General features: G+C 32.9%; 4 protein-coding genes and 1 long non-coding RNA gene across 13 annotated transcripts; 2 read left to right on the top strand and 3 right to left on the bottom strand.

Moving 5' to 3' along the window:
- Nucleotides 1–30,907: 30,907 nt before the first annotated feature.
- Nucleotides 30,908–33,447, bottom strand: LOC131658948 (uncharacterized). Its single transcript, XM_058928197.1, has 2 exons — nt 32,370–33,447; nt 30,908–32,106 (listed from the first exon to the last, which is right to left on the bottom strand). The coding sequence occupies exons 1-2, from the start codon at nt 33,445–33,447 to the stop codon at nt 30,908–30,910; spliced, it is 2,277 nt and encodes a 758-aa protein (XP_058784180.1).
- A 7,042-nt stretch (nt 33,448–40,489) lies between these two features.
- LOC131644617 (uncharacterized) lies at nt 40,490–44,693 on the top strand. Of its 9 annotated transcripts, none has more exons than XR_009296578.1 (8): nt 40,490–41,156; nt 42,223–42,847; nt 43,129–43,192; nt 43,273–43,310; nt 43,410–43,568; nt 43,672–43,729; nt 44,003–44,221; nt 44,316–44,693. It is a non-coding gene; the product is annotated as an uncharacterized LOC131644617 (long non-coding RNA). The 9 variants fall into 9 exon arrangements; XR_009296577.1 differs by having other exon boundaries at nt 42,135–42,847; XR_009296574.1 differs by having other exon boundaries at nt 40,490–42,377; nt 42,530–42,847.
- Nucleotides 44,694–49,701: 5,008 nt separating this feature from the next.
- Nucleotides 49,702–50,360, bottom strand: LOC131658940 (uncharacterized). Its single transcript, XM_058928190.1, has 2 exons — nt 50,070–50,360; nt 49,702–49,926 (listed from the first exon to the last, which is right to left on the bottom strand). The coding sequence occupies exons 1-2, from the start codon at nt 50,358–50,360 to the stop codon at nt 49,789–49,791; spliced, it is 429 nt and encodes a 142-aa protein (XP_058784173.1). The 3' UTR covers nt 49,702–49,788.
- Nucleotides 50,361–65,460: 15,100 nt separating this feature from the next.
- Nucleotides 65,461–65,943, top strand: LOC131658932 (uncharacterized). Its single transcript, XM_058928181.1, has one exon. It carries the CDS (start codon nt 65,461–65,463, stop codon nt 65,941–65,943), a length of 483 nt encoding a protein of 160 aa, XP_058784164.1.
- Nucleotides 65,674–69,909, bottom strand: LOC131644616 (RNA polymerase sigma factor sigF, chloroplastic-like). Its single transcript, XM_058915169.1, has 9 exons — nt 69,633–69,909; nt 68,964–69,115; nt 68,653–68,765; nt 68,353–68,535; nt 67,955–68,246; nt 67,648–67,878; nt 67,407–67,547; nt 67,074–67,274; nt 65,674–66,787 (listed from the first exon to the last, which is right to left on the bottom strand). Exons 1-9 carry the CDS (start codon nt 69,724–69,726, stop codon nt 66,500–66,502), a joined length of 1,695 nt encoding a protein of 564 aa, XP_058771152.1. The 5' UTR covers nt 69,727–69,909; the 3' UTR covers nt 65,674–66,499.
- Nucleotides 69,910–72,089: the final 2,180 nt, after the last annotated feature.

Below are 72,089 nucleotides of genomic sequence, written 5' to 3'. Positions count from 1 at the left end.
ACTTGAAGTCTTCCTACAGAGTATGGGCTGAGATCATTCTGGGATCTCTCTATCATAGAAAACTATCAAACTCTGCTACCTATGTCAATCAGGATCAGAAGTATGTATTATTCTGCATTGAAAAAGGCATGAGAGTCAATCTACCTCACATTCTTTTTCAACATCTAAAGACAAATATTGAAGAATCAAGAGATGAAGAACGTCAGAAGAATCCTAAACTCAAGAAGAATACTATTCCTTTTGGAAGAATGATTTCAGATATTCTGATTGAGAGTGGCTTAATAGATATTCTGAGAGCAGCTGGCTCGTCTCAGAACTTGACTGCTATCCGAGGGAGTATTCTGAATGCTCTGTCTCTAAAAGGGATGCAGCTGGTTGAAAAAGTGACCACTCCTCCAAAAGTGTTTCCAGATATTCTGACAAGAAGAAATCCTGTTGTGAGTTTCTCTCACATGTTCAAAGAGGAGCTAGACAAATCTGTTAAACGCTATCTGAAGTCTTGTGTTAAAGCACAAACTTCTGTTGATCCTGCTTGGATTCGAGGAAGAAATCTTCCATGTCTGGATGAGTTAAGAAAGAAGGACAAGACGAAGAAAGAAAAGAAGCTGAAGAGAAAGGTCACAGAAGAAGGACCTGATGCTAAGCAAGCAAAGAAGCAGAAGAAACCTACAGAGTCTCTCAAAATACCCAGGACCGAAGAACAATTTGAGAAGCTCATTCATAAAATTTACCATGCAGATTCTTCTAACCTCCCCCCTCAGAAAAAGCCACCTCCTTCTGTAATTCCATCTTCTTCCACCACCACAACAAGAAATCGTCCACTTCTTTCTACACCTGTTCTAAACCCTCAATCATTAAACGCTATCTCAACCACCTCCACCGCAGTTTCTTCATCCTCCTTATCCTTTTCTACTACCCCTGTTTTGTTCTCAAGAGAATCTAAACCCTATAGTCTTCTTTACCCTGACTATCGTTTCACCTTCAATCCTCCTGAACCCTCTTTTGATACCTGTTATGACTTGTTAAAGTATAAGGTCAGAACAGGATTGGATACTCTGAGAGCTGCTCATGACTCCAAGATGGATCATGTTGCTACTAGTAAGTTGTGGAAAATCTTTGATAAGGATTTTCAAACTGATCTTCTGAACATCCAGAAGAGATGCTTGGCTGATGCATCTGGATCTTCTGGTTACTTTTTGGAGTTAGATGATGGTAAGTACTATCACCCAATAAGGAGCTGGAAATCTCTTGAAGAGAAGGAATTTTATGATGAGCTTGAAGAGGTGCATCCTCCTGCTATGGTTGTGTGGAAGCCTCAACTCCACGTTCTGACTGGAGATTTTCAGTTCATATTCAACTGGTTAAGGGAGAATCCCTCCGCTAAAGCACCAAGTATGGTATATCCAGAAGTTGAATATCCATCAGAACCTGTTGCTCCTACACCTCCTCAGAATTTGGCTGCAATTCTTCTGGCCCTTGAAAATCCAGATGGTGATATCCCTTCTCTTGTGTATGCTGAAGATGCTTCTGAATCAGAAGCTGTTGCTGAGAATCAAGATGCTGAGAATCATCCTGATATGCAATCTCCTATTAAGGAAAATCAAGCTGATGTTCTCATGGTCGATGTTGCTGTTGAGAATCCTACTGTCTTGGACAATAGCTTTGAAGCTTCTTTTGCTGGACCTTCTGTTCTGATAGACACCATGAAGGCTCTTCAACAGAATCAAGCTGATCTTGCTTCTCGTTTGGACAAGCATGAGGATACTCACAATGAGTTCAGATCTTTCATGAAGACGCAGACAGAAAGCACTTCTGAGATTAAAAACCTTCTGGCCCTCTTAGCTTCTAAGCTAGGCTAGTCGTAGTCTGTCTTGGTCTTAGATGTTTTTTTGTTTTATGCATCTGTTTTTTGCATCTGCTTCTATCCCTCTTGTACTTCTGATATATTTTGTTCATTAATGAAACCATTATCTTTTTCACTTTACGTGTCTTTTATCATCTGAATCTTTTAATGCTTTTTGATGTTATGACAAAAAGGGGGAGAAATATGATAATTGATTTGGTTTATTATATCAGTTGCTGGGATTAAGTCTCAACATTTCCTAACATTATTTGCAAGTTCTATGTCTTTGAGATTTTTGCAGGATTGAGGATATTCTGAAAAAGCTCGACATGAGAAGTAAATACATGAGGAAAAGCAATTCTATAAAGAAGCATGTTCTTGGAAAATTGAAGCAAGCTTAGTGCTGTGAAGCTTAAAGATCAAAAGCAAGAAGAATGTTCTGATATTCTCTTTGCAGAATATGCTCCGATACATTATCTTCTCTTAATTGCTCTGATACATGCTATTTATTAAGAATGCTCTGATACATTCATGTTCTGATATTTTTGTCTAGTATGTTCTGAAACATTTCAGGATGTAAAGATGCTCTGATGATGCTCTGATACATTCAAGAATGTTCTGATTCAATCAAGCATGCTATGACAATAAAGAAGAAATTCAAAGCTCTGAAGCTGTCCTATGGAAGCAAGAAGCAGAAGCTCTGAATATTCTGAAGTTCTAGGCGAAGTGAAAGTCTCTGCTGAAATGAAAAATACTCAGGGAAGTCTTTTATTTATAAATTCTTCTAGTATTTATTTCAGGGGGAGATTGTTAATCTCAGGGGGAGACATATTCACACACTTTGATTATATGCTCATGCTATAACTGTGTAATTGTCTTTTGTCATCTGATATTCTGATTGCAAATTCATATCAATTATATATGTTTTTTTCATCATCAAAAAGGGGGAGATTGTTAGAACAAGATTTGTTCTGATCAATATTCTTGTTTTGATGATAACAATGTATATGAATTTTGTATAAGATAATGTGGTACTCTAATCCTTTGCATTTTCCATTTCAGGAAATATATAAAGAGTATGCACAATTCAGCGCTAAGAAGCACTGACTCAGAAGGTTCAGGATTGCAACATCAGAACATGCTCTCGCAAGACATCAGACGATGGTCAAGCAGAATCAGAACATGGTCTATGAAGCATCAGAAGAACATGAGATCAGAAGCAGAAGCACTGAAGTTCTTATGGTATCACGCTCAAGCACTTCAAAGTCTGAAGACAAGAAGATGCTCTGCACCAAGCTGAATGACTCTGATTATTCAAACGTTGTATTCACAAATCTGAGATCAGAAGCTAGTACTAGATGACAGGCTATTAAGTCTAATCTCTGACTGACAAAAGGAACGTTAGAAGCTAACAAGGCAAAGTCAGTAAAATCAGGAAAAGCATGGCTCGAGGTAGTTGACAAAACAGTGAAAACATTAAATGCAAAGCTGTACTATTCATGCAATGCATTAAATGCAATTCAACGGTCATCTTCTCAAACGCCTATAAATATGAAGTTCTGATCAGAAGCATAATAACAACTCTTGCAAAAATACTGAAACGCTGCTGAATTCAAATCTCACAAACTTCATCTTCAACCTCACAACTCTTGTAATATTTAGTGAGTGTTAAGCTTAGAGTGATCAGTGAGATCAGTAGACTCTAGAAGACTTAGAAGTTTCTAAGTGGTGATTTCCTAGAGTGATCAAGTTATGATCAGTATACTCTAGAAGACTTAGAGGGTATCTAAGTGGAAAACCATTGTAATCAAGATTGATTAGTGGATTAAATCCTCAGTTGAGGTAAATCACTCTAAGGGGGTGGACTGGAGTAGTTTCGTTAACAACGAACCAGGATAAAAATGTTGTGTTCATTGTTTTTATCTTAAGAGTTTTTTAAAGTCACACTTATTCACCCCCCCTTTCTAAGTGTTTTTCTATCCTTCAAACATAAAAAGAATTCATTCTTTAGAGATAAGAAATTTATCAAGCATGCATATAATCTACTTATCACAAACTTAAATCTATCGACCAGTTGCACTTAACCTACAATACTCTTCAAAATCATCAAGCATCGCTCTCACCCTAAGTCATTTCTAACCTAAAGTAGAGAGAACTTCTATATCATCTCGGCGACGATCTCTCAGCCAACCACAACAACACAACAGACATTCATATCATTTGTACCGACGATCTCTCAACGGACACAACTAACACATAAGCATTAAGCTTTGACACCCATAAAAATTAATTGCTCTAAACTATATCTAGAATATAGAAACTAATAGATATCCATCCTAATCAAGATTAATGAGGTATATATCTATAACAACCCAAATCCAAACATAAATGCAAAAAGATTAAGGAAGACATCAATAATGTTTTGTAAAGCAAATATATTATACAACACCATGATCAATACATATACATATGTTCAAAGTAAATCGACAAACATACCCAACAAAATAGAGTATAAAAAGAGAAGAGAAGAAGAAGAACTAAACATTTCTTGGTTTGTCAACTCTAATCGATGAGAAATTCGACCTCCGATCATCAAGATGCAACCCCATTTGATGTTTCTAAACCTCTCTCTACCAAAAAATGAAGGTTGATGGAGTTGGGAACAAATACCCCAAACCATAACCTAAAATATGTGATTTTTGCCCCTTTTAACGAGCTGCTGTCCCAGAAAATCTCGCTTAGTGAGCTTAAGCTCGCTAAGCGATAGCAGAAAAAACAAATTTTATTTTCGCCATAACTTGGGAACCGTAACTCCGAAATGCGCCCAGTTTGAAGCGTTGGAAAGCTTATTCAATGCTCTATCTAATAATGACTAAATGGCAACCAAATTTATGATTTTTATCATCCTTATTTTGAGCCTTATTCTTTGATAAATTGCTAAACATTGCAATCTTGAAGCTTAGTCTTTGGTTTTATTACTCAATGCTCCAACCATGCATGAATACCTACAAAATGAATGGAAAACTATTAGTCGATACATAAATGAATCAAAGCACGAATATAAACAAACTAAACGTATTTATACACTAAGTTGGGAATTATTCAACGGTAATACAATAAAAACACAATAAGTGCCATAAAACTATATATACAAAAACACTACAAATTGGCACATATCAACCATGATCAATGAAACCAACATGGAAAAGCAACAAAGGTTGTAAACACTGCGTGTTACATTTAGAACAAAGTCCCTAAGACCTGCTATAGATATGAAGATTACCTACTCAAACACTGAAGGAAATGATGCCGCTACAAGAAAGATCAAGAAGTCAGAAGACTCAGAAGATGCTCTACCAGAAGCTACTGAAGCACAAACAAGGATCATGAAATTCTACGGAATTATTTCTGGACTTGATATCTCTAAGAGAGGTTACATCTATTGTGAAAGAGCTACTGAACAAAGATTGGATTCTGGCTGCACAAGATAAAATCAATCTCATATCAGAGGATGATGGCACGTGTGGACGCATTCTCATCATGTTATTTATCAGAATGATGAAATAACTTCTAAGGTACACAATTTTCTTACTTCTAGGATGTGATGCTTCATACCAATGAAGTTATCATATATTAGACGTGTCCATGGTTAGAGTATTCTCTTGGGAATTCTTTTTGTCTTGTGGAAACTTAAAAGTTTACTTCATTAAATAAGTGTTAAATTGTTATATGCGTTTATTCATTTGTCTGACTCCTGTCACTTATTGAATACAATTTGTTAAATTATATAAACACATTGGGAAACTATTTCGCCTTTGGAAATAATGTATTTTAGCATGTCTTTTGATCTCCTTTTCTCTCTGTCCATCAGTTATCATTATCACTCACAGATACCTATCTTGAAACAGTAGCAATTATTAATGATCAACCTTCAGTCGTTAAATTCTTTGTGCATCTCGAGTTTGATTGTTCTCTAAACTAAATCGTTTCTCTTGTCAGTTACACTTACTTCTTCTATTTATACCATACTCATCTCACTTCACTTCTTCATCTAATCTTGTATTTCTTCCTTTCAAAACTTTTCTCTCTCTTGCTCATCTATTTGCACTTCCTTCCACTAAGAAATTTCCTCTGGCTACCAAAAATTTTCTAGGTGATGAAGGCATCCTTTAAGTCATTTGTGAACAAAGACTTCACTTCTTTAAGCAGAATAAAGCCGACATCAACTTGCCCTTAGGCATACAAATACAGGGATGGTCAAAATATGTTTTCATCTTGCAAGGATCCGTCTATCCAAAACTGGTATAAGAGTTTTGGAAGTATGCCCCTGTTGCGGATGACGGTTGCTCCATTCATTCCAGTGTCTATGGTATCCCCTTCACCATAATCCCATACACCATTTCTAAAGCTATTGGTTGCCCATTTACAGGATATATTATTGAAAATTATCGCAACAAGTATATGTTCATTGAATTGCTCAAAGCAATTCATGACACCTCCTCTGGAAATGCACCATCTGATCCTGAGAACCTCCTTCCTGTTGCTAAATCTTGGTTTCATCTTCTGTTGACTAATCATTTGAAGGACTTCATTGCTATCTCTAGGACTCAGCTTGAGTGCTTCATACCTTTTGGAAGAGTTCTAACATAACTTTTCTATAAGTAAAAGATGATTGGACAAATTGATAGGGTTGGTCCGGTTGGGGATCTCATGAGTGAACGATGTGAATTCCTCAAAACAGAGGATGTCTAGGGGATTAGGTCTCCAGTGTTTTGTGGGTGGATGGTGTGTTTTTTGTTGTTGGTGATCTTTTCCTTCCTCTCTTGTAATTCCTACAAAATTAATCAATGAAATGTTTTTTCTGCACTGCTTGCTATTTCACTGATTTTTTTAAGCATGTATGCTAAATATCACCAAAGTTTATTTTCACAAACAAACTCAAACATTTAATACTATGAATTTATAATTTATCAATTTAAATCCTTGAAGTATTACATGTCGTTGGTTATTGTTTTGTTGCTAGTTAGTTATTTTCTAAACTAAAAGAACAAGGTCTGTTAATAACATATGTTAACGTCACTTAATGTTCTTTTCCATGAAATTATCCCGAACATTCATATATGTTTTCATGGAAATTCTCTTTTGTCTATGAAATCTTTTTGATAATGATAAAAGGGGAGAAAAATTATGATTTTGATAGCATCTAATCTCAAAGCCCAAACATGACAAACATGATATAATATGCTTTTGCAACCAACCATTGTTTGATGTTTGATTCAGGAACTTTGTAAAAGTTCACTGGTTTTCATAGATAGGTCATCTAGCTAGCTATCAGAATATCATCATTTGGTATAAGACCATCTGGAATTAGAAGATCCAAGGATGTTGGCGTCAAAATATGTGATCAAGATCAAGATGCATGGAGAAAGCTCTAATGAGCTAAAGCATTTGGATGAAAAGTATTCGTTAGAATTTGGGACTTTCTAAAACAAATCTTACTTTAATAACTTTGAACTCTGATTTCTTCAAAGAAGTTATTTCTGCTCTGACACTGTGATGTGTTCAGAAGTTATAATCTTTCTGAGAAAAGAGGTTCTTAACCTACACTCTGATACTATGCACGATTGCACTGATTCAACGCATATGTGCTATGATACAACATATGTTTCAGAAGTAGTGAAATATCTGAAAATATGGTTTAAACTAAGCTCTGATATCACCCACTCTTCAGAAGTTGTGGACTATCTAAAAGAAGGATAGTCAAGTATTGATAACTCTTGCACCCCAATTTTTGACCTCTGAGATCCCATCACTTTCTAAGTGTTATGATCATTATTGTTATACCCCACAATTCGCCCGCGTTCTTTTTTTTTTCAAAAAAAGAAGTCAACAGACTTCTGTCTAAAAATTTGGAGTTTTATACAAACTTGGATTTTTATTTCATAAATATACTGATTTTATGAATACTCAATTTTTAGAATTTTTTATACAGTATTTTGGTTCGCTGTTAAATTTATTCTTACATAAACGCCAAATATTGTTTATCACTTCATACACTGTTTATTTCAGATTTATTTTCAGATAAATAATGCTGACGCAGTTGGTACAGAATTAAAATTTGCAGGCGCGGAGTCCGGGTTTCAGATTATACTGCTCAGCTACCAGTCAAACCCGCTATCAGCGCAATTCTCCGTGTATGTACCATCAGTCAAATCAATTTTTCGCACTTCAAATTTCCAAGATTTTGTTCTAGAAATCTTCTGATAATCACGTGATCAACAGAGACTCAACACTGCATAAAAATCAGGTACGCCTAACTGTCTCCTACACAAACAGTCCCTAACTAGGGTTTTTGTTTTTTTTTTCAGGAGAACGAGTTTTTGAGACCTCAAATGGATTTCATGGATCTCCATATGTCTCAAAGTACCACCAGACAAATTTTCAAACTTCGATTCGCTCGGACGCACAGTCAACAGCTCAAACAGTCAACATACGATCAGTTTGACCAAAAAGTCAACAGACAGTCAAAAATGCAATTTTTTGTCAACATTAATATTTTGTCAAAAGATTCATCATGTGATCAATGGTTGATCATAATTCATCAAGAAAAGTTCAGAAATCGACAAAACTCAAAATTGCAAAATTAGAGTTTTTTACCTAAAAGTCAACTGAACTTTGACCGACCATAACTCTCTCATAATTTATCAGAAAAATTCCAGCCAAAGCTCATTCTCAAGGAAATTCAATTCTCTATAACTTTGATGTTGGGACCAAGGTTAAGAAATGCTTCCGCCTAAGAGATATAAGCCAAAACATTAAAGGTCATTTTCAAAGTCAACAAAAAGCAGTTTTTTGTCAAAGCCCATATCATCAAAATAACTTCTCCAAATGCAAAAACGCTTCCAAAGTGGCTTGTAGAGGACATCTTGGGATTTCCAAAAAGTAAAAGAACACTTTCATAGGATCAAAATTGAGGGAGATATGCCTTGATGAAGTTGACCTTTTTTGGAAAAATGCATGAAACAAGTAATGACCAAAATTTGATTTTTTTTAAAAAAGGCCAATTCTTTTGTGATTCAATCTTGATTCTCATATGTTTAAAGATATTCACAACATATCCATGATTCATGACATTTTTATTTCATTTTAATTAAATTTTATTCATTTAAAGTTTAATTAAAGTGAGATAATTCAAAGATATTATCAAAGATGCTTATGGTTGCCAATCAAGACCAATTCAAGATGCTTAAAGATATTATTGCAAGATTGAAGAGAATAATACTTGAGTGATTAAACTATGGTTAAGTTTTTTAACCTAGCATAAAAGAATATTCCATTCTTTTTCCACAAAATCAATCATGACAATTTCCATTTGCAAGGCTTTATGATCATATCTCTTTGCCTATAAATAGAGCTTCATTTTCTTCATTCAAGGAGAGGAAAAAAAGGGGGAGGAACACAAAGAACAACAATAATCACCACAAAGTCATAGCTTAAGTTTATATTTTTGCAAAAGTTTCAAGAAACTTGTAAAAATCAAGGCTCATTAAAATAACCACTTTCAATCAATTTCAATCACTCTATTCCACTCTTGGGACATCATAGAGTAAGTACAATGTAATTTTTAATATGTAGTAGTGTTAGGAGTTCATGAATTAAAAACTCCATATTTATGCATATTTTCAATTTCTCAAAAAAAAAGTTTTAATTTTAGTTTTAAGTTGATAAAATGTTTATTTAATTTTTAACATAAAAATATTTTATTTCTTTTCATAATTAATTTATTTTTCTTAATTAATTAGTAATTATGTAAATATTGTTTTTTTTAATTATTTTCAACCAATCAAAAAACTCCAAAAAATATTTTTCCTTTAGATTTAGGTTTATATTTTTATAATCTAATTCTTGACATAAAAAAGAATATTTTTCTTGTTAAGTTTAATTATTTGTATAATTATTTGTTTAATTAGTTTATTAATTAACTTAAAATCAATTCCAAAAAAATCATAAAAAAAATTGAATTAAGTTTAATTTGTTTTATATTTATTTTTGTATATTATTTGATATTATTTCTTATCTTTTCCTTTGTTCCGAATTGGAATAAAAGTTCAAATATGGCAGAGATTGTATGCAGTTGATTTAAGACTTTTAGAAATTTATCGTGTAGTCGCTATGATTCTATCAAGCTTCTGATAAATTTTCATTAACTTTAAATCCGAGATCATCATTCACTCACCATCGATCTTCACTAACATCGTGGATATACTTGACTAGCTTCAAGATGATTCGCGTGCTAACATACTAACAATTAACTTTAAATTCCGCATTTTATTATATTGTTCTTTATATTTCTTGCTTTATACTTTATTCTATCATTCATCATATTTATGTTTATGTTATTTTCTCTTCGTCCATTTGGACATATTATTTATGTTTATGTTATTTTCTTTCTTTGTCCATTTGGACATATTATTTATATTTCTGCTATTTTTTCTTTGTCCATTTGGACATATTATTTATATTTCTGCTATTTTTTCTTTGTCCATTTGGACATATTATTTATATTTCTGCTATTTTCTCTTTGTCCATTTGGACATATTATTTATGTTTCCGCTATTTTCTCTTTGTCCATTTGGACATATTATTTATGCTTCCGCTATTTTTTCTTTGTCCATTTGGACGCATTGTTTATGTTTCCGTCATCTTCCTTTTGTCCACTTGGACCATATTTTTACCTCTGAGCTAAAACATTAATAATCAAGATAAAACTTAAAAAAAAAAAGCACTTTGCACACTTGCACCTCTATGATTTTCCCTCTTATTACTTTTTTTTTAATCATACCATCATTTAAGAAAAGTATTAAATGCATAGGAAAGATCTTATAAATTGAGAGTAAGTAACTCCTAATTGCTTGCTTAAACACTTTCATTTTCAAACAACGTATTTTCAAAACTTCTTATCTATTTTCAAAACTTTCATCTGGTATTTGAAGGGGATTATTTCCGGTGAAACTCTTCAGAGACCTATGTGACCTATTATCCATCTTCACTTCTTCTATTTTCAAATCAACAAAGCATTTAAAAAAGTGAGCTAAGCAATTAAGAGCCCATGGATAACCATGGATACAAAGGGTGCTTAAAACCTTCCCTTTGTATAACCAACCCCCCGAACCCAAAATCTGTCAAAAGGTTTTTCCTGTTCTTTTATGCCTTTCCTAAATGTTGGATAAAATAAAAGTCGGTGGCGACTCATGCAAAAATAAAAAAATCAAAAAAACAAAAAATAGCAAGGAGTCAGTTCGCGAAAAACCGAGTTTACAATAACACCTATTATTTAGAAGTTGTGAACCTTTTGAAAGTATGGTGATTTGACTTTAACGCTTCAGAAGTTGAGAATTTTCTGGAAGCATGACAAGGGTAATCTATGACTAAGCATTTTATTCAGAAGTTGAGAACTATCAGAAAGAATGTCAATGAATGATCTGGAAACAAGTGCTCTATTTTACGAAGCTTTTCAAAAGTTGTAAACTTTCTGAAAGTTATTGTAACCAGGTTCTGATAAACCAGATGCTGATACTTCAGAAGTTTTGAATTTTCTAGAAGTGTAGTAAGTTTGCTCTCTTTATGGTATCGACTCAGAGGTTTTGAACCTTCTGAAGACATGGTCGGAAGGCATGTTCTAAAAGACATGGTCTAAAGATGTGTTCTAAGACATAGTTAGAAGAAATACTATAAGACGTGGTCTAAGATGTGGTCACAAGACATGATCTATGACATGTTCCAAGACACGGTCAGAAGACATGGTCTATCAGATAATGGTTCAGGTGCTGAACCTTCTGATGACATGATTCTTGGCACCTTCTGGTGTGTGATCAAGCTTCTGGAGAACCAATGTTATGAGTGTTGATGTTTAATGCGGGACATCAAGACATCTACTAAACTAGGTTCTAAAACTCAAAGTGTTCTGATAGCAAACTAGGTTCTGAGATGAAGACCAGGTAGTTCTAGTCAGACTCTGATGAGACGTCAATGGGGAAGTATTCCTTCTCTATATTTATTTTTGTACTACAAAATTTATTTAGTGAGTCTTGGGCTCATGCGGAGACTCTGAACAAGCATAAATGAATTTTGGGTATTAGCATATTCAAGGGAAGTAGGTTAGCTTTTCTGAATTTGAGTTCTAATGGCGATTGCCCTGTATGAATTATTCTATCAAAATACATGGTTTTGTCATCATCAAAAAGGGAGAGATTATAAAAATAAGATCGGTTCTGCATCTGACCTTAAGGTTTGATGATAACTTTACATGTTATCTTAAAGAACAATTGTGTACTCTAATGGTTTCTGTCTAGTGTGTAGCTTTTCCTAAACAGGTTCTGACTCTGGTATGAAAGTGTATGACGTCATTAGGTTCTGAACTCAACACTCTAGAAGAACATCCACTTGTGTTACAAAGGAAGTCAATGTTATGGAATGCTACTTCTGTAATGGTTCTAAGGAACGTTAGTAAAAGAGCTTCTAATCGTGACTTTGGAAATGAAGCTTTGGAGGCCTTCTAAAACTTTGCTTCAGTGTGCTATATTCTGAAGATGCTGAAGACAAGGTTCTGCTTAACAAGTTCTGAAGATCCAAAGACATTGCGTCTGTGTTCCATGTTCAGAAGATGTTGAAGACAAAGGTTCTGTTGAATAGGTTTTGAAGATCGGAAGATATCTCTTCTAAAGACCAAGTGCTGAAGACTCTGAAGACAAGGTTCTACTGAACAGGTTATGAAAACTTAAATACTTAGGCTCTAAAGATTCAAGTTTTGATGCTTCTACAACATGCTTCAATCAACATACAATTAGAAGCCTATGAAGACTTAGAAGATAAAAAAAGGCTTGTGTGTGATAGTGAGCATAAAAGTACTAACGTAAACTGTGGCATTTACTCGTATAGGGTGGCATAAGGAGAGTTCTAGCTGTACTTGTTATCTACCATTCCCACCATGACCGTTGAGGACTTTACAGCTGTACTTTGTAATTCCTATTATACCCTCCAACGGATCTATCCTTCTCTATAAAGGAAGCCATTGGAAGAATTTGAATGTAACGAATCAGTTCTACAAAACTACACCAAAGCGTTGCAAAACCTCTATTAGAGAAATCTTGTATAGTTTTGTATTTTTAGCAAGGAGCTGTTGTTTGTATCTTGCTTTCAACACTTTTATGTTGTTGTACTTAAACATTGTGTACTCATCTTATTAGAAAGATATCTGTAATACACATCTTTGTAAATAAACATTGGTTGATTGATACCTTGAGGGACTAAGTGCTAGTCCGAATTCTCAAGAAGACTTTGGCCGCGGTCATAGTGGTTTCACGATAAGGATCGGCCGAACTTATTGGGGTTGTCAACAAGGTTGATCGAACTTATTATGGTTGATTCCTTAGGGGACTAGTGTTATTCAGAATTCTCAAAAGACATTGGCTACGATCACTATGGTTGTCTATAATCAGTTTGGTTATAATGGATTAAGTCCTTATTGAGAAGAAAAAATCACCTTGGCGGATGGTCTGGAGTAACTTTGTTAATAGTGAACCAAGATGATTAATCTCCTCCATATAGTTGTTAGAACAAGATTTGTTCTGATCAATATTCTTAGTTTTGATGATAACAAGGATATGAATTTTGTGTGAGATAATGTGGTACTCTAATACATTGCAATTTCCCTTTCAGGAAATATATATAGAGTATGCACAAATCAGCGCTCAGAAGCTTTGTCTCAGAAGGTTCAGCATGCAACATCAGAACATGGTCTGGCAAGACATCAGAAGATGGTCAAGGCAGAATCAGAACATGGGTCTATGAAAGCATCAGAAGAACTTGAGGTCAGAAGCAGAAGCACTGAAGTTCTGATGGTATCACGCTCAGAAGCACTTCAAGGTCAGAAGACAAGAAGATGCTATGCACCAAGCTGTTTGACTCTGATGATATTCAAATATTTTATTCACAAACATCAGATCAGAAGAAAGTACAGGTGGCAGGCTACGCTGACTGACAAAAGGAACGTTGGAAGCTATTAAAGGCAACGTCAGTAGACACAGCGTGAACAAGGCTCGAGGTAGTTGAGAAAAGCGTGAAACATTAAATGCAAAGCTGTACGGAATACGCAAAGCATTAAATGCGCTCAACGGTCATCTTCTCAAACGCCTATAAATATGAAGTTCTGATGAGAAGCAAGGTTAATAATTCTGAACGATATTATTCAAAAAGACTTGCTGAAACGCTGCTTAAATCAAAAGCTCAGAAACTTCATCTTCATCAAAGCTCACTACATTGCTGTTGTAATATATTAGTGAGATTAAGCTTAAACGTTAAGAGAAATATCACTGTTGTGATTATAGCTTTTAAGAAGCATTGTAAAACTCTTATTTGATTACATTAATTTGTAAGTAACTAGAGTGATCAAGTGTTGATCAGGATACTCTAGGAAGTCTTAGCTTGTGTCTAAGCAGTTGTAATTAGAGTGATCACGTGGTGGTCAGGATACTCTAAGAAAGTCTTAGCTTGTGTCTAAGCAATTGTTCCTGGAGTGATCAGGTTGTGATCAGGATACTCTAGAAGACTTAGTCGCGGACTAAGTGGAAAACCATTGTAATCTGTTGCGATTAGTGGATTAAATCCTCAGGTGAGGTAAATCACTCCGTGGGGGTGGACTGGAGTAGTTTAGTTAACAACGAACCAGGATAAAAATAACTGTGCAATTTATTTTTATCGCTCAAGTTTTTAAGACTACACTTATTCAAACCCCCCCTTTCTAAGTGTTTTTCTATCCTTCAATTGGCATCAGAGCGCCGGTTCTAAGGTGCAAGCACTTAACCGTGTTTAGAAAAGATTCAGGAAGAGAAAAACGCTTCAGTAAAAGATGGCTGGTGAAATTCCAACAAATCCAGCTGCATCTACATCTGGCTCTGCTGAGCAATACAATGGTAACAATGGTTATACTAGACCACCAATATTCGATGGTGAAAACTTTGAATATTGGAAAGATAAACTGGAAAGTTACTTTCTTGGTCTGGATGCTGATCTATGGGATCTTCTGTTGGATGGTTACAAACATCCTGTTAAAGCTACTGGTGTAAGGGTCACGAGAAGCGAAATGAATGATGATCAAAAGAAAGATTTCAAGAATCATCACAAATGCAGGACTGTTTTGCTGAATGCTATCTCTCATGCTCAGTATGAGAAGATATCTAACAGGGAAACGGCCCATGACATATATGAGTCCTTGAAGATGACTCATGAAGGAAATGCTCAAGTCAAGGAGACCAAAGCTCTCGCACTATTCCAGAAGTATGAAGCCTTCAAGATGGAGGATGATGAAGATATTAAGAAGATGTTCTCAAGATTTCAAACTCTAACTGCTGGATTGAGAGTTCTGGATAAAGGCTACACCAAGGCTGATCATGTAAAGAAGATCATCAGAAGTTTGCCCAGAAGATGGGGCCCAATGGTGACTGCATTCAAGATTGCGAAGAATCTGAATGAAGTTTCTTTGGAAGAGCTGATCAGTGCCCTGAGGAGTCATGAGATTGAACTTGACGCTAATGAACCTCAGAAGGAAGGTAAGTCTATTGCATTAAAATCAAATATTAAAAAATGCACTAACGCTTTTCAGGCCAGAGAAGAAGATTCTGAAGAATCAGAATCTGAAGAAGAAGATGAACTGTCCATGATCTCCAGAAGGGTAAACCAACTCTGGAAGAGCAAGCAAAGGAAGTTCAGAGGCTTCAGAAGTTCAAAAAGATTTGAACGTGGAGAATCTTCTGGTGACAGAAGATCTGACAAGAAGAAGGCTGTCTGCTATGAGTGCAATGAGCCTGGACATTACAAGAATGAGTGTCCGAAACTTCAGAAGGAGAATCCCAAGAAGAAGTTTCATAAGAAGAAAGGTCTTATGGCAACATGGGATGATTCTGAATCAGAATCAGGATCAGACTCTGAAGGAGAGCAGGCAAACTTTGCGCTGATGGCGACAGAAGATGATGGATCAGAATCTACATCAGAATCAGATTCTGAAGAGATATCCTTGGCGGCAAAGAGGACAGGAAGCAAAATGTCATGGTACCTGGACTCTGGATGCTCGCGACACATGACGGGAAGAAGGTCTACATTCCAAGACCTGGTGCTTAAACCAGGTGGAGAAGTCAAGTTTGGAGGAGATCAGAAGGGCAAAATCATTGGCTCTGGAACCATAAGTCTTGGTAACTCTCCTTCCATAACTAATGTACTTCTTGTTGAAGGATTAGCTCATAACTTATTATCCATAAGTCAATTAAGTGACAATGGTTATGACATAATCTTCAATCAAAAGTCTTGCAAGGCTGTAAGTCAGAAGGATGGCTCAATCCTATTTACAGGCAAGAGGAAGAACAACATTTATAAGATTGATCTTTCTGATCTTGAGAAGCAGAAGGTGACTTGTCTTATGTCTGTTTCTGAAGAGCAATGGGTCTGGCACAGAAGATTAGGTCATGCTAGTTTGAGAAAGATCTCTCAGATTAACAAACTAAATCTAGTCAGAGGACTCCCAAATCTGAAATACAAATCAGATGCTCTTTGTGAAGCATGTCAGAAGGGCAAGTTCTCCAGACCTGCATTCAAGTCTAAGAATGTTGTTTCTACCTCAAGGCCGTTAGAACTCTTGCACATTGATCTGTTTGGCCCAGTCAAAACAGCATCTGTCAGAGGGAAGAAATATGGATTAGTCATCGTTGATGATTATAGCCGCTGGACATGGGTAAAGTTCTTGAAACACAAGGATGAGTCTCATTCAGTGTTCTTTGAATTCTGCACTCAGATCCAATCTGAGAAAGAGTGTAAAATCATAAAGGTCAGAAGTGATCATGGTGGTGAATTTGAGAACAGACTCTTTGAGGAGTTCTTCAAAGAAAATGGTATTGCCCATGATTTCTCTTGCCCTAGAACTCCACAACAAAATGGAGTTGTAGAGCGAAAGAATAGGACTCTACAAGAAATGGCCAGAACCATGATTAATGAAACCAATATGGCTAAGCATTTCTGGGCAGAAGCAATAAACACTGCGTGCTATATTCAGAATAGAATCTCTATCAGACCTATTCTAAATAAGACTCCTTATGAATTGTGGAAGAACAGAAAGCCCAACATTTCATATTTCCATCCTTTTGGATGTGTATGTTTCATTCTGAATACTAAAGATCATCTTGGTAAGTTTGATTCTAAAGCACAAAAATGTTTCCTTCTTGGATATTCTGAACGCTCTAAAGGCTACAGAGTATACAATACTGAAACATTGATTGTAGAAGAATCAATCAATATCAGGTTTGATGATAAGCTTGGTCTTGAAAAACCAAAGCAGTTTGAGAATTTTGCAGATTTTGATATTGATATCTCAGAAGTTGAAGAACCAAGAAGCAAAGCTGCAGAAGCTGGCAGTCTCAGAAGCAATGGATCAGAAGATCAAGTTGCTGCATCTCTAGAGAATATGAGAATTTCTGAAGAACCTACAGTCAGAAAATCACCTAGACTTGCTTCAGCTCATTCAGAAGATGTGATCCTTGGGAAGAAAGATGATCCTATCAGAACCAGATCATTTCTTAAGAATGACAATCAGAAGCAGTGATCAGAATCAAAAGGCGAAAAGTCTATTCATATTTTACAGCTGTCATCCATTATCAGATGGTGAACACGTGTCTGTACGGTTAGTACAAAGCGTGCAGTTGAAAAGACGCCGACCTAGGTAACTGTTCTAAATCATTTCATTTACCATGTTCTCTTTCCTTACGTCACTCATCTTTTAATAAAATTGATTTCTTTTGATTCTGGAACTGTTCAGTTTATATTTTTTATTATTTTCTTTTTCAAATCCGCCTCTATACATTCTTTTCAAATCATCTCATATATCTTTTTCGCTCCGTGTCTCTCTTTCTTCTTGCATACTCTCTTTTGAAATCTTCTTAGTCGTTTCTAAAACCCTAACCGAAAACCCAGAATTTGTTCCTCTTAGTTGTTCATTCTGTTTCAATGGCTGCTTCTTCATCTCAAAATGTTGGTTCATCTACTCTTCTCCATATTCAAAATGAAGCAAACCAGGAACTCACTCCAGTTGTTGCGTGCTCCATTCCTAAGGATGAATTGGAAGTTTTGTGTGAACTTATGGTTGATTTTGATAATATCGAAGAACACCAATTTCATCTCAAAGAAGATATAATTTTTCAAGGATGGACTTCGCTGTTCGCAGAGTTCTGTGGACCAGTCTACCCAGATCTTGTCAAGGAATTCTGGATACATGCAGTTGTCGCCCCAAAATCCATCTTGTCTTTCGTCCATGGAAAGTTTGTGGTAGTAACTAAGAACATTCTGAGAATGATGTTTGATCTGAAAGACCCTGAAGGAGCTTTTGAAATCGATAAAAGAGTTGATTGGAAGACCGTGTTATCTACTCTTTACTTAGATATAAATGAGACTAAGAATGTCAAGGACATGAAGGATCTCTACAAAATCTGGACCAAGATTCTTCTTGGATGTTTCTATCACAGAAAAGGGACACATGCTTCTGACTTCGTTAACAACGAGCAAAAGTACATTCTGTATTGCATTGCCACCAAGAAGAAGGTTGATGCTATCTACATTATCTTCAACCATATGTGGAAAGCTGTGAAGGATTCCAGAAACGCCTTTAGAGAAAAAGGTGGTACAATCATTCCTTTTGGTAGGATTATCACAAACCTTCTGGTGCATTCCAAGATTGTTGAGAGTCTGGAATCTGAAGGTATTATTAAAGACCTTGCTGTCACCACTGGGGCCTGTCTGAATGCCTACACCTTAAAGAAGATGAAAGTGATTAAGGCTATCAGTAAGACTCCCCAACCTCTTGCGGGAACAAGAATCAGAAGAGCACCAGTTCTAGCTGAATTTGAAACTTTATTCAACAATGAGGTACCTGAAGTCAGAACTAAGTATCTGGAGTCACAAAAAGCGAATAAAAGTTTTAAAGATCAAGACAAAGGTGCTCCTATTAAAGTAAATCGCAAGAAAGAAGAAAGGACCAAAAGAAAGTTCGATCACCCCTCCTTCAATCAGGTGAAGGTTGTTAAGAAAGCTGCTGCTACCACTAAGAATGAAGTAGTCCCAGAAGAAGTCATTGCAAAAGTAGTTAAGGCTGTTTCTGCTGATTTTGAGAAGAAAAAGAAGGAAGCTGAGAGAAAGAAGAAGAAGTCAAATGACAATGCTGAGACTGTTGAAGTTGTTGAGAAGAAGAAAACCAGAAAAAAGGAAGATGATTCTTCAAGAATCTGATGAAGAAAATGTTGTTCAAAAGGCTGTGAATCAACAGGAAGTTCTGGCGAGCGTCAGAAGGAAAGAGATCTCTAGCGGCAAAACAAAAATTGTTGAAGAGCCAAAGAGTAAGAAGCAGAAGAAGACTGAGGCTGTGGTCAAAGCCTTTCAGAAAGCATCCAAAGGTATATGTATTTCTGAACCTGATTCTACTCCTGCTGGTAATTCAGAAGTTGCACCAATAGAGGTTGCCCCTATCCCTGAACCAGAAAAAGCCACATCAGAATCACCTATAACTGTCCGTGTTCTTACACCTCCATCTTCTCCCACAACCAAACCAAATTCTCCTCCCCTTTCACCAATTCTAGATGCCTCCATCCCTTCTCCTTCACCCTCAACTAACTTTGTTTCTGACCAAGCTGCTGTTGATCATGTTCTAGATATACCACCAATTCAAACTCTCTTTCCACCACACACAAATATCTCCATCTCTCAACCTCCTCCCTACGCCACTTATGAACCCATTCCGTCTACCTCTCTAAATAACCATAGTGACTCTATTTTTCCAACCTCTGCATCACATGAACAGCTGCTCCGTGATTGCAACTACACTCCCAAGCCTCGTCCTGAAGCTGAAGTGGTAGTGTTAGATTCTGATACTGAAGCAGAATCTTCTTATAGGTTGAATAGAGATCCTCAACCGTACTTCATTCCCAACCCTGCCTTTTTAAAAACCCAATTAAAATCCCAACCCATCTACCCTATTGGTGAATTTTTTGAAAAAGTAAAGAGGAATCTCAGAAGTATCTTTGATACTCTCAGAATTGCTGAAAGTTCTGGCTTGAATGATGTTGCTATGCGGAACTTCTGGAGGATCTTACGCAGAGAATCAGATGCTCTGTTTTTAGAACTTCAGGAAGCCTGTATAGAAGCTGCCCCACGGCCTCGTGGAATTCTGAGAAGCTATGAAGACTTCTGGTTTGTTCGTCTCAGAGGAAGACATCTTTTGGAAGAGAAGCCCTTTCTGGATGAATTGGAAGTAGCAAGGCTTGTTGCTGCAATGGAAGCTAATCCTTGCAGGGAAATTGTGGTATGGATACCTCAATATCCAGTTCTTCTTGGGGATTTCAAGACCCTCTTTGACTTTCTGAGGGAAAACCCTTCTGAGAAAGACCCAAGCTTGGTCATTCCAGAAGTTGTTGACCCACCAGAAGTTGAAGGTCCTTCTGCTCCCAGGAATCTTGCTGCCATTCTTCAGGCACTTGAGAATGGAGATTCTGAGATTCCAGCTGCAGAATATGGAGATGCTTCTATGCAAGAAGCAGATGTAGAAGATCATGTTGCTGAATCAGTTCCTGTTGAGGAAATCCCTGCAAATGATCTATCTATGGAAGCTACAGATCACAATGCTATTCCTGTGGTTACAAGCGGTGAAGCTTCTTCTGATGAACCTTCCCGTCTTGAAAGGACTCTGGAAGTTCTTCAGAACAACCAGGATGAGTTTAGAGCTTTCATAGAGAAGCAGAATGAGTACAACAATGGGGTTCAAGAGATGCTGGCCAAGATCCTGTCAAGGCTAGGGCCGTCTTAGATTGAGTCTATGTTGTTGTCTGTTTTTTTTGCTGCATCTGTCTTTGTGCATCTTGTCTTCCTTCTCTTCGTGTAGTTCTGTACCTGTTGTTTGAACTTCAATGAAATCATTTTTTTTCCTCTGTGTGTCTCGTTTTGTTTTTATCTGAATCTTTTATGTTTTTGATGATATGACAAAAAGGGGGAGAAATATGTGTGATAAATGATTTGATTTAATCAGTTGCTTTACTAACAGAAGCTGCAAGCTTCATATGTTTCTAAGTTATGTTGTTGCAGGAATCGAAGATTCAAGATCAACTTAAGAAGCAACAAAATGAATCAAGCTCTTGGATTCTTGAAGCAAGCTGAGTGCTAGGAAGCTTCAGAATCAGAAGCAAAAAGGAAGAATGATCAGAAATTCTGATAATAGAATATGATCCAAATCATTGTCTATTTGCTCTGATACATTGTCTATTGGATCTGATATATTCTATATGGCCTATATGGCTCTGATACATATTTTGTGTTCTGATACACATTTTATGGCTCTGATACATATTTTGTGTTCTGATACACATTTTATGTTCTAACTCATTCATGCTGACTTTTGTCGTTTAGTTTTGTTCTGTAACATTTCAGGATGTAGAGATGCTCTAATGATGCTCTGGTACATTCAACAATGTTCTGATACAATCTAGCATGAAGTGATGTAAGAAGAAATTCAAAGCTCTGAAGCTATCCGAGGGAAGCAGAAATCAGAAGCTGTGAATGTTCTAAAGATCCAGAAAACTCAAGTTCTGAAGTTGTCCTAAATGGAAGCATGGATCAGAAGTTGTGAATGTTCTGAAGATCAAAGAAATTCAAGTTCTGAAGCTGTCCTAAATGGAAGCAGGAATCAGAAGCTGTGAATGTTCTGAAGATCAAAGAAATTCAAGTTCTGAAGGTGTCCTAAATGGAAGCAGGAATCAGAAGCTGTGAGTGCTCTAGGGATCTAAAGAAATTCAAGTTCTGAAGCTGTCCAATGGAAGCAGAAGTCAGAAGCTATGAATTTTCAAAAGACAGAAGCTTATGTGATCGTCTCTACCGAAATAATCAGGGAAGTCTTTTATTATTAAAGTTCTTCGAGTATTTATTTCAGGGGGAGATTATTCATCTCAGGGGGAGATTGTTAATCTCAGGGGGAGACATATTCACATGCTTGTGCTATAGCTGTGTAATTTGTCTTTAGCCGTCTGCTCTTTCTGATCGCAAATTCATATCATTTATATATGTTTTTGTCATCATCAAAAAGGGGGAGATTGTTAGAACAAGATTTGTTCTGATCAATATTCTTAGTTTTGATGATAACAAGGATATGAATTTTGTGTGAGATAATGTGGTACTCTAATACATTGCAATTTCCCTTTCAGGAAATATATATAGAGTATGCACAAATCAGCGCTCAGAAGCTTTGTCTCAGAAGGTTCAGCATGCAACATCAGAACATGGTCTGGCAAGACATCAGAAGATGGTCAAGGCAGAATCAGAACATGGGTCTATGAAAGCATCAGAAGAACTTGAGGTCAGAAGCAGAAGCACTGAAGTTCTGATGGTATCACGCTCAGAAGCACTTCAAGGTCAGAAGACAAGAAGATGCTATGCACCAAGCTGTTTGACTCTGATGATATTCAAATATTTTATTCACAAACATCAGATCAGAAGAAAGTACAGGTGGCAGGCTACGCTGACTGACAAAAGGAACGTTGGAAGCTATTAAAGGCAACGTCAGTAGACACAGCGTGAACAAGGCTCGAGGTAGTTGAGAAAAGCGTGAAACATTAAATGCAAAGCTGTACGGAATACGCAAAGCATTAAATGCGCTCAACGGTCATCTTCTCAAACGCCTATAAATATGAAGTTCTGATGAGAAGCAAGGTTAATAATTCTGAACGATATTATTCAAAAAGATTTGCTGAAACGCTGCTCAAATCAAAAGCTCAGAAACTTCATCTTCATCAAAGCTCACTACATTGCTGTTGTAATATATTAGTGAGATTAAGCTTAAACGTTAAGAGAAATATCACTGTTGTGATTATAGCTTTTAAGAAGCATTGTAAAACTCTTATTTGATTACATTAATTTGTAAGTAACTAGAGTGATCAAGTGTTGATCAGGATACTCTAGGAAGTCTTAGCTTGTGTCTAAGCAGTTGTAATTAGAGTGATCACGTGGTGGTCAGGATAATCTAAGAAAGTCTTAGCTTGTGTCTAAGCAATTGTTCCTGGAGTGATCAGGTTGTGATCAGGATACTCTAGAGGACTTAGTCGCGGACTAAGTGGAAAACCATTGTAATCTGTTGCGATTAGTGGATTAAATCCTCAGGTGAGGTAAATCACTCCGTGGGGGTGGACTGGAGTAGTTTAGTTAACAACGAACCAGGATAAAAATAACTGTGCAATTTATTTTTATCGCTCAAGTTTTTAAGACTACACTTATTCAAACCCCCCCTTTCTAAGTGTTTTTCTATCCTTCAATAGTAACTCTGACCCGCTTCTATATTTTCAACTATTCCATCCTCCCCCCAAATTGCAATCCTTTGGTGAAGTGAAGATCGAACTGCACCCACGCCATGAATCCATTCCCGACCTAGCAATAAGTTATAGTTGGCTCTCTCAGCAATTACCATAAACATGGTACGTATGGTGATTGGACCCACTGTTAGACCCACTTGGATGACTCCTAGAGTTTTGCCTATTTTGCCTTCTTAATTTGAAAGAACCATGTTGAGGGGCTTGATGTCTAAATCAAACACCCTGATCCTTATTATCATGAATTGTGGCATCAGGTTCACAACATTTTCCACTTTCCCCTTATGAATAAGGGATTTAAATGATTCTTCATACCTTGATCTGGGCGTTCAAAGAACGCATTTTTCTATTCGATTGCTCCGTTATTCATGACGTAATAACACACTGACCTATGTTTAGCCATTTCGATTTCATTTGTTTACCCTGGAAATTGGTAAACAAGCGCTAGTTTTCCAAAACAAATGTTTTTAGGTTACTCAGAGGATCGACTAGATTGATCCTAGGACATGTGTTTAGTTTTGATGTTTTTCGATATACATTCTTTCTATTATTATGGCTAATAAGTAAAGGTAATGTTTAAAACGAAACAAAAGCAGGAAAGTAAAAGACTTTGACTTGAAGGTGAAGAAATTTAAAAGACTTTGATAAAGATAAAAACTAGTAATTGAAGTAAAATTTGGTGAATCATTACATTCTTATAAACTCTTTTCTTAGTTAACTTTGGTACTTCAAGTATTATTGTGTGTTTGTACAAAATTGAACACGCTAAAATCTAACACTAAGATTCTAATTTATACTAATTCGACCATAACGGCATTTTCCTACGGAATGCCACGTTCGCTGCTTGCATGCTTCTCGAATTCTAAGGCTTCCAAGCATCCTTTTAGGATAATACCGATCATTTGAATTTGAATCTTCTTCCTTTCGAGGCGCCAAACTAACCAATGTGACCGTCGAAGCAATTCCCTTCGAAGCTTCCAAAATATCCTAAGTTTTATTTTCCTTTCGAGAGTAACTCTTTGATGCTTAGCAAGATAAAACCCTTCACGAGCTCGGTATTTCGAACAACCTTCATAAGTTAGTTTCAAAATGGCTTTTGTCTCAAAAATCTTCACTCCAACTTGATACTTCTCAATCGTCGAAATTCTCTGCTAACACTCATACCCTTTTGTCTTAAAATTTTTGGTGAATATGTGACGTCGAAATCTCTTAAAACCATAAAAGCTTTTATTAATTTATCTGAATTGATAGTTGTAGAAAACCAAAAACATAGGTAAGGAGGTGAATTCGAATTTACAATACTTTATTTAGATACCATAAAAATATAAAATTACATTCATTAATTAAATTACCAATTTTTTTAATGAAATACTTTATTTAGATATAGATAAATAAACGCCTTATTTAATTTAGATATAGATAAATATATAGCTATAAAAATAGGATATCCCCTTTGAGCCGGTCCGTCAGGCCCGAAAAATCATAAGTTTTAGATTTTAAAATTAGAGCTCATATGTTTCAGGACTTTATTAGCCCTGTCTTGAAAAGGCCACTACTCATTAGGGTTAGTCTATATGGGTTGTGGGTAGCCAATTAGACCCGTGTAATTATAAATTTTTAAAAATATATATATTAATATTTATATTGTGTTACTCTAAAATAGCACATTGGTTTTTTTCACCTCACTAAAATTTATCACTATTTTATTCAATCTTTTTCTTTTAAATATTATACATTAATATAACCAACATTCTTTTTGTTGTATTATATTAGTTTTTCTCTTATGTTAAATATTTAAGTATTATTTTATACAATTTAGACATATATTATATTTAGATACACATTATAGTATTTATGAGAGATAATATAGTACTTAAAAATGTATTATGTTTAAAATAATATAATTTTTAAATTTTATTTATAATAAATATTATAGAGTTTTTATTTTAATTTTTTTAAATAAAAAGTCTGTTTAGAGTCGGGTAGCTCGAAACTCATCTAGGGCCGGACTCGGGTAATAATTCTCGAGTCCATATTACACAGAGCCTTTTTGACCAACCCTAAAAAACCCATGGCCGATCAGGGCTAGTCTTTTTAGGTTGTTCCAACACCCCATTGCCTTAAGGTTTTAGGCATATAAGTGGCATCAAAGTCTCTTGGAATCATGAATGTTTGACACATTGACACTTCCAACACTCTTCAGACTCCGCAACAAGTTGTATCAGAGTCCTAGTTGGCTTAGTGGAGAAGCAAGAATAGATTCTAGTATGTATCAAGGCTAGTGATGTGGGTGATTCACACTTGTGGGAAGAAATTGTTGGAATTCAAGTGTAAAAGTGTTAAAGTCCTATATCAACTAAGAATAAACGAAATGTTGAGTTTAAAACAAAGGTAACTCTTACCTTAAAATTTTTTGTGAATATGTGATTTCAAAATCTTTTATCACGAAAGTTTTTATTAATTTATCTGAATTAATAGTTGCAGAAAAAGAAAAAAAAACATATGTAAGGAGGTAAATTCAAATTTAGTTACCTTAAAAATATAAAATTACATTCATTAATTAAATTACAAAAAAAATATTAATAAAATACTTTATTTAATTTGGATATAGATAAATGAGAAAAAGGGATATGCACTGACAGTGTAAAATATTTTTACACTGTCAACCAATCACAACCATGTATCTAATTAAAACACAATTTTAATTTTAAAAAATTAATATGACAGAGCAAGTATAAAGATATTGATTGGTTGTATGTATAAAGTTGGTTTACAGTGCACTACCTTTAAACTCTAGATAAATAGAGGCCTTTATTTAATTTAGATATAGATAAATAGACGGGTCTGTTTTAATTCGCGTATGTGATTCGTACTTCGTAGGCCAAACCAGTGTTTTAAAAACCGGACCGGACCGGCCGGTCGGACCGGTCGAACCGGGAACCGGCCAGGTAACCGGTCTGGTTCAATAATCGGATCGGATATGTCATCAAACCGGTGGGAACCGGTGAAAACCGGTGAAAACCGGGAAAACCGAGAAAACCGGAAAACCGATGGTTTAATTGTTTTTTTTGTTTTGTTTTTTTTTTAAACTTTTTTTTTATACTTTTTTTTTAAACTTTCTTTTAAACTTTTTTTTTAACTTTTTTTTAATATATTTAGTAGTGTATTACTTAAATAGCATTCTCACATAGTTTTTTTCGTAAGTGACAAATTAAAAATTTTATTGTCTATTTGTTATCTTTCCTAATAAATTTTCTTAAATAGCATAAATATATTGAATTTTATTTGATTTTCTTTTTAGGAGGATCCTATTTTGAATTAAATTTGATACACATTGGAGTTATTTTGTTATAAACTATTCAATTAGATTATTTTGTAATTAGACTTTGTTTAAATTATGTTGTAATTAGACTTTGTTTGCAATTAGACTTTGTAATTTTTTACTATTTTGTTATGTGTGATACCTTTGTTTAAAATTTGAATTTAAGTTATGAAATTGTGAATTTATGATATGATATTTTTAAAAAATTTAAAAACTAGTTATATTTTTTTAGAGACTGAATCATCCGGTTCGACCGGTTTTATACCTATATAATGACAGGTCTATTCAACCGAGTTATCCGGTTTAATCCGGTTTGGTCGTGCGGTTCGACCAGTGACCCAGTGGTTCGACCGATAAACCAGTGACCCAGTACCCTCACCGGTTCGATGACCGGTCCGGTTTTTAAATCACTGGGCCAAACGAAACCTTATTCTTCATACGGTAAAGTTAGAAACGCGTGTGACATGGTAATTTGTGCCATAAAAGGATAATAATACAAACAAATTTAAAGTCTACTTATAATTAATTAAAGCTTTTTACAACCTGACGCTGTCTATTAACAGTCACCCACTGTTTCCAATTTTAATCCATGTTTGGCTACACCCTGTTTTCAACACACAGTTGCATTGGCTTTTCTCACATATTCACACAATTTAAACGTGAATTTATACAAATTAGTACTTGTAGAGTTCGTAGGGTCCGCTGCAATACCGTAATTTTTCTATTAGCCAAAGACGCCCTAAACCTTAGAATTAAACACAAGACATTAATCTATCCAAGTTTCAGAGACCTTAACATCTGAAGAAGAAAACCTGCTCAATAAATTTGCAATTAATTGAAACAGATCTGATCTATTTCACATTATTACATTAATTAATATCAAACACAATAATAGAATAATGTTACTATAATCTCTAATATAATACAGTAGCAATTCTAATAATAACATTACTAATAATATATAACAAAGCTCTGACCCTCTTTGTCACGAGAGATTAGTCTTTATAGATGCACGCAGAAGATGTTTGATTTCTACGGAAAAATATTTATAATAAAGTTACTTGATCGCCCTCCTCTTCCCTTGATTCAGTGCTAGCAGCTAGCTATGTTCATGCCAACACAGAAGCATCACGATACATCGACGAAGAATGTAGAATCTCGCTCTCTGATTCTTCACAAGACGATTACACTTCCGGCCAAAAGACTTACATGGATAACAACAACAAACATGTTGCTGTTGCTGTTGCTGTTGCTGCTGAGGATGTTGGTTGATTCGGTTTGTGTCGTTAATTTCTTCCACTGCCAATGCCATGAATGATGATTATTCTGTTTCTTTGTTATTGCCCAATTGAAACAATACAATAAAATATATGTATGGAATTGTTTCCACACTATATGTATTTATATACAGAATGAGAAGAGTATAGAGCCAGTGATTTTCTGGATCAGGTGTGGACTGTTACTTTGGTAATTAACCCATTTGTTGTCAGAAGCATATATGGAAAATGGCATGGGCCATTAGATTTTGTTGGTTATATATTTTACCATCCTAGGCACTATTTGTTAGCCATCAGAATAATTCTAGTTGGTTCAATTCTTTTTCTTCGTTTTTCCTATTCCCCGTAATTGAGTTCTTTGGCATGTAGTGAGAGTTCACGCTTTCTCCATGCCTTAGGTTATGAGTATTTATTAACAATAGTAACAAAAACAGTAGAGTAAAGATACGGGCAAATCGAATGAGAATGAACATAATAGTTTCTTTAGACAATTCAATTAAGTGTGTTTATATTATTATTCAAGATAATGTTACTTTTAGACAAGATTTTTTATTTATTTTGGTTACTTTTGGATTGTCTCTATTTCTACAGCAAATTAAGTTAACTTTTAAATAGATAATTTTAAAAATCGAGTTCCTATTCTTTTGGTCAAAAAGAGTATGTTACCATCTCTCAGTATTTTGTGGATAAGATAACTTCAATTAAATGGGTGTGGGTATAGATGCTTAGTATCTACCTATTTTATCGTGCATTATATTCAGGTGAATTATTATCTACCCAACTCAAAAAGTTGGGTAAAGTTATCTCCTTTGTAAAATGCTTTGAAAATAACAAATATTTGTAATATTTTAATAAATAATTAAATGTGTTAAATGAGATGAAATTATGTGATTGGTTGGAGATACACTACCCAATTTATTGTGATGGTAGAGAAATTGTCCCCTCATATTTATCTTCTTACTTACATATTTGTATTTAAATTATGGATATTGCTAACCAGTGTCCTCAGGACAATGGTTAAGAATTTTTTTAAAAAATAATTTATTGAAAATTTAATATTTCAATTTTTGAGGCATTAAATACGTAAATTACCCAGATAAATTTACTATTTTAAAGTCTTAATCATTGCCTTGAGGGCACTAGTTAGCATTTCCCTTAAATTATTACTCCCTGCGTATTTTATTATAAGTCATTTAGAAAAAAAATTGTATTTAAATATAAGTCATTTTACAATTTCAATTAATAATTAATAATAATATTTTTCGTATTATATACTTAAATATTTATTATTCTCTCTCATTTTAATTATATAAATATTTATTTTCCACATGTCATTAATGAAGAATAATTTTGTAAAAATCTTTATAATTTCTCATTTTTATACAATAATTATTATTGTTTTTAATATATGGGAAAAGTCCAAAACGACTTATAATAAAAAAACTGAGGTAGTATAATATAAACTTTATTAAACTTTTACATCTAAAAGTTAATTTCATCATTTATGTATAATTATGTATAAGAAGTTAGTTACAAATTTTAATTAAATTTATAATAGCTTTTATACATACTAGATATATGGCCCGTGCGTTGCACGGGTTTGATTAGAATTTTTTAAATTGTAATTTTTCTAAAAAAATATTTTTTTAAAATTATATTATATTTTACCATATTGATTTTTTTGGTGTTCCTATGTTAATCCAATAACTTCATTCACATTTTCATGATTTTATTTATTTATTGTTGTGGAAGAAATATGTTGTGACTTGATTAATGGATTGGTTATTTCATGAGGTATAGAAAACTATTATTTATTATGGATCAATGAATATCACTAATGAATTAAAAAAACTTTATATAATCATCTGAATAAATTATTTAATTTTACATCAATAATTAAATTAACGAAAAAATGATTTTGAAAATTAAAATAAATTTTTTTCAATTTTATAATTGATGATTTTAATATCTATTAATTTAAGTTATTAATGTTTTTAGCCAAACTATGTTAAATATTTTATTAATAGTGATATTTAGATTCTTAAATATAATTTTATGATAAACTTTTAGATTAGTTCTCATATTTCTCTTCCATTTAATAAAATAAATCAATTATTTATAATACATATTATTTCAATATTATAATAAATCAAATACTCTATCATTACATGACTCTTAAATAATATTCAGAGTTTAGTAATTTCAAAGTAAATCAATTATAACTTACAACTAAATTTTATTTTATAATTTTACTTTTCGTAAATAATTATTTAATTTTAGAGAATATATAAAGATAGTTATAATTAGTATCATACTAATATAAATTAAAATAACAAAAACAATTTAAAAATAATAATAATAAAAATAATATAATTTATAGGATTTAATTGATGTATAAAATAAAAAAGAAAGGCAAACCATGGTCTCAATGGTTATTTTGAAAAACAATGTACCACTAGGATACACCGTGTTTGCCTGCTTACTCTACTAATTATAAATATATTAAGCTATTAAGTTTTCAACCATGTGAAGACAGGAAGTAAAAATAAATTAAATAATCACAAGTAGTTGTTGAAGTTTTTATTCATTCTCGACGGAGCATGTGTGAATTCATGGCATTATCAACAGTGTTAACCACTAAATTACCACCACAATGAATCATGAAACAAATTATATTTCTTCTTTGAAGATTATTTAGCTATTGGGATATTTTATATGAAAAAAATTTGTATGAATTTAATCATTATATATATTTGATATTTTTCTTTCTATATTTAATCATTATATATATATATATATATATATATATATATATATATATATATATATATATATATATATATATATATATATATATATATATATATTTGAATTTAATCATTCCTATATATATTTGATATTCCTTTACCTATTATTCATATAAAAAGATAATAATTTTTTTTTTTGAACCAATCAAAAGGATATATTAATTCAAAAAACATTACAAACAAAGGCAATCCAAAACAGGATTCAGCCAATCAAAAGGATCCTATAACATTAGACTTGCCACATGCAATCTAAGTTTCCTATTATCCCAACCTCTATATGCTATATAGTCAACTATTTTTTCCACAGTGTTACTTCTATACGTATTGCTATTGAAAATAAGATCATTACGAAATAACCAAATTTCGTGAACTGCTTCCGTGACAGCCAGTTTAAGGAGCATTGCTCTCCATCCCTTTCCTTTAGTATTCTTCAAGATCCAAGGCAATTCTAAATTCCAAGGCAAAGGGAGGTGTTGAATATTGAGCCAAACCAGAACAGCATTCCACACTCTCTTAGTAGCAGGGCACTCAAAAAAGAGGTGATCCACTGTTTCCTCCACTTGATTACATAAGCTGCATATCTTATTATCCAACATCCCGAATCGATATAGCCTCTCCTTCGTAGGTAGTTGACCGTGACACAACATCCAAAGAGTAATACGGGCTCTAGGCCGAGCAATATTGCGTCTCAGCAATGAGTGCCAACAGACAGAAATATCATCAATCAATCGATTATACACAGTTTTCATAGAGAACTTACGGATAGTGAGCATATGCTGCCAGTCCGAGTCGATGCTAGCAATCAATGGTTTGCAGTTCAGAATTTTCCTCAGTATCCATGTCCAGTTCTGCCCCGCCTCTACCTCCATGACATCCTTCCCTTTCAGATAAACCTTATGGATCCATCGAATCCAGAGGCTATCGCTTTTGTTACAAATATTCCAAAGGCATTTAAGGAGGGTAACTTGGTTCCAAATGGTGATATTAATAAGTCCCAAACCTCCTTGCTTACACGGACTGCATACTTTATGCCAAGCCACCGGACTCTTCCTACTAGCTTCCGATTTACCTGTCCACACAAAAGTACGACAAATAATATCAATTTGCTTCAAAACAGATTTGGGGAGGGGAAAATTAAGCATCCAATACTGAGCTATGGATCCAATAACACTGCGGACTAACTGAACACGACCAGCATAACTAAGCATCTTTGCGGACCAGTGACGGATTCTGCTTGTGATTTTATCAACAAGTGGAAGGTAATGGTTCACACTAAGCTTTTTGCTGCTGAGGGGAACACCCAGGTACCTAACAGGGAATGTTCCTTCATCAAATCCTGTTATAGCTTTGATGCGGCGCCGGTTCTCGTCATCAACACTACCATAAAAAGCCTTGCACTTTCGAGGATTGAATATAAGGCCTGTAGAAGCAGAAAAACTATTAAATGTATTCATTAGGAGCTGAACTGATTGTGCATCACCCCTACAAAATAAAAGGATGTCATCAGCAAACGCAAGGTTCGTTAATTCAAGCGACTTGCACTTGGCATGGTGATGGAACCCCGGACCATGCTGCATCTTCACCATACATCGGTTAAGGTACTCAATCAGCAAGACAAATAATAGAGGGGATACAGGATCTCCCTGACGAATGCCTCTTTTTGCTTGTAGGTTGTTAGTGTACCTGCCATTAACTTTAAAACATAGCAAACAGAGTTGACAAGATTCATCACCCAATTAGTAAATGTATTTGGAATACCCATCTCCTTCATAATACAAGCTAGAGCATCCCAATGAACCATATCGTACGCCTTCTGTAAGTCTATCTGAAACATACATCGGGGCGTCCCTGTTTTCCTCTCATAACCCTTTAATAATTCATAGGCAAGATGAATGTGATTGTGTATATCTTGTCCTACCACGAAAGCGGCTTGATTAACGTTGATGACGCTCGGGAGAACTTTCCTCAATCGAGCAGTGAGGATTTTTGAAATAATCTTCAGGAAAGTGGTACAACCCGCAATTGGCCTATAGTCTCGAATACTCGTCGCATTGTCACCTTTCGGAATGAGTGTAACCACAGTTTTATTAAATCTCCCATCTATCACACCTGTTCGAAAAAATTCAGTAACAGCAGCCACAATATCTTTTTGCATAAAAGGCCAACATTTTTTAAAGATTTTGGCGTTAAATCCGTCAATCCCAGGAGACTTATAGTCACCAATACCTTTCAGGGCAGCTTCTATTTCCGGTATCGTAACTTGGCAAGTAAGGTCTATCTGCTGGTCCAATCTTAGTTGGCTCCCCTCCCTCATGGCAGAAATGTCTATGTGTTGGATGCGCCTAGCCCGATCCCCCATAAGACTACCATAAAAATCCAGAACTTCTTTTTCTAGATCATTCTGCTCAGTTAGAATTTCTCCATTCTCCTGTTGAAGGAAAGTGATACAGCTTTTATTCTGTCTTGCCTTAAGATATGCGAAAAAGAACTTGGAGTTATCATCACCCTGCCGTATCCAGTTGAGTTTAGTCCGTTGTCGCATCCTGGATTCCTCATGCTCATGAATCGTGTTGATATCAATAGAAAGCTGTTTGATCCTCTCTATAAGGATATGGTTCTGCCTATTATTGATAAGTTCCAGTTGGGCCTGATGGAGACTAGTTCTAGCAGCCTGTAGTTTAATCCCCATATTTCCATTATCTCTGCTAAACCGTTTAATGTCCTTCTTCAATCTCTGGAGTTTAAACCAAAGACGTTGCATTGAGGAACCCCTCGACGGCTTCTCCTACGACTCCTTAGCCATAACCTGAAAACCATCAACATCCAGCAAATAATTGTTGAATTTAAAGTGATTATGTCGTCTATCTTCAGCAGGACCCCTGATAAACAACATGGAATGGTCAGAAAGGTTAGGAGGTAAAATACTAAGGACATGGTTATTAAACATCAGAAACCAATCACTATTGCAGATTGCTCGGTCAATGCGAGAATAGATAGCGCCTGTGACATGTCTATTGGACCACGTGAAATGTTCGCCCACATTATCCATTTCTGCCATATTAGTAACCTGCATCATGTTAGTAAGATCACAGTACTCGTGGATACCCACAAACTTACCCCCAATTCTATCTTGAGCCGATGCGACGTTGTTGTAATCTCCAATGACACACCAGGGACCAATTTGAGTAGAGTGGATATTGATGATCTTTTTCCAGAGCTCCTTCCTCAACTCCAATTGGTTGTGGGCATAAATTCCAGTTAACCAGAATAAAAACTCACCATTCAACTTGGATACACCACAGTGGATATGCTGGCTTGAGCTATTACAAACACTTAGTTTCACCTTAGAATCATCCCACACAATCCAGATACGCCCATTAGGGTGATCTTGATAATTATCAATATATCATCCTGGAATTCCAAGACTCTCCCTGATCTTATTAGCTTTACACTTCTTGACTCTAGTTTCAACTAAAATGCTAATTATAGGATGAAGATTTAAGAGCCGGGATTTAATCTCTTTTATCTTCCCCACCTTATTCAGACCCCGGATATTCCACGAAACAATCATGGTCCTCTGTCTACAGCCACTAGAGGCTCATTCACAACCCCTAGGACATCATAACCATTAGCACATTTCACCTGTGAAGTGGAACCCATATCAATGGCCTTGCCACGCCCACTGCCACTCTTTCCTATAACAGTCCAGATATCTGCATCAAACAGCCCAGAAGTATCCACCTTATCTTTAGGTATGTCAACCTTAGGCTTAGAACTTGCTTCCTCGATAACTTTTGGTGGATCAACAATAGGTAGAGGAACAATTTTCGGTTGCCATTCCTTCTTCTTGTTCCGGTTTTCACAATTGTGTCCAACCACCTGACATTTGTCACAAAACTTCGGTTTCCACTCATATTCAGCTTTCTGAATGATAGACTTCCCCTCCTTATCCTTAATGACAATGTCCTCCACAAGTTTCTGGGTGATATCAACTTCCACAAGAACTCTAGCATAGGATACTCGTAACTTATTAAAATGATGTGTAACAAAAATTAATTGTTTTATTGGTTACGATGCTTAAAAAAAGAGAGATAAAAAACTATAAATATAAAAATAAATTACTTCTGAATGGAAGGGAGTTGTGAATCAAAATATTATTGTTAGTGGATGCGAGCTTTGCCATGAAATTTGTAATTTAATTTGTCTTCACAGAGCATATGGATAACTTTAGTGTTTTCAAATAAAATATCTTTGATACTCTGGATGACCCAAAGTTTTGTTCCAAGTAAAGTGTGAATCGTACCGCCAAAAAAAAAATCATTTATAATAATGCATAAATAATTGAGGGAGTTCACATAAAAAGTAGATTCATATCAAACTACTATTTTTGTTTATTAAAGATCTCAAATAATTAAATAAATAATTTAAATCAAATACACATTTCTCTCAAAGATTATTGTTAAAATTATACTTATATGAGCTACAATTTTTCTCATAATTTTCAAGTAGCAAGAATGCAAAAGTAGAAACAATATGAGTTTTCTTTACCCCTTCTTTTCATACACATAAAAAAAAATTAGATATGAGACATCTACTTACCTGAACGAATATTAGATTTTCCAAACAACAATAACATAATATAATTTATCAACATCTTCTTATGATTCACATGAAAAAAAGTCATCAACTAAAAGAATATAAAAATAGTTAGATAGGAGACTAAGAAACGTTGTAACAGAATAACTTGAGTTTCTATTATATGCCACTAAATTAAATTGCAAGACATATGTAAAGTTAAACAAAAACAATTATAACAAATGTCACTACAACATTTTAACTATACGACAACGAAAGAAAAGTGTTGCGAAATCTAAAAAAACCGTTGCCTTTAGCTATAAGAACGGTTTTTATGCCGTGCTTGACTGAGGCGTTGCTGTATCTTTTCGCAACGGTTTTTTACCCAATGACAACGCCCTTGAAATTACCGTTGTTTTAATTTTCTTTAGAGAACGGTTCTCAACAACAACGGTTTGGCACCGTTTTGAGATTAAAACCGTTGCAATTGATGTATTTGTAGGAATGGTTGATTTATTTAATACAACAACGGTTTTTAGCCGTAGTGTATTTTAAACTGTTCTGATAGGCATCCATCTAAATTTCTTCTTCAATTGCTGCAGCAACGCTTTCTGACCGTTGCAACAAATGATTTGTTTTAATAAATATAAAATCAATTTATTTATAAACTTGGTAAATAACGTCAATCACCATTCATAATTTTTTTATATAATAATATTCATATACAAATTTTATTATGATCTTATATTTTAGAAAAATTACATAACAATAAAATATTCAATATACATATCATAATGTCAATCATTATTAATAATCATGGTACCATATGTAAGCAACCACTTCATCACACTTGTGCTGTATAATTTAGGTTGTGAGTATTTGTCTATCAATTGCATATGTTTTCTTGCTCAAAACAGCTTATGGTTGTGGATCCAGAAATTGTTTAGGAAAAATGCTGTATAATTGGAGCTTGACATATACCAGTTAATCGCGTCAATTCCCGTGTTGATGCTGAGTAGTATCACTGCATAATATGACATATTTATTTACAATGGTAATTTAGTAAATGAAACGAATTTTATGGTAAAAGTTAGTACACTCAATGATTTAGAGGGAGTACCTGGTACCATATGTAAGCAACCATGACAGGAATCAATACTATGAACACCTGCCATGCAGCTTGAGACATCACAACAATAATTCCCAAGAGCTGAACCAGATTGTAGGTCAATCCTCACACTAGATTTGAAATATTCATATCTACTGTACTTTGGTCTGTCAAAGCCTAAAACAAACCAGCAAAATTAAAATTTAGATAAGCAACAAATGCTGTAGTGAATTTGTAACTGCATTATGTATTTACTACAGCGAAACTGTTTCTGCAATGATGAGGTAAAAAACTAGTTTCTTCAAAATAAACAAGCAAACCAAAGAATTATCGACATGTCAAATATTAAATACCATTAAACATAGACATAATTTCAAGAAAATCCTCATGATCCTTAATCAATTTTTTTTCATTAGCTATCTTGAAGAACTTAAAGAAAATAATTTTAAAACAGCTTATGAATGTGTAATAAGAAGGTTCCATAAGATTAATATAAAATTCCTACAAGTTTTTATGCTAGCATATATAAATTTTAATAAGTCAGTCTAAACAAACTTCAATGACATGTTTACTTACCTGATAAAGTTCCAAAAACTGCAACAAGCTTCCAAACAAGAGTGCAGTAATACAATTAAGGTCATTTGTGTCCCATATCTTCAAACCTGTGATGAAGCTAAAACTATTATCATGTAAACTAAAAACTAATCTACTTAAACTAACTTACTAAAAATGATACATTGAACAGTTTGTACATAAGCAACTTAACTCTATAAATGTCGGACCTAAGTCACATATCAACTCTTCAACAAATTAATGGTCAAGTACATTTATTTAAAACATAAACCAGATTTACAGAGCAATCACTCATAAGTCTCTCACCTTGGTAGGCTTTAAATGGACTATAAACCAAATTCATAATAGTTTACACAAAAAGGACTATAAAGGGGTCCCACTATGAATCATCAAAAAGGAAATATCACAAGAGTTCTAGTGGTAGAAACATGTGCTTTATTCCTCACATTTACCAATGCTTATGAATAATATATGTGGTTATAGAGTATGTGATTAAACTGATTTTTTTATTAGCTTTTGATATCTTAAGTTTGACCATTTACACAAGGAAAATATAAACCTCAAAAAACTCAAACTTCATCTTGGGGGAGCCTTTGTGTTTGAGTGGTTACTTATCATTGAAATTAACTGAAACGTAAGAAAAAGATGGCACCTTATCAAACACAGACGTAAGTAATCTATAAAGTCAAATGTCAAATACTTTACCCAAAAATCTTGTCCAATAACTAGCCAAGATGTTGTCCTGCTACTAATGAAATTGCTTCAAATCAAGTTGTGAATCATCATGAAATCGTTCCTGTGATTTGAAAGAAATAAGTTAGTTTTATAAATATAGATATTATAACACAATTTGATGTTACTTTGTGAGTGTCCTGATCAACTAATTAAGTGACCAATTAGCACAAGTAAGATAGTCCTAACTATTGAGAGAGCTCTGTTTGTGTTCTTCACATCTTACTTTATATTCTTTTTAACCACTGCACCATCGCTGCGGTTCTTGCCATTATCAATTATATTGCTTTTTACGCCATCACCACACCGTACCTAGCTTAGTTATTGTTTTTGTTTTCATTAAACTCTTCTTACATTTTTGTCCTCTTGAAAAGTCTCTCTATCACCATTCACCACTTGCATCATCACTACCAGCCCTCAGTTTTACGTCACCTCTAGATTTGAACTAAGGAACCATTTACCTTCACCTTTAGATTTGTGATAGAAAACCAAGAATCGTACTCTATTCACAAACTTTCTCTTAAATCAAATTCAGATTCTCTACCAGATGATGTTGTCTCTATGGTTGGGGGCTTCTCCAACAAACCATCACCTTTACCTAATCCTCTAACTATCATTGTCATTACAAAGTCATAAGAGTGAGTGAAATAATGTAATGTTTATCACCCGATGTAAAGACAAAGTCAAATGAGGTTTTTAATTTCTTTTCTTAAGAAACAAAAAGTAATACCAAAATTCAAGCAAGACATGCACACAAAAAACTCACATGAGAACTCTAAATCCTCATTTCACATACATTAAGCATCTTGAAAGTTGGATAACATTATACCTTTCAGTAAGATTTGAATTTAAAATTCAAGATATGCACTTCCAGCAAAGATGAAATGTACTCTTGGAAATAGTTTGATAACTCATTAATGAAAATAGTTATATATAATGCCAATTGCAAGTAACATATAAGCAAGATGAAACTAACCTGTACTTGATGGTTCACGAGTAGTCTCGCGGTATCTTCTATGTGCATGTCTGCGAAGCAACATTCCTACTTTCCTTTAACAACAAAACACACCGAATTCAGATTTATTTTCATCTTCTGTAGCAGCAACAATCAATGTGTTTGTTTCTTTTGGCATTTGAATGCCCCGTCACTTTGAGACCCTCCGTGTTTTAAAATGACAAGCGTATTTAGCCCTGTTAAATTCAATGAAAACATAAAGACACAAAACCATGTATGACATGAACAACCAATATAATTAAAAACAATGAATCATCTTTTAAGATTTAAAATAAATACAGATAGCAATACCAAAACAAACAACTAAAACATGACATAATATAAGTGAAAAAATTGAATTATCCTTTTAGATTTAAAAAGAATAGAGAGAAATACCAAAACAAACCATGAAAACATAAGATACAAAAGATCTGGTACCTTCAACATGCCTAAAAGATTTTCAACCTTAAAAGTTAAAGAAAATAAATGGGTTTGTGAGTTTGAGAAGAAGCAATTGAATGAAAGGTTGGTGATAGAGAGATTGTGCGATGCTCCGTCAAACCTATCTGCGTGAAGTTGAGGATCTTTGCTGCTCCATCAAACCTACGTAAAACCGTAGATCTGTGCTGCTCCGTCAAGCCCACGTGTAGCCGACAATCTCTGCTGCTCCGTTAACCAACAAAATTTTGTCACTCAAAGGTTGGTGATAGAGATATTTTAGCCGATAAACCTTAGGGTTTTCACAAATTTTCTTCACAATGAAAACACAGTGACAAAATTAAGACGCGGATTTTGGGGAATTTCTGATTTGGAAATTTTAGGGGAAATAGGAGGGATGTTTCAATATGGAGGGAAGAAAATTTAATTTGTCGTAATTTTTGAGAGTTTTGATACACTGATATTGACCTATTGGGAGGGAAGACTAAGAGCTTCTCTTGTTTTAGCGGTAGACTGAAAAATTTCACTGATATATAGGAACGGTTTTATTAGTTTTTTTAATGAAATATACTAATAGTATAAGAGAACGGCCTTATTTATATATATTATATTAAAATAAATGAAAATTATATGATAACGGTTTCTACGCGTTGCCAAATTAAATAGTAAAAGACCGTTCTCCTTCTCATCTTAACGAATGGTTATTGACCGTTGTTTAATATTTGTAAAAAATATATATGCTACTACAACGGTTAATAAATTTTGTTGTATATTAAACTCTATGAGAACGGTTTTTTTACCTTCTAAAAGTTAGGTGTTGCCGTAGAGTTAAAATGTTGTAGTGTGTGAAGAGTACCACCAGAGCACCAATGATTTGTTTGAATGAAACAATGATAACTCAATATCATATATAGGATAATAACCAATCAAATTAGTGATTAAAATTTCAATAAATGAGTGAATTGCCATGATTAAATAATATAATAGGAGTTACAAAATAAAAAAGAAACCGTTCAAATATTTATTTGGTATATTAATATATATTTATTTTATCAATTATATTTTTGACTTATTATTTTTATGATATTTTATCTCCTCTTATTTTTTTAACCTTTAACTATCTTTTACTATTCATTTCCATAAATTTCAGTTTAATTATTAATTTCAATTCGTTTATATTTTAATCATTATTGTTACTATAAATATAAAAATATAAATGAAATGATAATAAACTAGTATCATATATCTATATATATATATATGTGATGTGATGTGATTATGCATAGAAGAATAATTAAAAGTATAAAATAATAACTAATTAAATTTAGACAATCTATCATATAAGAAAAGTCTACCATTTCCTCAATTCTCAGCCATTCCACATCAGCATCTGTTCTCCCAAAAATCCACATCAGCCCTCTCAATTTTCTATTCTCTCTATCTTTGTTTCACGTATCTATTGCTATTCCAATTCCAAAAACGGTTTCACATGTTCTCTTTTTTCTACTGAACTGTTTCTATTCCAATTCCAAAACGCGGTCTCTCTTTCTATCGATTTGTTTCTTCTTCCTCTGCATCTTCATACAAAACTCTACTCCACTCTCGATCGTGAACGGTAGTGCGACCTCTTTCTCAGATGAAAGGGCGTCGGTTGTTGGTTGAAAAGTTATGTAATTGATGATTTTGTCGTCGTCGCTCATCTGTTTCACGAGACAGAAGAATCATGACCCGAACTGCAACAACAATAACTCTGTTTCCTTACTCAGCCATGTTCCAAAACGAGTCGTTTTAAACGACAAACTCATCCATGTTTTCTCTTATCTCATCCATGTTCCAATCACCTTTCTATCGATTCTTTTCACTCTTTCACTAATTTGCTATTGGCGGTGCAGATTCTGATCGTATTCATCAATTGTAGATTGCAGAACTTATAATTATGTACTTGCTGAAGGGTTTAAATGAATTAATTGAGTCAAATATTGTTCAGGTTGCTACTGCCGTTAGAGCGACAGGGGACTACCCAGAACGGCTTGGGGAACCTCCATGTCAGGTATAGTTTTCTAAATGATGTTCATTTTGGTAAGCTGTGTTATCAAATATCGCCCATGGCAGCGTAATAGTGTGTATACATGGCAATTTTTCGGCTCGCTGCAATGGTAAATATCAGCCGATATTGCAGGTTGTTATGCCATAATCCGCTATAGCGGCACTGCAAAATGGCTAGCAGTATCAGTATGGCTGGATTTTGGCTCTCCGCTATGGATTGTCCTCTGCCATCGACAACACTGGCACTCACGCTGAGTGCTGACAAGTAGGGAATTGCGGGTTCGAAGCCCCGCCTCAGTATATCAAATATTTGTACAACTTCAATTTGAGATTTGCTTAAATGATAATGTTGATAATTTATTATATGATTCGGAAACTTCTTATATTTACTATTTAATAAATGTTATACTAATTGTGGCTTTCTTCTTATGAGCAGTATTATTTCAAGGGGAAACATTATTTCTTGATGTCAAGCTATTATATATGTCTTTTCGTTTAAACTCCGGTACACTACACACACCATTGGAGTAAATTGGTTTGCCATCTATAAATTGGTTTGATATCTATATATGTAAATGATGAGTAGAGCTTAAAGGATTTTGTGAGTGTGACAGCACATATCTATCTAACCATAGTCTAACTATTTCCATTAACATTTGGAAAATATAGGGGGGTGGAACATATCTATTACAAATCAACCTTCATTCTGCTTCAAAAGGTTTTAAATAAGTAGATGTATTTTCCTGGAAGTTCTTATAATTGATTGATTTTTACAGACTCCTATGTCATCTGGAGCATAAGGATTGCCTTGATCTCTAGAGTTGTCTATGGGCTATTTCATTGATGTTATTATAAGTTATAACTAAAAAAATACAGCCACCTATTTTCTGGTCATGTATTCCAAACTTCAAGAAAACTACTTTGCATATTCTAATGATTAAAATGATATGTACATACCCTGATCATTTCTGTTTTGTCTTAGAATGGAATGCTTGCATTGCACTAGAAACTAAAATTGTTACAGCGTAATAAGATGGTGCTCCCTATGTTAGTGAAATTGAAATTGACAGGGTCTGAATTTTGGTATAAATGAGTTGGTGATCGTTGGTGTGATAGTATGCGAGAAGTAGAAGAGAGCATGGTGTCATTGTCTGTGAGTAGTGTTCTCTTTGGAGCTTTAATCTCTTTGTATTATTTCGCCCTTCGTTGAATGGCTTTTAACAAGGTAGTGGATTCTGAAAGAGTTACTTTTCAAAAACTGATATAATCATTTTAGTCCTTTTAGTTTTATCTTATACACATTTATATAGGAGGTCTAACATATTCCAATCATTACCATAACTGTGTGTGATCATAACACATGGAATATGTATCCAGATTACTAATAACTGAAGAATTGATGCAAATTGCTCTTATTAAATAAATGCATAATAAAAGACACTGCAAATCATGACAATGTGAAGAAGAGATTTCTGGCAAAAGTACTGTATAAAGACCAGAAGAAGAGGGAGGGTGAATTACCTGTACAGAAACAAGCGATAGGCCTATCCATTTGCACATCTTATAGTTCGTTTTGATGAAATTCTTGAACTGGTCAAAATTCCCTGAGGGGTCCTTAGGGAAGTCCTGATTCAGATTTCAAAGTTAAAATGGATCAGACCATGGTTGTTGAAGATAAGCTACAGTCTGCGACGGGTACCTTTTATTTGACTCTCTTTGAACACCACTCTTTCATCATATTTTAATATTAAAGAATCTTACCTCTTGCACTGTATTTTTTAATTTTACAAGATCTATAATTATCATGTCAGTTATTTTTGTTGAGTTAAGCTTTAAGCTTTAATGAGTAACCTATAATCACTTGAGCGGTTAATTATGGGGTTCCTGTTTTGATTCTCTCTATCTATGTTAAAACTGTTATTAACTATATTCTTCTATGATGGAAGTTCTCATTAATTTGGTTGATTGTGTGACAGGGAAAACTCATTGAGATTCACTTTAGTGAAACTGGAAAACTTTCTGGTGCTATTATTCAACCATGTAGGTTTTCTGCTATTTAAGTTTACTGTTAGGAGTTTGCAAGTTAGTTTTGATCATTCACATGCCCTATTTCTTAATAGGCTTCTGTTGCAACTACCACAAAGGGATGCATAAGCAAGTTAGTTTGGTTACTGACACCTTTTTTGCATTGAATATTGATGTTATGTTATTTTAATTTCAATGTTGAAATGATTCATTGTTTTTTTTGGCTAATTAGTATTTTCATTGTGGCTGAGGAAACCCTGACAAAGTTCCTTTCCAAGGCCACTTGAATTGCTATCGACGAGGTCCGGATGATTGCATTGTTGTTTACCACAAGTATAGTGGGATAGCAGCGGTACGTGCCTGCAGCTTTGTGAGTGTAGAGCCCACAAAGGTAACATTCTGCTATTTCTGTGGTGATGAGCACTGAAGATGTGTTTCTTGTGTTAGTTGTGTCTTTTAATGACTAACCTTTTCATGTGACTATTTTATCATAGGTTGTTGAGATACTTGAAAACTGACTGTCATGGAATTGTGAATGTCGATGTGTTGAAGGTATGAAATTTTATGGTTTTCTCTCCTTTCTTTTTGATATCAATAGAAACATGTTTTATTTGAGTAGAAAATCAGATTCTAAAGTAATCAGATAAGTAGATGTTAATAAGAACATGAGAGATTGATCACGGATTTCGACAATGCTTAGGGTTATAGACTATGAAGTTGTGTTTAAATGCTAGGAAATGGTTTGTGTTATAGAGCATTAAACATAATGTGTGTTGCTTAATGTATGTATGTGACCTTTATGCGGGTATATTTGAATTTGAGAAGCGAAGCTACAACGAAACAAGGTGGAAAGAAGCATTCCTCATCATTCCTTAAGGACACGATTACTACCCTTCTTCACACGATCTGCCAATCAGAGAAAGCCTGTTATGTTGCTCACATAAATAGCTACCTCGCCGATGATCCATTTCTGAGTCAATAACTTCCTTTGGACCCGGCTACTAATAGTCTATTTGATCTATCAAAAGATGGCATTCTTCTGTGGTATATAAGCAGGGTCTGCTGATTTTTGAGTTTTACTTGTCTATACTAGACTTTAATGTAACACCAGTTTTGATATATGTCATTTTTATTGCAGTAAGCTTATTAATGTTGCTGTGCCTGGGACTATAGACGAGCGAGCCATCAATACGAAACGATTGGATTGGATTGTTAATTTGCTGAATAATAATGCCAAGTTGGCAATGATCAAAGTATATTCATTCCCAAGTTTCTTACTTATCTTCATTCCCAAGTATATTCATGTCCCTTGATTCCAACTTCCAGCTGCTTGTGTTGTAATGATAGGTTTTTATACTCTATTTGCATACATGCTTCATTGAAATGTAATGAGTCAATGTTGGGCTACAGAAGTTTACTTCAAATTATAACAAAATATGTACATGGATGATGATTGCATTCAACTTAATGGTGATTTTGGGATATGTAATATGGGGTACGTACATCATTTTAGACTTGATATTTCTTTTAGATTCTTCTACCCTCATTTAAGTTTTTCAATTTTTAGTCTTTCATAAAATATATGATCATGCAAAATAGTTGATGTGCAAGATGCCCAGATCAGTCAATATATTTTTTTTTTGAATGATTTCCCTTTTCTTAAAAAAAAATCCACTCAGTAATTTTTAAAAATAAAATAAATAATTTGAGAATTCCAAAAATAGTTAGTTAAATAATAAAACATTTACTAATATAACTTATAAAATGAAGTTTTTTGTTTTTTAATTTTAATTAAAACCCATGTCTTCAACTCATTTTAATGCACGAGTGATGTAAAGTTCTATTTTTTAATTTAAAATTATTATAAGTTGTTAGCCGGGCACAATTTGTCAAATTAAGTTAACTCAAATTTTAAATACACTACTTTACTACACTAATCTTATCAATCAATATTTTAAGTAGAATTCAAACCCTCTCTTGTCCTAAATCTTATTTTATTTATCTCTGAAATATTTAATTTTGCATGATGATTAGGTTATCATAATAGTTAATTTTAATGATAGAACTTTTGAGTGCTTAAAGGATAAAGTGGTTTTGAAACTAGATGTATCAGTTGAGAGTAAAAAGTATTTTACTCCTCTAAAGATCTCTATATAAAACCCTATGGTTATTTTTATATAGTTTATTACAGTATTATATGTAGTTCTTTGATTAACACCACTCAGCTCAAACTTGATCTGCCAAGTTGTTCAGTAGGATCATGATTTCAGCATTTTATAGTGTTATATTAAAGGGCCGAGAATCCATTTCCTATTATTTAGCATAGATTTAAAATTAAGCAAAATCTTGAGTAGCAATATAAGATGGGGAGGAGAGGACAAAAGAAATAACCCAACTTTGAAGCTCTATGGAATTATTCTTGATTAAGTATTTTTAATATGGTTATTAGAAATATTGACAGCTTTGTCTGTGTGATTTACTGATATTTAAATGGATGTTGTTGTATGTTGTCACTGCTTGAAATTGATTTCTGAATGCTCAAAGAAAAAAAGTTTTATTCTCTAAATTTTGAGGTTCATTTAACTTTGGCCCTATGATTGGAGCAATTTTCTTACGCCACTCCAGTTTCATTTGTAAACATAGATATGAGGTTCTCAATAGGAGTAAGTTAGACAGTATAAAGGTAGGATCTATGATCTGTAATCTAATTTCTTTTCTTTTTTCTACTTTCAACTTTTAAATGAAAGTTAATTTTCATTTAATAGTCTTTAATTTTTTATCTAATATTATCCTAATTATGTTTCATTTTTCTATTTTTTAAAGTATAAAATATTACATACAATTAATTAATTTTTTATAATATTTGATTTTTTTTATATTATTAATTTTTTTATATTATTAATACTTTTATATTTGATTTTTTTATATTATTAATATTTTTATATTTGATTTTTTTATATTATTATATTAACCTTTTCCTTCAAAATTTATTTTTTTCCTATCATCTTTTATTTTCCCCAACCATAATGCACGAACACGACGGGTACCCGTGCGAACGCACGGGTAAGACACTAGTTATTAGTCTAAATTTACATTAGTATTTTAAGTGAGTGAATAGTCAAAATTAAATATTGAATGAATAGTCATAATAAATAATAACTAAGTAATAATTAATTAAATAATATATTTGGAATAGAAAAAGATATATAGTTTAAATAATTAATAAAAAATATATTTTTAAATTATTATTATTATATCATGTTCTAATTTTTTGAATAGAAGGGAAAATTATTATGATATTATATTTACTCGAATTTTTTAACCTTTCACTATCTTTATTATTCTTTTTTCCTCTTCGTATTTTTCAGGGATTCAAGTTATTCGTGAACTTCAGGTCAGAGCTATTCAATTCATTAGTAGTATTATAAACTATAAAAAATATTTTTATTAATTTAGTCTCATATGAATTTTATATTAAAAAATATTTATGTAATTTAGAAGAATTTATTTTATAGGAAAATTATTTTTATATAAAATTTCAATTCGTTTCTATTTTAATCATTATTTTTACTATTAAATATAAAAATATAAGTGAAATGATAATAAATTAGTATTATATATTTTTATATATGTGCTGTGATGTGATTATGCATAGAACAATAATTAAGATTATAAAATTATAACTAATTAAATTTAGACAATTATTAGTCTAAATTTACATTGATATATTAAGTGAGTGAATAGTAAAAATTAAATATTGAATGAATAGTCATAATAAATAATAATTAAATAATAAGAGTTTTGGAATAGAAAAAATATATAGTTTAAAGAATTATGTTAATGACATTTTTAATTTATTATTATTATATTGTGTTCTAATTTTTGGAATAGAAGGTCAAATTATTATGATATTATATTTACTCAAATTTTTTAACCTTTCACTATCTTTATTATTCATTTTTTTCTTCATATTTTTTCCAGGGATTCAAGTTTTTCATGAACTTCTGTCCAGAGCTATTACTATTATAAACTATTAAAAAAACATTTTTATTAATTTAGTCTCGTATGATTTTATATTAAAAAATATTTATGTAATTTAGAAGAATTTATTTTATAGGAAAAATATTTCTATATAAAATTTTATTAATATTATAATGTTATATTTACTTTATCTTTATTATTTAATTTTTCATATTTTTTAGGAGGTTTCAAGTTATTAATTTATTTCAATTCATTACTATTTTATTCATCATTACTGAATATTAGGAGTTACAAAATAAGTTCAAATAATTATTCTATTCATTATTACTATATAATTGGATTTTTCTCATATTTATTTAGGAGGTTTCAAGTTATTAATTAATTTCAATTCATTACTATTATATTCTTCATTACGAATATAATTACTAAATAATAGGAGTTACAAAATAAGTTCAAATAATTATCCTATTTATTATTATTATTATTATTATTATTATTATTATTATTATTATATAATAGTAGTTACAAAAAAGAAAAAAATTAGTTCAAATATTTATTTGATATATTAATATATGATCCATATTAATAGAATAAAGTTTTATAATATAGAAAAAAAAATATATATATATATATATATATATATATATATATATATATATATATATATATATATATATATATATAGGTAATTTAAAAGAATTTTTGTTATAAAATTCTTTTTAGCTAAAATTTTATTACTATTATGATATTATATTTACTCTAATTCTTCGACCTTTCTCTATTTTTATATTCAAATGGAGAGAGTAATTTGAATTTATGATAAAGTAAATATACATAAATAGGTCGATATTAGACACTACTAGAAATACTCTGTTTTCCTGCGGATTTACCTGCGGATTTGAGCAAAATTTCCGCAGGAAACGTGTTTCCTGCGGATTTTCCTGCGGTTTTTGGTCCCCAGCTAAAACCTTCGTGGGTAATATTTTCGGCAGCAATTTCCGCAGGAAAATCCGCAGGTAAATCCGCAGGAAAATATCCGCAGCTAAATCCGCAGGAAATTCCGCTGGTAAGTCCGCAGGTAAATCCACAGGAATGACAAATCCGCAGGTAAATCCGCAGGTAATTTATTTCTAAATTTAAAAAAAAATTCTAAATTATTATTTGCTCCTCTATCAGTATACAAGTACATCAGTTCTATATGGTTACAACTTGCTAGAAATACTAGCCTTAACTGTTTTCTCCTTATTTTCAACTTCTTTAAGCAATCCAATATCAGGAACTGCAAAGTTATATAGTTGTGAAGCTCTTATCAACAATTAATTCTTTAATAATTTTATGATTCAGTCCATCGTTTACATATTGTCACTCATAATACATAAACATAATGGCTATGAAAACTTTTTTAACAAAATGAAAACATATTCAACTAATGAGTATAACCAATACTTATTGCCTGATAAAATCGAGATGTGTGAAAAACCCATGTCTAATCCTTGGCTGAAATCCTTTGCAATGATCAATGCTATAAACACCACACACACACATACACACATAACTAATTGCAGAAAATTGAATTTGAAAACATGTAATTTAGGGAAAATTTCAGAACGCAAACAATATCGAAACAGAATCGAAAAAGAGTTGATAGCTAAAATTCAGTTCGACTTTGAACCAAATCGAAACAATAACCTGAATCAAAAACTGAAGCAACGTCAGAATAATATTGTTTTATCTTTTCATCATGGAAAAGAATGCCTACAGTGAGATTTCCACTTAATTTTGTCCAGTTTAAATGACATCCCTTCAATCATTATACTATTTTGGATACTAATTTCATAATAGTTAATGAAGTTTTCAAAGGGGGTGGAGATAGCATAAATAAGAACAAACTTGAGAGGTATAAACCTGGAGGAGTGAGTAGCACCAATACCGGGCTTACTGGGCTTAATAGGCTTGTATGAGATTGAGAATTCAGCTAGATAATGGCCAATCATTTCAGGTTTAATTTCAACTTGATTGAAGGTCTTTCCATTGAACACCACAAGTTTAACAACAAAATCAGTAAAAACCTCAACAATTGAATTATCTCACAAAACTAACTATAGTCCTTCTAACTATGACCGAGGATTGAACTATTCATCCTGGGCGATGGTTAAGTTAGTTAGATAGTTAGATTATAGTGAATTTGTTTAGTAATTAACTGCTAACAAACTTAATCATTTTATACCATAAGTGTAGAGAAGGAAAAATTAACTACTAACCAAGTTCTAACTATCTAACAAAATCCTAACAGAAAAATGTAAAAGCAGAAAACTAACTTCACTATAACAGGTAATCACCAATTAGTACTACAACAGGTAATCACCAATTAGTACTACAACATGTAATCAGCAATTAATTACGTAACAGCTAAAACTAATCTCTATATACTTTAACAACTACTCTACTTAAATCATACTAACAGATAATCAGCAATTATTTTAACTGACTGAATTAAATAATCTGAACTAAACTTAAACAAAAGATGTTTAATACAGTAATTAACTTTTCCTTTAATTGCTTTTCTCTCAACTTTAACTATCTTTTCTTTTTCTCATAATTCCTTTACCAATTATTATTAAATTCCATTACTAAAAACTAAGATAGAGATGGAAATGAACCTCAACCAATGCAGCTTCCTTCCTTGACAAAGATCCAACAATAGAAGGAGAAAGACCAACATCCTTCGCTCCAGCAATTAACGCAGCTTCTGTCCATCCCAGCTTCATCTGAAAATCCACAATTTGCAGAAATGAAACAATCAAGATGCAGAAAAATGGAATAATCATTAAATTGAAAATGGAATAATCAAGATGCAGAAAAATGAAGATTAAATCGAAAAGAATAAGAGAAATAGAATCGACGCACTAACCACGTGAGTGAGTGAGGCGTGAAGCAAACGAGCATGTTCGTCCTCGTACTTGGCTCTCGATTTCGAACTCTCGCGCCGTGAATCTTCATCTGATGATGATGATGACGATGATGATGTTGAAGAAGTGGAATCATAGAAGCTAGGGTTTTCGATGGTGGAAACGGGTATTGCGTCATGGATAGAGTGTGGATTAGAAAAAGGTTGATTCTCCGTCGTGGAAAAGCGGGAAGAGGTTATCAATGCAAGTTTAACATTTGTTACAAGATTAAAAATGGCAATTAGAGAAACCATATAAGTGTTGAAAAAGTTGCTGACATGTTTACCGAATCTTTATTGGGTCCTAGGATAGCTTTCATATGTAATAAGTTGGATGCATCTAATATCTATGCATCAAGTTAAGGGGGAATGATGATTATGATTATGCCGTTATTCGTTCATCTTCATTAGCCTCTCATAGTTCCCTTGGCTTGGATGCCAATTTGATTATGATATTATGGAATCATGTTTCTCTTGTATCTATACTTATAAATCTCTTGTGAATATGATTAACTGAAATCTCTAAAGATGTCTTTACTTCATCTTTTGTATCACATTATGTGAACATTTGACCACTCACTATGGTATCATTCAGGAACTGCCAAACAGCTAAGAGTAACATTAAACTACAAATTAAGTACATTCATTAATTTACAAAACCAACTCATAAATCAAACTTTTTAAATTTATTATAGACAACTGAGTAATAACTACCTGTAAGTTGTAACTAGATGGTGAAGAAAAATAGAGAGCTCTAGCCTAGAGAGTTCTACCCCTGGACATAATCTTTGTCCACCACCAAATGGTGTAAAACTGTAGCTTCATTGTAACTCACCGTAGAAATAAGGTTCCCAACTGATCGGCTGCATCCGTCGGTAACACCGGCCTTAAAACAGCAAAGAAACACAAAAAATAATAAAAAGTTTGAAAGAGAGCTCAAAATTAGAAAGAAAATAGAATATAGAATGAAATGAATACCTCGTGGATAACAGCAGTGAGATCATCCACAGTACTCATACAATCAACATTCCTCAATTTCGTTGAGCCGTTAACATCAACTAAATCAAATTCCTCTCTCACCGCTAACTTCGCCACAAAAGCTGAAACAAGAGAAACAATATTTCAATTTTCGACAAATAAAAAAAATAATCCAAGAAATGAAAATGTTGAGAGCGGAAGAAGAAGACTGACGAATTCGGTTGGGACATTTCATCGAACACCTTGCGAGCGAGGACAAATTCTGCATTTTTCTTCATTTCAACCGGTAAGCTCTCATCCAATTTTAGCTTTATTATGTTGTATACTCACTTTAATTTTAATTCAAACCAACAACTGCACCGAAATCGAATCACAATCAAACTGTAGTAGAACCCGTAATTGAGTTGAAACCGTAAAAATGCAAGAATTCAAAACGCAACCAATTCTGAACAGAAAGTAAATCAAATTCTAAACTGAAAAAAAGATTTGAATTAGAACAAACCTGTACCAAAAACTTGGCTCGAATACAAAATCTGTACTGTGAAAAAGCTCTGCTCGAATCCAAACTCTGCACTGAGTCGAAACCTCTAAACTAGAACCAAAACAAAACTGAGTAGCAATTCGATTCTGAACAGAAAACCTTTGCGAACACCAAACATAACCGTGAAACTCTTTATCTGAAAAATAGATGAAATGTTTGAGCGTATTGTTGTTGTTACGCGAGGAAGATGAGAGAAAAAATAGCTTTTAGGGCTCCCTGGAGTTTTTGGAAAAAGCCCTCAGCGTTATTGTTTGTCTCTTTTCCACTTCCTTTCCTTGATTTTTTTTTTTGTTTTAATTTAAATTTAAATTAAGAGGCTATATTTTAAAAGAGAAATTAGTAAATGATAGATAATTTTTGTTTTAGAGAAATATCAATTGAAGGTATTGTTTTAGTGGTAGAAAGTTGTTTTAAATTGAAATATATTACTAAAATTATATTAAATAATATAATATTCTAATATATTATTAATTCACGTTAATATATATAGCTGGCAGAATACATAGTTGTCATTAGTTGACAGTGTAAAAATAATTGACAATTTCAATGCACCATCCATTTTCTCATATATATATTTAATTTTTTTAATTAATATCGACGGAGTTTTTTTTTTTAAAAAGGTGTTTCCGGAGATGCATCTACGGAAGTTGGGGGCATAAATGAAATTTTGTTTGGTGTCTAAAAGATCTATGGGATGCATTGAGAAATCGTCAACCATGTTTGGGGTGTTTTTCACGTAGTCGCTATTCCATATGGCGCCACCTTCTTTGTAAAAAAAAATTAGTTACCTGCGGTAAAATATTTTAATGTCCGATCAGCAGGTAAATTCGCAGGTAAATCCGTAAGTAACAGTAAATTCTATTGAAATTTTTTTTTAAAAAAAATAGGAGATGCAATATTGAATGGGCAAACATGATTATTGAGATAATATTTTTGAAATATGAGTTATTATATATTTTTTAAAAAAAATTGGTTATTATAAAAAATCTACAATACCCATTTTCAAAATTTTCAAAACCTTTTATTAATTTTATTTTTCAAATTTTTTATACCTTTTACTTCATTAAAAAATTAAAATGAAAATTTAAAAATAACACAATTCACATTAAAACATTAATTAATATAATAATATTAAATAATTAACCATTAAATATAATAATTAATTATTTAAAAAAATTTAGACAAAAATTACTATTATTTTAAGAAAATAGTTAAATTTGCAGCAAAATCCGCAGGAAACTTTCCTGCGGAATTACCTGCGGAATCTGTATTATAGTTTGGTCTTAATAAAATAATATACCTGCGGAGTTACCTGCGGATTTTGCCTTAGAGTTTCGTTTTCTATTTGAAATATACAAACCGCAGCAAAATCCGCAGGTATTCCTGCGGAATTTTCTGCCAATTCTTAATCCGCAGAAAAATATACTTTGTTTAAGAAAGTCCCAGGAAAATCCGCAGGTAAACCTGCAGAATATTTTCCGCAGCAAATTCCGCAGGTAATACGTGTATTTCTTATAGTGAGATATGCTTGGAAAAATCAAAGAAAATAGAGGATGATGAAATGTTTTTACTCTAAAAAAAGAGTGTAGTATTATTTTAGAATGTAATGTGACAAAATTTTAGAGAGTTATACATAAAAAAAATCACTAAACATATAAAAATATTAGAATTTTTTAAGTATTATGGAAGAAAAAGACACATATCTACTTTTATGTTTATGGAAGTCTCACTGAGAATGAAAAATCTCATAAAATCATTTGTATCTAATATATTATTAGATGCTTGTAAAAATCAAATAAAAATAGAGAACGATGAAATGTTCTTACTCTAAAAAAGAGTTTATGTTTTATTAATGAGATCTGGAATAGAAAAGAGATAGATTTATAATTATTTACACCAAAATATATTATTATTATTATTAGAATTAGAGTAATATTAAAATTAGAAATAAAGTTAAAATATCGAAATATATATTAATATTTTTTAGGGTTATGTATTTTTTTATTTTAATATGTTGTCTTTATTATAACTATATGGATATGAAAATTATTTATATAAAATATGATATTTAATTCAATTATAAAAAATAATGACAAATTATTTGACTTTTTTTAAGGTAAAATTTATTTAAGTTATATTTGAAAAAAAAATATAGAATTGTATAATATATAAAAAAAATTAGAAGGTGAATATAGAACTGTTATTATTATTATTATATTTAATATGGTGGTTCAATATTATTTTTTATTTTTATTCTTATTATTATTATTCTCATAATAATAATAATCATTAATATTAATATAATGTTAATTTAATAAATTTAATATATATATATATATATATATATATATATATATATATAAGTTTTTTTGTCTAATATTTTTATAATTTAGTTTCTTCATGTATTAAATTAGAAATGAAGTTTTATTAATTGGTAGAATTTTGTGAGAATGACACATAAGCATGAGGCTATGTGAGAATGACACATAAGCAAAGGCTAGGATTTTTATCTAGGGTTGGCATCATGACAACCTTAGATTTATATTAAGTAGATGTCTTATTTCATTTTTATTTTTATTTTCTTTATGTCTTTTATCATCCTATTTGTCAAATGTTAACAAGGTATCAGCATATTAAGATTATTCTAAAAATCTTCTTTCATGAACATTCTCCCTTGTCCATTCTTTATTGGATACTCAAGTTATCCCTATTTTTTTACCAATCTAAATCTTATTAAAACCGAAATCAAGACTCATAATTCATTTCATCTTTTTCTTTCTTTTTGAAAACTACATTCTACTTTTCTCCTCATCTTCGTCTTTTCCATAGAAGGACACTAACAGCTGTGTCATCGTCACCAATCCAACTACACCACCAACTTAAGCAACAAATACTTCTTCAACCAATGATCCACTCACTTGTAATATCTAAAATCATAACTCTAACAATGTGTACAAGATAAGTTCGACCCATTCTTAATGTATTCTAGCAACCTTCTTAGAATCATATTCGTTTCTCCATCTTTAAACAATCTTAACTATCACACATGATCATGAACCATCAAAGTCTCCATTCGTTCCAAAAAAATTGAGTTTCTTAACGGAACCCTAACTCGTTATAAAAACTCTAGCTGAACCTCTCTTGCTTGGGATTGCAACCATATTATGGAAATGCCTTGGATTATAAACTCCATTTAACTAGAGATAATTAAAGGTGTTGTTTGGATGGACTTCGCATGAAATTTGGCAAGAACTTTAATACAAATACCACCAAGGCGGTATTTTTTGAATATCTGGCCTTCAATAGGATATTTACTCACACAAGCAAGGAGGACAAAATACTACCTAGTTTTTGACTACACTTAAAAAAATTTAACAGGACCTCGATAATTTCAGGCGCATTCCCACATGCAACTTCACAATCAAGTTTTCTTGTCTTCTTGTTCCTATAATTTAGAGTTATAGAGAGAGTGATTATGTAATTCAATTTCCCAAAGGGGAGGGGGTAAACAAGCGCTACACTCATATACTCTCCCAAAACATGCTAAGGCATCCCCTCCCATACATCAACAAGGTCTTCTCCCTCCCTATTCAACAAGAAAGACAACTCACAACTCTTATTGTTGAAAACAAACTTATTTCCCAAATATAAAAACCCTACAACAAAAATTGCTCTATGGATTTTAGCACAAGATCCCTTCCCAATGGTCGTGGAAGATGCATCAAAATATGTGGCTATTGTCACAAAACAGGGCACAATATAGAAGTATGCTTCAATAAATACGGGCTTCTCACATATCTCAATAAGGCAACCTGTTGGAGCGGTAGAGCGGCAAGTAACAAAAGTTTTGGAAATATTTATCCAGGAAATTATCGTGTCCACAGAGATTAGTGCTACTGAACTGCCGTTCGACGGATTCTGAGTTCTTGAGTTTGGGTTAAACGGGTTGGGTTAATACCATTTTACCCCCTGCCATATAGGTCTTTTCTGATTTTGCCCCCTGTAAATTTTTTTTTGGAAAAACAACCTTGTAATTTCAAAATACTAACATTTTAGTCCCTAAAGTCAAAATCCGCAGGAAAATCCGAAAGAAAATCCGAAGGAAACCTGCAAATTTTCCTGCGGATTTTGACTTTAGGGGCTAAAAAGTTAGTATTTTGAAATGACAAGGTTGTTTTTCAAAAAAAAAATTTACAGGGGGCAAAACCAGAAGAGACCTATATGGCAGGGGGTAAAATGGTATTAACCCAAATGGGTTTTAAGTAAACAAGAAAAATAACTATAAACATAAAATGAATTCGTTCTTTGGAAAGAAATAACTTATCTGGTTCGAATCTAAACTACTCCTCACAAACTTAGATTTATCACTCCGCCGCACTTAATCTACAATACTCGTCAGAATCACCACATATCCCTCACATCAATGTCCATTTCTGAAACACCGACGAGATTTCAACCATATTGCTCTTTCGACGATGTCTCAACCGATCGAACAACACAGAGGCATGAAACTTAGATATTATGTGGATGTTAACCCCAACCCTATGTCTAGAATCAAAAGCTATCAGGTGTTCTCCTAATCAAGATTTATGAAGCATATGTCTATAACAACATAAATCCGAAGCGATTAAGCAAAAAGATCATAAAAACACCGATTAAGATTTGTAAAGCAAACTTTATACAACTAGTAGAAAGAGTAACAAACATCCATGTGTTTAGAGTAATTAATATACAAACTCACCAAAAGAGAAATACAAAGAGAAGAGAATAAGAGGAACCAAACATTTCTTGGTTTGTCAACTGCGATCGATGAGAAATTCGACCTCCAATCATCCGATTGCAAGCTCCAATGGTGTTTCCAAGCTAAATCTACCCAAAAATGACCTAGGATGAGTTGGGGTTCAAAAATACCCAAAACATAACCTAAAAAATCTGATTTTTCGCCTATTTATGCAATTTTCAGTTCTGTACAGCGCGCGTCGCGCGCAGGAGTGCGCATCGCGCCCACCTTGATGTCATGAAAAAACAACTTTTAGTAAAAATGACGTAACTTGAGAACCGTAACTCCGATTTGCGTCTGGTTTGAAGCGTTGGAAAGCTTATTAAATTTCCCATCTAACAATGACAACATATCAACCAAATTGATGATTTACTATTCTTTGGTTTTGAGCTTTATTCGTTGACGAGTTGGTTTCGTTGCTCAAAAACGCGCGTTTGAAGCCTTGTCTTCGACACGTTATTGCTCATGCTCCAAATACGCCTCAATACCTACAAAATGAATAGAAAACTATCAAAAAGTATAAAAGTATATGAAAATACATCTATTCACAAAGTATACGTATTTATACACAAAATGGAGTATTATTCAAACGGTATTAACAAAAAGTATCGATAAGTGCAACAAAACATATATACAAAATAAGTACATTTTTGCACTTATCACAACCCTAGCTTAATTATCTCCTTTTGAAGACAATTGGATAGAAGACCATCAAACTCATCATGAAGACACACATGAAGCAACATCCATTGGATTCAATTTTGAGAAAAAACATGCCTTACTTGCTCTTCTTCAACAATCATGACCTCAACAACCATTTGGCATTCATCACTTGAACACCTTTTTCACATTGCCCTCAGATACTCTTAATTTTGTCCATTCTATTCATATTACAAATATGCTAGCTTAATTTCAGACACTAGGTCCACATGCCATGTGTGCCGTTCCAAACACTTATTTACTCATCTAACAGAAATTAGGACTATTCACATCAATCTCTCTAATGAAACCATTATTAGTGCGAATTTTTATAGCACAACTACGTTCACTAATGACTTTTATTTGAATCATGTTATCTACATACATGAATTTTGCATAAACCTTATTTCTATTACGAAGATCACTATTTTCCTTAACTGTAAAATTTTTGTTTAACTCTACTAAATTTATCATAAATGGGAACTATACTCCGAAAAAGATTAATGCGGTTGAGCTTCAATATGGCTTATATTTGCTCACATTTCCCATATATATCTCCAATGATAATTAAACTAGGTTTTGCCATAGTTCTAGAAATCCAAATATAATGTGGCATAAACTTTTTATCCATCCATCTCAAGATAATATCTCACACATTAATAAAGTTTTTCCTCTGCATAACTTGAATAAATATATTAACCCATGTGATACTTTATTTTATGCCAAACACAAAAGGCCTCCCTTTAACAAAATCACATTTTCTTTAAAATATTTTAACTTCATAGAAATGGACATATGAGGTCATTCTCTACCCATTACATGCTAGGGCATAGGTATTTTTTAATTATTGTTGATGATCACAATCATTTTTTCTGGAATTTCCGCATAAAATTTAAATTTGAAACGTCTTATCTTGTTAAATATTTTATATCCTATGTTCAAACTCAATTTCAAACTTATGTAAAAATACTAAGGTTTGATAATGGCTTTGATTTTACTCTTAAAGAATTTTACATGACTAGTGGGATACATCATCAAACCTAATGTATTAACACACCACTACAAAATGGTATTGTTGAAAGAAAACACCATCACCTCCTAGTGGTAACATGTGCTCTCCTTTTCCCATTTCATTTACCTAAAAATTTTTAGGCTCATGCCCTTTTTATAATCAATAGACTTCCTTCATAATCGTTGCATTATCAAACAACTTTTAATTTTCTTTTTCACACCAATCATGATTATGTTAGTCTAAAAGTGTTTGGATGTTTAATGTATATCTCTAGTTATAAGAGAAACATAACTAAGATTGATCCTAGATCTAGAAAGTGTATTTTCTTAGGAAATAAACACGGTATCAAAGGGAACATCATGTTAGAACTTCATAACGAGAAACTCTTCATAACTAGAGACTCGTTTTTTAAACATATCTTCCCTTTTTCCATCATTAAACCCCATACCAACATCTCACCTAAATATCCGTTTTACCTAACTAATAGCTTATCTTTATAATACCTAGACAAACCTAATATTTCACAACCAAACGTATCTTAAAACTTCCCATTTTGTACCCAAAAACACAAATCCAACACCCATCTCACGCCATAACACTAACAGCCAACCTATACCTCCCACTAGGAAATCCAGTAGAACTTCCAAACCTCCAACACACGTCAAGATTACCATTGTACCATGATCCAAGATAAATTATCTCCCTTCTCAAATTCTCCTACATATAACATTATTTATAACATTTCTAATTTATTTTCTTACAATAACTTATCTCACAATACTTTTAACCTCAAATTATCCTTAACCATTAAACTCACATCATATTCTTTTGTCATCCTTGGCCCTAACTGGAAACAAGTTGTCCATAATGGGCTTAAGTCCCTCAGTAACAATAAAATTTAGTATGTAACTCCCATTCCCTCTAACAAATAGGCCATATGTTTAAATGGGTTTTCAAGTTAAAATTCCTAACCAAAGACACCTTAGAAAGATACAAGGCACACCTTGTTGCCAAAGGCTTCAACCAATTCAAAGGCATAGATTACCATGAAATTTTTAGCATAATCATTAAAATAACAATAATTAGACTCATTATTTCTATAGCATTTTGTCAAAGTTGTTTTGTACACCAACATGACATAAATACTACTTTCTTACATGTGGTCTTAGATGAAGAAGTCTACATGAAAATCACTCTTGGGATTAAAGTCTCTAACAAAAACCTTGTATGAAATCTTAATGGCCTCAAGCCAACTAGTATACAATGAAATCCTAAATTAACATCCATTCTTTAATTAGGCTTCATTCAATCCAAATTTTTCTACTCCCTATTCCCAAAGAAAACTAACAATTATTTTATTATAATATTTATATATGTTGATGGTTTGATACTTGCATGAAACAACATCATTATGATTTTAAACATTAAAATGGTTCTGGATATAACTTTTAGCATACAAGATTTAAACAATCTCAAATACTTTCCTATGATTTTAGGTTGTTAGATCTTCTCAAGGGATATCCCTATGTTAGAAAAACTAAAGTTTCGATCTTTTGCAAGATGTTGGCCTTCTTGCAGCCAAACCAACATCCACACCCAGAGATTCAAGACAAAAATTAATTTGTGCTCATGTTAAACTACTTTCCAGTTAATCCTAATTTACAAGTTTAATAAGTATTTAAGTTAATTTATTTAACTCATTTCCATAATGGAATTAGTTTTTGTGTATGCATGCTCAACCGACACCTCTTCAAACCCACTAAATTACATATGCAAGCAAATATAAGTATTTGAGGTATATCAATAATTCTCATGTATTAGGACTATTATTCAATCATAACTTAGAATTCAACCTCATCACTTTTGCTGATTCAGACTAGGGAGTATGCCCTAAAACAAGAAGTTCAACAACTAGTTTCTATTATATCTTAGTTCCTCTGTAATTTGTTGGAAAAGTAAGAAACAACTTGAGGTATCGCACTCATCATCCGAAGAATAATACAAAGCAATGACCAACATAAATCGTGAAACCCAATGGCTCATATACATGTTGCAAGACTTCTTCACACCACACACAAAATTAGTTACTCATGTGATAACGGAAGAGCAATTCACATTGCCACAAATTTGGTCTTTCACGAGTGCTTAAAATAAATTGAAATGGATTGTCATGTTGTACGCGACAAGGTGCATGTCATAATCATTCATCTAATGTCCATTGGTTCACCCAACCAACTAGCAGACATCTTCATGAAGCCGCTTCATCTTAGTTCTTTCTCAAATTTTGTTCACAAACTTGGAGTGATTGACATACACTTCCCTTTAAAATATTGTATTAAAATTTAAAGCCTAAAGTTTATTTCATCATTTATGTATAATAAACTTAATGTATGAAGGCTTTTTAAGCCATCCGAATTTGTTTCAACCCCAAAACATCATTTTAATATTTGTGCAATTTTCTATTTTATTTCTGTTTTGGATTAAAAGCCCATTAGGGTTTATTTGTTCTATGTATTTAAAAACCTTGTGCGTGACCATCGGGATTATCTTTCATTATAATAAAATTCAAAGTTTTCTTCTTTCTAGTGAATTCTAGCTTAGTTTGACAAGTTTGTCGCTTGCAAACTTGTGTTTTGTTCTAGGTTTAGAGCTTTCTACTCCTTTAGTGATTCTGAGTGATTTAGTTGGCATTAGAGAAGTTTATCTCATTTTCTTTTTGTAGCTTGACAAACATGGCGGATCAAACGGTGACCAGAGTAAATCATAAGGGAGTTACCATGGCCTTTATCACGGCTTTAACTACTTTGACTGAACAAATGGTGAATTTATAAAATCAGGCGAACAACGCCAATAACAACAAGAATCAGCAAAGAGACAGGTGAGAAGAAAAAATTTGGTTCCAAAGGGTGGAAAAATTATGCTAATGATTCAAGTTCTGAAGAAGAAGGCCCTACGAGGAATAGGTTGATCGTGGGAATTGACAAAACAACCATGACTATTAAGTGAAGGCTAATATTCCATTGTTCTACAAAACGATGGGAGTGGAGGAGTTTCTGGATTGGAAGATCAAGGTTGGCAGTTTCTTCGATGTTATAGGCATCCTTGAGAACAAGCAAATTAAGATGGTGGCCATTAGGCTGAAGAGTACTACTACTATCTGGTGGGATAAGCTTGTTGTTCATAGGCAGATGTAAAGAAAATTCCCGATCAGAGCGTAGAATAAAAAATTGATGTTGGATCGGTTTTTACCAGAGGATTATGAGAAAATTCTTTATAAGATGTATATTAAGTGTGTTCAAGAAAAGAGAAGTGTAATAGAATACACAACTGAGTTCCTTCGTTTTTCTAAGCGCAATTAATTGGCAGAATCAGAGAGTCCGAAATTTTCTCTATACATTAGTGGCCTAAAGGGATCCTTATTAGACAAAGGCGACTTATCTAGAGGGGGTGAATAGATCCCCAATTAAATTTTTTGGTGAAAATAATGTTTTAAAATGTTTCCAACTATGGACAGCGTAACACGCCCAAATTAAATCGTCTAATCTGAACCGCTATCAGAAAACTCGGATATGCGTTAAAAACCTCTAAAACGTGCAATGATAATGACAAGTTATCGAATCAATATATTTCAACGATCACCACAATCCGTTTGAATTAAAACACACAAGTATTTAATTTCCAATGAAATGATTTAAACAAGTGAAGCTTTTTCTAAATGCATTCTAAGATGTTTTTATGCTTTCTAATGCTAAGATGCACATCATGACTCAGATGATACCGTCCAATGTACAAAAATGCTAAAGATTCTAGTTTTGACATCATGAAAAACATCTAATTAGGAAAGTACACTCACAATCTTTATAGGAGAAGATGGGTTTGCAAATTGTATGGACCATAGCTGAGGCATCCAGTCTAGCTTTGAAGGCATAATTGATGGAGAAATCCCCTCAAAATTGTTTACCTTTTAGGTATCCTCCCTATAATAACTTTGAATCAATAGGCGAAAAGGAAAAAATTGCAGCAACTAGGGATTCCAACCTTGAGAATAAGGGGACTAGAAGCCCTAGCATTTTCCATCAGGGTAAATCACTAGCCCAGGGGAATAATAATCCATATGTTAAATCTATTGGAGACACGTGTTATCGTCGTAATGGAAGATGTCGCATATTAAATTTTGTCCAATAAGGAGAGTCGCCGCTGTTGCGGAAGAAATGGAAGAGTAAGAGGAATGAGTAGGACATACAATTAAGAACGATGAATATGTAGGGGTTGAGTTTGCAGAGGAAGAATCTGATGATAGGGTAAATTTTGTGTTGCAAAGAATTTTACTAGCATCTAAAGATGAAGGGAAGCACAAGAATTTGTTTAAAATACATTGTTCTATAAAAAACAAGGCGTGTAATCTAATTTTGGATAGTGCCAACAAGGGAATCTAGTGTACAAAAATTGGTAGATTATTTGGAGTTGTCTACAGAACCCCATAAGAAGCCAAACACCATCGGTTGGGTAATCAATGGCTCCTAAGTTCGAGCAACACTAGCTTGTAGAGTTCATATCTCCATTGGAAAGCATTACAGAGAAGAGGTACTTAGTGATGTTCTTGATATGAATGTTTGTCATATTTTACTTGGTAGGCATTGACAGTTTGATAATGATATCTCTTATCGAGGATAGGGTAACATGATGATGTTTACATGGGGCACACATAAAATTTCTATGGCTCTTGTTTTCACTTTGATAAGAATCAAAGAGGAAAGAAGTCTAGTTTCTTAGCGATTACATGAAGTGAAAAGGAGCTTGATGAGGTTGTTAAAGAAACTGAATTTTTCTGTCGAGTGTTGAGTTAAGAGCTAATGAGTGTTGTAAAGGAGGAAACAACAATTCTAGAAGAAGTGTTAGGTATCCTAGAGAATTTCAAAGAATTGACCGGAGATGAGCTACCAAACGATTTTCCTTCCATACGAGAAAAACACCGAAAAGTTAAATCTTTTAATATGGGAGACGATGTGATGGTGTTTCTATGTAAGGAGAGGTTTCTAGTTGGTACTTACAGCAAGCTGCAGTCGGAGAAGTATGGCACGTTCATAGTGACCCAAAAGATCCATGATAATGTTTATGTGGTAGCTCTCCCGGATTTCATGAATATATCCAATACTTTCAATGTTATTGACATTCATGAATATCAAGCAGATGAGACTCTGTATCAAGAAGAGAATTCGGGGTCGAGTTGTTCAGAGGTGGAGGATACTGATGTAGTAAAGCTTTTGAGCCATTTTAATATTTTCCGTAATTTTCTATTTTATTTTTGTTTTGGATTAAAAGTCCATTAGAGTTTTTTTGTTTTATGTATTTAAAGACATTTAGCGTGACCATCAGAATTATCTTTCTTTATAATTATTTTTTTCTGGTGGATTCTAGCTTTATTGATAAATTTGTCGTTTACAAACTTGTATTTTGTTCTTGCTTTAACGTTTGTTATTCCTTTCGCATTTCTGACTGCGTCAAAACTAGTTACAAATTCTAATAATAAGATCATTTTTTATTTCTCTTCTCTTTTGATATGTTTTTTATCATGCTATTTTTCAAATGTTAATACAATCAAAAATTTTTTAAAAAAATTCTAAATCTAACTGTAAAAAGGACTTGCTACTTTTATTTTATGATATTTCTTTCAAACTATCTATAATATTTTCTCATTGTTTAAATATAATATTGTCTTATATTTAAGGGGTGCAATCGAATCGATTTGGACCGGTTCTTGGTAAAAAAATGTTTAAACAGATGATATTTCCATCGGTTTGGTTTTTAACATTTTTAAAAAAAATGGAACCAAACCAAACTAACCGGTTTAATTAGGTTGATCGGTTTATATATTTTTTTCAATCATTATCTTCATTAGAATATTCTTAACTATCATATTTTTCGGTGTATTTTATGTTATTATTTTTTAAAATGATACATTTTATGTAATTTATTTTATGCTTTATTTTTTCAAACAAAATTACAAGTTTCTCTTAATCCATACGAAACAGTGACATGATTTTCATTGCACTATAAAATAAGTTCACTATCAAATTCAAGAGTTAACTTTGGCATCAGAATGTTGGAAAGGGATTTGAAAGCTTAACAAATAGAACAAAATAAAACACACATCAATTAACATGTTTCACACCTCAAAACTATTTTGTAACAAGACTAAAAAAAAATTGTTGAAGAAGAAACAAAAAAGGTAAAAAAAAATGAAAATTAACGAAGAGAACTTGAATACGAAGTAGACAATCATAATATATCAGAATGACGATAGTGAGAGCAACGATAGTGGGGGTCAGCAAGAGTAACAATTCTAAGAAAGGAAATTTTTTGTGACTTATGGTTTCTACTTTCTATGTGTGTTTTGCTGAAAGGAACAAAGTGTAAACAAAGATTGAGAACGATTGAACCGATACAAAATTTTGGCTTAATGATGAGTGGAATAAAAGATTTAGAGCGTAATTTTTTCTATTGGTTCGGTTTATCGGTTTGACAGTTCCTAAAATCTAAAATCGAGAACCAAACCAAACCACATCAGATTTTATTGGTTTGTTTCGATTTTAGAACCGAACTAGAAACAATCAATTTTATTTCGGTTTGATTTGGTTTGAATTGTAAGTTTAATCAGATTTTTCTAATCTGCTTACACCCCTTACTTATATTTATAATCTTGTTTTTTTTTCAAAATTATTGATTTGTAAATATGAACAATTTATTTACCCTATATTAATCCATAAATATAAATAAAAGTTGTCTAACCTTAAATTAGTATGATTCAACTTAATTAGGACATATCACTACATCCATTTCGTATTTATAATTTTATTATTATTGCATTTTAAGTTAGTTAAATATATTTTTAATAGTAAAGTCGTTAAGTTTTAGTTGAAAAGATCTTTTTAAGAAAAATCATTTTAATTGAGCTTTGGTTATATTTTAACCAGTTTTAAAAATTTAACATAGATAAAATTAAAATGAAGGTAATAACATAAGGTATTATATTATGGTGCGTTGATGAAACGAGTATTATATTACTTATAGTTAGCACATGTCACTTTACCACAAAAACAAAAATCACAGAAATCAAATGTCACTCAATATATCACAAAGTTCACAACATTACTTTAACAGCACAAGGTTTGTGACTCCTTGTTAGTTCAGCTTCTCAATTTTTACTAGCTAAACCAGTCAAATTCGCATGTAACAGCCCTTGAAAATGTAACCAAAGTGATCAACACATACAATTCACAATTCCCTCTGATAATTTACTCATTTAAAGTAGAGAAGAAAATAACAAAACTTAACCTCTTAAAGAATGGTACATTTTAAGATAATCGGCGGAGAGATAGAACCTACGATAGTAATGTCAACATCAGAACTTGTTTTTGATCTTAAAAGCAAAATCGAAGACGAGTTGGAGGTGGAAGTACACAGGCAAAATCTCTGGTACAAGGGTATAGAGATGGAAAATGAGACAAGGATAGGATTCTATGCCTTGCGTGGTGATGAAAGAGAAACTTTTATTGTTACTCTCGTTGTCAATTCGCTACCACCGGACCTGAAACTACACGTTCTTGTGAAGTTTCTTGGACGTGGAAGCGAAGGCTATGTGAGGGTGAGGGAGACTGATAAGGTGAGTGACCTGCGCAGCAAAGTTTCAAGATATTGGGGCATTCCTGTTGATAGTTTCATCCTTCGGCGTCTCAATGTTGAAATGGTGAATGATCGTCCTCTTCATGCATATTATGTCAACGAGGCTTCTGAAATTCATCTTTCTGTTAACATTCAACCTCGATGATTTACGTTTTACATGTCTTTTCCTTCAACAATGAAATATTGTGGTTTGAGGCAGATCAATAATATTTAGTAGATATAGTATTTAGCTTTGGAATGCATGGTCTAAACTTGTTTCCGAAATCTAAACATCAATACAATTGTTCACTAAATTCTTAAATTAATGAAATCTATAATTTTATAGAAATATTACAATGACAGCATTTAGCAAAAGCAACACAAGGGGAATGTGAAAATCAATGAAAATGATACAAAATTCACATTATACATATATAAATACCATTTATTTAATGTTTAGTTTTTGGAATAAATATCATTAAAATATTTTTGTATAGAAATTTTCATTTGTATAAGTCTCAGCCTGTTTAATACTTCGATTTCTTCTGCAACTGCCAGCCTAATGGTTCTCATAATACCGTCTGATTTTTCCTAAATTGAAGCCGTTTATGGTTAAATTCGCCTTTCAAAACTCAATCTAGGTACTAGAATTCAAAAACTAGCAAAAAAAGGTCTGCGAGACTCGGCCATATAGAATGAAATGCATAACCTTGGTGTCTTCTCTATATAAGCAATTCTGTATAGGCATCGAGTCCTTGTCCAACAAGACACTTCTTGATCTTGTAGAGTGCCCGAATCTCCAACTGACGGACCCTTTCCCGTGATATACCAAATATTTCCCCGATTTCTGATAAAGATCTCTCTTTTCCATCTTCAAAACCAAATCTTAGCCGAATTATCCTTCTTTCTTTAGGACGTAAGGTTTTTAAAACGTGTAACACATGTCGTCTCATAAGCTGTTTTGAAACACTCATGTCCGGGCTCTCAATTGTAGTGTCAGCAATAATGTCCTGCAATTATAAGAAAATGATGATAGCCAATTCAAATTCCTATGCTGGAATCACATTGCAACAACAACTACTAATACAAAAGTCTGAAACACATTCATATTCATAGTATATGTGGGACTAATCCCTCAGTCCTCGTTTGTACCCAACACATTCACCAAACCAAAGTTGGAAGCTGAATAACATTCTAAATGCCTAAAAAGGACTTTCTTTATCATTCTTAAGCGCTATAGATGTAAGAATCGGCATCTTATCAAGGTGGAAAATCACATTAGCTAGCATACAATACCTGAAAAGTTGTATTTGTCTCAGCTCCCACAGTTTTCTGCAGAGAAGTTGGAACTCTTGTAACAAATAGCAAACTGTCAACCTTGTCTACAGACATTCCGACCCTTCTCGCTAATTCTTCTATGCTTGGGTTACGATTTCCCTCTTCCATGTACGATTTCTTTGCCTCCAATACCTTGCTAAGTTTGTTATATACCTTCTCCTGAAGATAATAGCAGGTTTCTTATACCAAAACAAATTGATGCCCGACTCGCAATGTAATAGAAAAACAATTTTTTCTTCCCTATCAATCACATTAAAAGTGTGAAGCTTATATTTAAATAACTAAATTTACCGGTAGACGGATTGACCGGGAATGATTATGTATGGCCTTCCTTATAGCTTGTTTTATCCACCAGTATGCATAACTAGCAAATCGGCTCCCGGATAGGGGCTTAAACTTTTGAACACTCTTTATGAGACCTGTGCTTCCCTCCTGCAGCAGCACCAGAAAACAATAATGTAAAAGATATATTTATTCCTAGAGTCACACATATGCTTGGTAGTGATTTGTTTTACACTGTCATAGAAACTACCTGCAATAAGTCCTCGAGGCTGAGACCACGTCCTTGGTAACTTTTAGCGACGTAGTGTACCATACGTAAGTTTGCTTGAATCAATTTTTCTCTGCTTCTGTAACCATGACGAAGTTGCGCCTTAAGTTTCCGAGTGTTTAGTCCTGCACCCTCAGCCCATTCAGCCAAAGTTGGTTCCTTTCCAAATTGAGATTGAAGACTTGTCTTCAATTCTTCCAATCTCAATAGCTCCTGTTAAATATTCCACATCAATAGGAATCTCAGTTCATTTAAGGAAACCTGAAATTCTGTGTAACAAAAATCACACCTGTATCTGAACAACCAACTGAGACTCTTGTTCAAAAGTCAAAAGTTGTTTTGAATCAGGACTCTGCAAGAACAAGTTCAAGGGACCGCTTTGATTCGACCCTTTTTTTATCTTCTTCGGTACATGAAGCTTTTCCTGTGCAGCCTCCTTTCCGACGGTAAGGTAAGTTTCTCTGTCTTTAACTTTCGATTTTGATACCTTTCTCTCTTTTGCCTGTCTCTCTCGATGCCGTGTTGATCTTACAGTTTTATTTCTTCCGAGTGAAGGTTCGGCCGAAATGTCATAGGCTAGACTGAAGCGAAGTTTTTAGTTTAGGCATTAAACTCCAAGTGAAATTAACCTAAAAACAGGAAAAATAAAGTAAGGATGTTAGAGTTGGCCATGAAGATAGAACTAACCCAGAAGAAATTGATTTGTCAGCATCCTCGTCAGCTTTAATCAAACTCAAGTCTTCGGCTATCGAGGCTGCTTGTTTCAAGGAAGGAAAAGCTTTCCTAGTAAGAGAAACTGCATTACATTGCAAACCATCTACATTCTGTAAAGTTGAAGAAGTATCCACTTCTGTTCCCGAGGAAGTTAATCTGCAATATATCATTTGTACATTTATAAAGCGAAAGCTTAGAACCGGAACAATTGCTAGTTAGCAGTTACAAACCAATTGAACTAACATGGAAGAAGAACAAGTTTATTTATCTTACAAATTCTCTAAACGAGGCAAGAGATGCAGGTGCTTCGTGAAGTCATGTGCTACTTGCACAGCATTACCGGTGTCATTCTCTTGAACCGAGACAATATCCATCTGCTTTGTTGCCTGAAGTAAAACAAAGGGAAATCCGAGTCGTAGGAGAATGTTAGTCAAAAATCATAAGAGAAGTTCACTAGATCATCCTTTTATGTTTTGTACTACCAATCTAAGAACTCTATTTCTAATTGATTTGATAACAGACTAAGAAATATGAAGCAAGAAACCTAATTCTGATGATTGACAGTAAATCAATGAAATTCTAACCTGACATGTCTTGTCTTTCTTTGAAATATGCAATAGAGGCCTATACTCATTACACTGATCTTGTAAAAGAACTGAAGTAGGAAAATTCTGAGCCGAAAAACTAGTACACCACGAGGTGACCGTTGGCGCAACTTGTTCCCGGAGCATCAAGACTACAGGTTTATGAACAGACATTAATCATTATACACATTTTCAATTCAGGTAATTCTGAATTCTTTAAAACATCACGAAATTCTTTAAGTCAAGTCTGATCAAATATTGTTCTAGGTTAGAGACCGGACTCGTACAGACTCCCAATCATTTCGACCCTAACCGAAGTTCATACAGTTGGTTACTTTAAAACTTAAAATTGAACTAAGAAATCCTAAATAGCCCAGATATAAAACCCATTATCCAAATTTAAAACAATATATTACAATTACAAAGATAAAAACACAAAGTTACAAATGTATGGATAAGGTTAAAAATAGAATGAGCGGAACTTCAAAAAGGATAATGCTGAGAATTGGCAATGTATATACATTACTGAATTTCTAACCATCGCATTTACATCAATTAAGTATCATTAATTCTGCAATTTAGTGTAATTAATTCTGGTTTAAGATAACATAACATAAGATAGAGATAAAGAATAAAAAATGTGATTGAAATTGAAACTAAGAGTAGTACCAGAAGTATAAGAAGATGAAGGAAGAGTGTTCCTGGGGTGAATTCTGGTAGGAAAAAGTGGAGACGAAGAAAACACAGTCTTTGCAGATTCCATTGGTGAAGTAAAACCATAATACTAGAGTAATTGTAGTGTGTGGGAGTGTGTGTTCATTTTGGAGAAGATTGATTTGTGCATGAGAAGTTTTTTTCCTATGAAATGAAGCAGTTGATATTTAGATATAGATATGGATAAAGTTGAAACAAAAGAGTGTTTGTATTAACGTAACCTATTTTAGACCTCTGGTTTGGTTATTTTTTTTGTAACAGTGGATTGGTTTGTTCTTCGCATTAAATGACTTATGACAAAGTTCTATTCTAGATTGGGCTTTAAATTGGGTCAACTAGGCATCCCTCAAATTCAACTTAGCACCCCCACAATTTTTTTCCCCCAAATATCTAGTGCCCTTGTATTTGTTGTTAAGGTGATCACTGTGAATGGTCGGGATTGCACCAACAATTTTATATGGACGGGATTGCACTCACAGTTTTCTATGGTTTATTGTGATTTAAAATTTATATAAATATCTCTCATATGTTGTTAACAAAATCACTCCAAAATGAACCATTATTGATATATCGCATTTGTTTGCTTCAATAGCATGATACCGCCTATTGAAGTTACGGTCACGGAGGAAACCTTTCTCTTTGATTTGGAATCCAAACTAAAGAACCTTTTACACTACACCGACAATCAAAGAATGGCTAAGATTGAGTATTGTTCACCCACAATCGATAATGAAGAGAATATCAAGTTTAGTAAGTTTGAGCTGAAGGCATATACAAATGTACAAGTTATATGAATTGCATATCACTATTGCACAACCAAGAGTCTAGTTGAGGTGCATGCAACACTTGTGAGATCTACTAACGATATTCTAAAAATAATGAAATATTTTGAATCATTTATTTATGATAAAATGTCATGTTAGATTTAATTTAAATTCATGTTATATTAGATCCGTGTTGATTTATATAATGTTATTTTAAGTTCATGTAATGCCATTTTCATGTCAAGTTCATATTATGCTATGTAATTTTATGTTCAGATAAAGTCACAACAACATACAATAATTCACAAAATAGATAATAATTCATAATAGCATAAAATAATGTCATAGAGACTCCAAATAATATTAATGGACTAACAAATAGCAATAAAAAATTTAAATAAGTCCACCACAGGTAACGTGAGTTATCTGAGATGCTATAATATAAACCTCGTCATCTAAATTTATCGAATCCATGAGATTATTAGAAAGAAAAACTATCATTTGCATCTGATATTAATCAATCACACAATATGGTGGAGGACGCAGTGACATATCATGTGAATGTCAAAAAATATTTATTAAATAATTAATCAAAAATAAATCAATTGAGTTTGATTTTTTAGAGAAAATAAAATAGAATTTTGAATTATTCATGTTAATCCTAAAATAAATTAATTAATAAGAAACTCGTGTTATCGCACGGGTCCTGTCTGAATTCACATCAAACTTAACTCCTATGGGATTCAAACCCAAGAGTGTAGTCAGTGATGCTAAGCACCAAACCATTAAGCTAGCTATTTTCATTTCTTAATACTTGCATTGAAATGTTTTTTATAAATTGATTATTCTAAGTCTGAATTTTTATAAGTTTGAATTTTTTCTATTTGAACTTTTAAAATTTTTTAATTTTTATAAATTGATAATTCTTTTATAAATTAAATTTTTATAACACTTTCTAGTTTTTAATAAACGTTTTTAATTAACGTTTTTATTTAATTTTTTAATTAACTTTTTTAAATGGTATAAACAAAAATGTTAATATATATACTGAATGTTAACATTTATTTAACATATAAAATAAAAAAATTAGTATATATGTTACATATATATAAAACAAAATAAATGTTGTTAACGTTAACATAAAAAAAATTTAACATATATATAAAACAAAAAAAAATGTTAACATTTATGCTTGAAGTCCTTAAAATATTATAAACTAACTATTAATATATAAAGTATATTTTAGTATAACTAATATAAAAAGTTTGTATAACTAATATAAATTAATATTGCTCAATTTTTTATAGGAATTGCTCAGTTTTTTTAGAAATTTTATAAATTTGAGATGTTAATATATTATATAAAAAAATAAGACGTTAATATTTGTTAGGGATTTATTAATTATTGCTCAGTTTTATAATTGAAAAATATAATTAGTTTTACAATTATTGCATCATCTATATTTATTTTATTTAGTTAATATATACAATAAATAAAATAATTTTTAAAAATTCAGTTATATATCAAAATTAATTGTGTTAAATTAATTGTGTTATAAATCATTTTTATATATTTTTTATAATGATTCTAATATATATTATATAAAACAAACAAAATTATAAATTAATATGTATATTGTATAAACAAA

The sequence above is a fragment of the Vicia villosa genome, linkage group LG1 (genome assembly GCF_029867415.1).
Source record: "Vicia villosa cultivar HV-30 ecotype Madison, WI linkage group LG1, Vvil1.0, whole genome shotgun sequence".
NCBI classification, from domain to species: Eukaryota; Viridiplantae; Streptophyta; class Magnoliopsida; order Fabales; family Fabaceae; genus Vicia; species Vicia villosa.
The sequence above is the reverse complement of the archived record's forward strand: the minus strand, read 5'-3'. Positions and strand labels throughout refer to the sequence as shown.

Coding starts and splice junctions, on each gene's coding strand:
- LOC131658948 (XM_058928197.1), bottom strand. CDS start 33,447: ATGCAACGTCTTTGGTTTAAACTCCAGAGATTGAAGAAGGACATTAAA. Junction 32,107..32,369: donor TGTTTTAAAGTTAATGGCAG/GTACACTAACAA, acceptor CTGCTTCTACAG/GCCTTATATTCAATCCTCGA.
- LOC131658940 (XM_058928190.1), bottom strand. CDS start 50,360: ATGGTTTCTCTAATTGCCATTTTTAATCTTGTAACAAATGTTAAACTT. Junction 49,927..50,069: donor ACGCCTCACTCACTCACGTG/GTTAGTGCGTCG, acceptor GTGGATTTTCAG/ATGAAGCTGGGATGGACAGA.
- LOC131658932 (XM_058928181.1), top strand. CDS start 65,461: ATGGTACATTTTAAGATAATCGGCGGAGAGATAGAACCTACGATAGTA.
- LOC131644616 (XM_058915169.1), bottom strand. CDS start 69,726: ATGGAATCTGCAAAGACTGTGTTTTCTTCGTCTCCACTTTTTCCTACC. Junction 69,116..69,632: donor TTCATCTTCTTATACTTCTG/GTACTACTCTTA, acceptor ATAAACCTGTAG/TCTTGATGCTCCGGGAACAA. Junction 68,247..68,352: donor GACAAATCAATTTCTTCTGG/GTTAGTTCTATC, acceptor ACTTCGCTTCAG/TCTAGCCTATGACATTTCGG.